The following is a 72,089-nucleotide window of genomic DNA, read 5'->3' on the forward strand; positions in this document are numbered from 1 at the left end:
ATAAGGTGTCCATGTTTATCCCCATCTTGATGGTGCTCTAACTGGCATCATCGTGGATCAGGTGGCTTGGTCATCATGTCGTTCTTCAAATTTGACGAGGATAAGTTTCCTAGTGTGTCGTTGGCATTTATCGTGATTCGCAGCGGGTGTTGGCGGCCGGGACGAGGTGTATGCTCTGAAACGGGGACATTGGTCTAAAGGTGGTGGATTTATCGTTCTTCCACTATTTTGTCAATGGGATGCGGTAGATATAGGTCCAAGATAGCACGGGAACATCCAACCGACGTGCCACAATGATATGTGTCTTGCTCCTTGCAGTGAGCATGTTAATTAATCAATGGCATGTGTAGGAACAATGTTTATATTTTATGTTTGTTCATGTAACTTGATTTCAATTAATAAAATATATGGCTGCTCTAAAAGAAGACTACGCTTTTTGGAACAAATGAATTATACACATAAACATAGTAGGCCGTAATATTTTGCACACGATTCGTGTGGCTGTAGGCAAAAAGCGTCATCAATGTTTATGTATCGGTGACGTTCAGAAATATAAAACTGACGCTGATGACTACTTCTGAAATAGTAAACCGTGTCTCAAGTGACAAATCTCATCACCGACCTGCGCCCAACTCGGCAGAATTGGGTCGCGCCGCCGTATGGTAGGTTTTTGCTTGTAAATTCACTATAAACGTCAAATAAATTATAGAAAATAGTTCAAATGCTCAAAATTTATTACACAGTACATTGTCCACGTAATCAATGATAAAGTATTATTTAAATAAAATGTAAAAACGGTATAAATGCTTTAGGCTTCGGGATTTCCTTCATCATTGTTGTTTGCAGCATTGTTGCCTACTTGCTGCCATACGTGCTCGATCAAATCAGCCTGCAGCTGGTTGTGTACAGCTAGATCTATTTCATGGTGTGCATGAAGAATGTCCTGGAATGATGTCGGACCACCTTGAGGAGTAACCAACTCTCCCTAGCCCTCTCAGTCATTATCAAAGAGTGAATCATCCCGCTCTACCTCAACAATCATGTTATGCATGATTACACAAGCGGTCATCACCTCCCACAGAGTTTGCACATCCCAGGCTCTGGCAGGGTGTCTGACGATAGCCCAACTGTTGGAGATATGCCCAAGAGGCAATAATAAAAGTGGTTATTATATATCTTTGTGTTTATGATAAATGTTTATATACCATGCTATAATTGTATTAACCGAAACATTGATACATGTGTATTATGTAAACAACAATTAATGAGTCCCTAGTAAGCCTCTTAACTAGCTTGTTGATTAATAGATGATCATAGTTTCATGATCATGAACATTGGATGTTATTAATAACAAGGTTATGTCATTATATGAATGATGTAATGGACACACCCAATTAAGCGTAGCATAAGATCACGTCATTAAGTTATTTGCTATAAGCTTTCGATACATAGTTACCTAGTCCTTTCGACCATGAGATCATATAAATCACTTATATCGGAAAGGTACTTTGATTACATCAAACGCTACTGCGTAAATGGGTGGTTATAAAGGTGGGATTAAGTATCCGGAAAGTATGAGTTGAGGCATATGGATCAACAGTGGGATTTGTCCATCCTGATGACGGATAGATATACTCTGGGCCCTCTCGGTGGAATGTCGTCTATATTAGCTTGCAAGCATATGAATAGTTCATAAGAGACCACATACCACGGTACGAGTAAAGAGTACTTGTCAGGAGACGAGGTTGAACAAGGTATAGAGAGATACCGATGATCAAACCTCGGACAAGTAAAATATCGCGTGACAAAGGGAATCGGTATCATATGTGAATGGTTCATTCGATCACTAAGTCATCGTTGAATATGTGGGAGCCATTATGGATCTCCAGATCCCGCTATTGGTTATTGGTCGGAGAGAGGTCTCAACCATGTCCACATAGTTCGCGAACCGTAGGGTGACACACTTAAGGTTTGATGTCGTATTAGTAGATATTGAATATGGAATGGAGTTCGAAGTTTTGTTCGGAGTCTCGGATGGGATCCCGGACATCACGAGGAGTTCCGGAATGGTCCGGAGAATAAGATTCATATATAGGAAGTCATTTTATAAGTTTGAAAATGATCCGGTGCATTTATGGAAGGTTCTAGAAAAGTCCGGAAGAAATCACTTTTGAAGGCGGAGGGACTCCACCACCCATGGCCGGCCAACCCTAGAGGGGTGGACTCCCAAGTGGACTCCACCAAGGGGGCCGGCCACCCCCCCTCATGGAAAGGGTGGGAGTCCCACTTGAGGTAGGAATCCCACCTTGGGTAGGTTTCCCTACACATGGAAGGTTTTGGGTTGGGGTCTTATTCGAAGACTTGTAGTCCAACACTTGGGGGTTCCACCTATATAATGAGGGGAAAGGGGAGGGGTCGGCCACCACAAGCCCATAGCTTGGCCGCACCCCTAAGTGGCTGGCCACCCCCTCTCCCCAAACCCTAGCCGCCCCACTCCTCCACCTCTCCCGCGACGCTTAGTGAAGCTCCGCCGGAGATCTCCATCGCCACCGCCACCACGCTGTCATGCTGCCGGATTCAAGGAGGAGCTACTACTTCCGCTGCCCGCTGGAACGGGTAGAAGGACGTCGTCTTCATCAACACCGAACGTGTGACCGAGTACGGAGGTGCTGCCCGATTGTGGCACCGTCAAGATCTTCTACGCGCTTTTGAAAGCGGCAAGTGATCGTCTACCGCAGCAACGAGAGCCTCCTCTTGTAGGCTTTGGAAATCTTCAAGGGTTAGTCTTGTTCATCCCCTCGTTGCTCCCATCTTCTAGATTGCATCTTGGCTTGGATTGCGTTCTCGCGGTAGGAATTTTTTTGGTTTTCTATGCTACGAATCCCTTCAGTGGTATTAGAGTCGTGTCTATGCATAGATGGTTGCACGAGTAGAACACAATTGTTTTGTGGGCGTTGATGCTTTGTTGTCTTTAGTTTGAGTACTTTGCATCTTTGTGGCATAGTGGGATGAAGCGGCTCGGGCTAACTTTACATGACCGCGTTCATGAGATTTGCTCCACGTTCGACATGCAATTTGTATTGCATAAGTGGCTTTGCGGGTGTCTGTCTCTCCCACCATAGTGAAGATTCAATTTACTCTTTCTATTGACAACACTAGTATCACCGTTGTGGTTCATGTTCGTAGGTAGATTGGATCTTACTCGAAAACCCTAAACCACGTAAAATATGCAAACCAAATTAGAGACGTCTAACTTGTTTTTGCAGGGTTTGGTGATATGATATGGCCATGATGTGATGATGAATATGTATGAGATGATCATTATTGTATTGTGGCAACCGGCAGGAGCCTTATGGTTGTCTTTAAATTTCATGTTGAGTAGTATTTCAAAGTAGTTGTAATAGTTGCTACATGAGGTGAATAATCATGAAGACGGCGCCATGGACCTTGACGCTACGCCGACGATGATGGAGATCATGCCCGTTGATGATGGAGATCATGTCCGTGCTTTGGAGATGAAGATCGAAGGCGCAAAGACTAAAGGGCCATATCATATCACATATGAATTGCATGTGATGTTAATCCTTTATGCATCTTATTTTGCTTAGAACGCGACGGTAGCATTATAAGATGATCCCTCACATTAATATCAAGATAATAAAGTGTTCTCCCCTCGTATGCACCGTTGATATAGTTCGTCGTTTCGAAGCATCTCGTGATGATCGGATGTGATAGACTCAACGTTCACATACAACGGGTGTAAGCCATGTTGCACACGCGGAATACTTGGGTTTGCTTGACGAGCCTAGCATGTACAGACATGGCCTCGGGACAACGGAAACCGAAAGGTTGAACACGAGTCATATGGATGATATGATAAACATGTTGATGTTCACCATTGAAGCTACATCATCTCACGTGATGATCGGTTTTGATGTAGTGGATTTGGATCGTGTACCACTTAACAACTATGAGGGATGTTGTATTAAGTGGGAGTTCATTAGTAATTAGATTAAAACATGAACTAATTATCATAAACATAGTCTGAGTAGTATTTTGAATTAATTTTGTAGTATTGGCATCCGTTTTTCTACCATGCGCTAGTCTTGTAATTGAGATAGAAATACTGTTAAGTATGACAAGAAACTTTACGGACTGGTACCGTATTGTTAAAGAATCAAGAAATGATTAAGTCCTATTGCAAACTTTTAGTAAACCTCACATTGTTGATTCAAAGAGCTATGGTTTCAGTTAGTGATGTCTACGTTCCCCCTCCTTTCCTGTAGACAGTGTTGGGCCTCCAAGAGCAGAGGTTTGTAGAACAGCAGCAAGTTTTCCCTTAAGTGGATCACCCAAGGTTTATCGAACTCAGGGAGGAAGAGGTCAAAGATATCCCTCTCATGCAACCCTGCAACCACAAAGCAAGAAGTCTCTTGTGTCCCCAACACACCTAATAGGTGCACTAGTTCGGCGAAGAGATAGTGAAATACAGGTGGTATGAATATATATGAGCAGTAGCAACGGTGCCAGAAAATAGCTTGCTGGCGTGTAGTTGATGGTGGTAGTATTGCAGCAGTAGTAACACAAAGAAACAAGAAACAAGCGGTAGTAACGCAGCAGTATTTAGGAACAAGGCCTAGGGATTACACTTTCACTAGTGGACACTCTCAACATTGATCACATAACAGAATAGATAAATGCATACTCTACACTTTTGTTGGATGATGAACACATTGCGTAGGATTACACGAACCCTCAATGCCGGAGTTAACAAGCTCCACAATAATGCTCATATTTGAGTAACCTTATAGTGTAAGATAGATCAACAGACTAAACCAAGTACTAACATAGCATGCACACTGTCACCTTCATGCATATGTAGGAGGAATAGATCACATCAATATTATCATAGCAATAGTTAACTTCGCAATCTACAAGAGATCATGATCATAGCATAAACCAAGTACTAACACGGTGCACACACTGTCACCTTTACACACGTGCAGGAGGAATAGAACTACTTTAATAACTTTGCTAGAGTAGCACATAGATAGTAGTGATACAAAACTCATATGAATCTCAATCATGTAAAGCAGCTCATGAGATCATTGTATTGAGGTACATGGGAGAGAGATGAACCACATAGCTACAGCGGAGCCCTCAGCCTCGGAGGTGGATTACTCCCTCCTCATCATGGAAGCAGCGATGGCGGTGAAGATGGCGGTGAAGACGGCGATGGAGATGGCTCCGGGGCAATTCCCCGTCCGGCAGGTGCCGGAACAGAGAGTTCTGTCCCCGAATTGGAGTTTCGCGATGGCGGCGGCGCCCCTGGAGTCTTTCTGGAGTTTCGTCAATTGGTACTGCGTTTTTAGGTCGAAAGGGCTTTTATAGGCGAAGAGGCGGCGCAGGGGGGCACCTGGGGGCGCCACACCCTAGGCCGGCGCGGCCTAGGCCTGGCCCGCGCCGCCATGTGGTGTGGTGGCCCCCTGGCCCCTCTCCGACTCTTCTTCGGTGTTCTGGACGCTTCCGGGAAAAATAGGAGGTTTGGCGTTGATTTCGTCCAATTCCGAGAATATTGCCCGAACAGCCTTTCTAGAACCAAAAACAGCAGAAAACAGGAACTGACACTGTGGCATCTTGTTAATAGGTTAGTTCCGGAAAATGCATGAAAATGATATAAAGTGTGAACAAAACATGTTGGTATTGTCATAAAACAAGCATGGAACATCGGAAATTATAGATACGTTGGAGACGTATCAGCATCCCCAAGCTTAGTTCCTACTCGTCCTCGAGTAGGTAAACGATAAAAGATAATTTCTGAGGTGACATGCTACCAACATAATCTTAATCATACCATTGTAAAGCATATGAGATGAATGCAGCGATTCGAAACAATGTAAATGCAATGAGTAAACAAGTGAATCATATAGCAAAGACTTTTCATGAATAGTACTTTCGAGACAAGCATCAATAAGTCTTGCATAAGAGTTACTCATAAAGCAATAAATTCATAGTAGAGACATTGAAGCAACACAATGGAAGATTAAGTTTCAGCGGTTGCTTTCAACTTGTAACATGTATATCTCATGGATAGTTGTCAATGCAAAGCAATATAACAAATGCAATAAGCAAGTATATAAGAATCAATGCACAGTTCACACAAATGTTTGCTTCTTGAGGTGGAGAAAGATAGGTGAACTGACTCAACAATAAAAGTAAAAGAATGGTCCTTCAAAGAGGAAAGCATCGATTGCTATATTTGTGCTAGAGCTTTTATTTTGAAAACATGAAACAATTTTGTCAACGGTAGTAATAAAGCATATGTATCATGTAAATTATATCTTACAAGTTGCAAGCCTCATGCATAGTATACTAATAGTGCCCGCACCTTGTCCTAATTAGCTTGGACTACCGGATCATCACAATGCACATGTTTTAACCAAGTGTCACAAAGGGGTACCTCTATGCCGCCTGTACAAAGGTCTAAGGAGAAAGCTCGCATTGGATTTCTCGCTATTGATTATTCTCAACTTAGACATCCATACCGGGACAACATAGACAACAGATAATGGACTCCTCTTTTATGCATAAGCATGTAACAACAATTAATAATTTTCTCATATGAGATTGAGGATATATGTCCAAAACTGAAACTTCCACCATGGATCATGGCTTTAGTTAGCGGCCCAATGTTCTTCTCTAACAATATGCATGCTTAACCATAGGGTGGTAGATCTCTCTTACTTCAGACAAGACGGACATGCATAGCAACTCACATGAAATTCAACAATGAATAGTTGATGGCGTCCCCAGTGAACATGGTTATCGCACAACAAGCAACTTAATAAGAGATAAAGTGCATAATTACATATTCAATACCACAATAGTTTTTAAGCTATTTGTCCCATGAGCTATATATTGCAAAGGTGAATGATGGAATTTTAAAGGTAGCACTCAAGCAATTTACTTTGGAATGGCGGAAAATACCATGTAGTAGGTAGGTATGGTGGACACAAATGGCATAGTGTTGTTTGGCTCAAGGATTTGGATGCATGAGAAGTATTCCCTCTCGATACAAGGTTTAGGCTAGCAAGGTTGTTTGAAGCAAACACAAGCACGAACTAGTACAGCAAAACTCACATAAAAGACATATTACAAGCATTATAAAACTATACATCGTCTTCCTTGTTGTTCAAACATCTTACTAGAAAATATCTAGACTCTAGAGAAACCACTCATGCAAACCCAAATTTTAACAAGCTCTATGTATTTCCTCACTAATGGGTGCAAGGTATATGATGCAAGAGCTTAAACAAGAGCACAACAATTTCCAAGTATCACATTATTCAAGACATCACACCAATTTCTACATGTAGCATTTTCCAATTCCAACCATATAATAATTTAACGAAGCAGTTTCAACCTTCGCCATGAATATTATGAGCTAAGAACACATGTGTTCATACGAACCAGCGGAGCGTGTCTCTCTCCCACACAAGCATTTATTCAAACACAAACAAAAACAAAAGCATACAGACGCTCCAAGTAAAGCACATAAGATGTGACCGAATAAAAATATAGTTTCAAGAGAAGGAACCTGATAATTTGTCGATGAAGAAGGGGATGCCTTGGGCATCCCCAAGCTTAGACGCTTGAGTCTTCTTGAAATATGCAGGGATGAACCACCGGGGCATCCCCAAGCTTAGAGCTTTCACTCTTCTTGATCATAGTATATCATCCTCCTCTCTTGATCCTTGAAAACTTCCTCCACACCAAACTCGAAACAACTCATTAGAGGGTTAGTGCACAATATAAATTGACATATTCAGAGGTGACACAATCATTCTTAACACTTCTGGACATTGCATAATGCTACTGGACATTAGTGGATCAAAGAAATTCATCCAACATAGCAAAAGAGGCAATGCGAAATAAAAGGCAGAATCTGTCAAAACAGAACAGTTCGTATTGACGAATTTTAAAATGGCACCAGACTTGCTCAAATGAAAATGCTCAAATTGAATGAAAGTTGCGTACATATCTGAGGATCATGCACGTAAATTGGCTTAATTTTCTGAGCTACCTACAGGGAGGTGGACCCAGATTCGTGACAGCAAAGAAATCTGGAACTGTGCAGTAATCCAAATCTAGTACTTACTTTTCTATCAACGGCTTTACTTGGCACAACAAAACACAAAACTAAGATAAGGAGAGGTTGCTACAGTAGTAAACAACTTCCAAGACACAAAATAAAAACAAAGTACTGTAGCAAAATAACACATGGGTTATCTCCCAAGAAGTTCTTTCTTTATAGCCATTAAGATGGGCTCAGTAGTTTTAATAATCCATTCGCGGGAAATAGTATTTGAAGCAAAAGAGATCTTCAAGAGGCAAATTCAAAACAAATTTAAGTCTAACATGCTTCCTATGAAGAGGAATCTTGTACACAAATGAATTCATGAAGAACAAAGTGACAAGCATAAGAGGATAAAACACGAGTAACTTCAAGATTCTCAACATAAAGAGGGGAAACTTAATATTATTAAGATGCATATAACCATATTTCCCTCTCTCATAATAACTTTCAGTAGCATCATTGATGAAATCCACAATATACCCATCACTTAAAACATTCTTATCATGGTTCATATGCATAGAAGTATCATTAATTTTGGCATAAGAAGAGTTATTCTCATTATTAGTAATTGGAGCAAGATTATTATCAAGAATTTGAACATGGTAAACAAGTTGCATATTAAAAGAATTGTTTTTGGTAATCCAATCATGACTATGACAAGTTTCATAAGGATAATTATAACCTATATCATAGCATTCTTTATAATAATCATCAAAGATCGGAGGCACAGTGTCATCATAAGAAATAGAATAGTTATCTTTCACAGTCGGTTTATCTATAACCATACCATCATTGTTATTAGAAGGAGATGTATCAAACACATAATGATCAGTAGCAAAAGGATTTTCAAACACCTCTTCCCCAAGCTTACAGCTTTCTATATTATTATGGGAGGAAGCATGGATAGCATCTGACACTATGGCAATTATTATCATCATTTTCAGAATTAGTTTCCCAGAGATTTGCAATATCAAAAGTAGTGTGTTCATTCAAATCATGATTGCTAATGTATGTAAAGGGCATAGGAAGATCATCGTATTCAGATTCATTATCACAATAATCATTAGGAGCAACATACTTACGGTTACCTAGCGTTATCTCATTCACGCGGGGATACGCCGTTACCTCTTTCTTTTTATTCTCCTTCTTCTTCTTCTTCGTTCCCTTCTTCTTCTTCTTCTCTTCCTTCTCCTCGTTCCCTTCTTTAGGAGGAAGAGGCTTGAAGGGTGGCTCGTCCGCATAACCTGATTTACTTTCAGAAACAATAGAAGAAACTTGGGAGGATCCCTCCTTTTCATTAATTAGTTGAAAACACACAGCGGTCCTATCATATTTTGGCAAGGTGTCATCTTCTAAAATATTTTGTATGTAAGTATTTGTATGGCTATTATCAATGCAATAAGAAAAACACCCATGCAGGACATCATCAATATCAAGATCACTCATATGTAACAAAGAGATTTTTCTCGACAGTTCTTCACACCCCAAAAATAAAGTAAGTTCATCATGCTGATTAGGAGTAATTTCATCATCACAATACAAATTTGCAGCACTCATTGGGTTCAAATTATCATTGGAGGAGCATTGAAAATTAAAATGACCCACTTCATGGCAAACTTCACAAATAAAAGGATAGAGGGCACAAACTTTTTTACCAAGATCATCTAGAGCCCTAAACCACTTTCTAGTTTTTTCATTAATATGATGGATGCAATATTCATCTTTGACTTGATTAATTCCGCAAGGCCTATGCATTCCACAAAAATTAACATGCTTATAAGAAATAGCATTTTTAGGAGTTTGAGCATGCTTATTGCAATAATTAACAACAATTTCATTCTTCATGCAAGCCTCTTTAAAAGGTTCATGATACTTATCAAAATTATTTTTAGGCAATTAAAAATGAGAAGCAAAGGCTTTATAAAGATTTGCAGCAACTTGAGAGTCAAGACCATAAGTAGCACTCATATTTCGAAATTTATCGGTATCCATAAAAGCTTCAATGCATTCATAATCATAATTTATACCTGACTCTTTACCTTTGTCGTTCTCCCATCCTTCAGCGTTGTCCTCAATCCGATCAAGAAGATCCCACCTAGCTTCAACCTCTTTGCTTGTGAAAGATCCTTCCGAACACGCGTCCAGATAGTCCTTGTGTTGTCCTGAAAGCCTCGCATAAAAATTGTTAACAATAACATTACGGGGGAGCTCATGAATGGGACATTTGAGCATTAGTGACTTCAATCTCCCCCACGCTTGAGAAATACTCTCTCCATCACGAGGATAAAAGTTATAAATATAATTCCTATCAATATGCACTTCATGAGGAGGATAAAATTTAGAATAAAAGAGAGATGCAATTTCCTCCCAACCAAGAGAATGTCTATTCTCCAACAATTTATACCAATGTGCCGCTTTACCAGACAGCGAAACGGAGAATAGCTTCTTCTTCACTTCATCCATAGAGATACCTGCACACTTGAATAACCCGCATAATTCGTGCAAAAACAGTAAATGATCTCTAGGATGGACAGTTCCATCCCCTTTATAGTGGTTGTCCATAACACGTTCAATAATTTTCATAGGTATTTTATACTGAATACTTTCAGCAGGTGGATTCAAAATATCAGAAGCATCATTAGAGTTATCGCATATGGGAGATAAAGCATTATCAGAGCAAAATATTTCTTCCAAAGCTGAGGAGCAAAAAAGATTATTCTTATATAAACTAGCTTCCCCAAGCTTAGACTTATCCATAGTATTAGCAGTAATTGCATTCATACTAATAACATCGCTACTAGCATGCAAATAAGGTTCCATAGGTTTTTTAATTTTCGCATCAAACAATTCTAAATCAGGAAAAAGATTAAAAAGCTCACCAATTTTTTTGTTGTTTTCCATTATGCCTAACTAGTGTAAACAAGAAACAAAAAGATGCAATTGCAGGATCTAAAGGAAATAGCTTCGAGCACAAACACAATGGCGCCAGAAAAGTACTTTACCTGGAACCGAAGTATGAGTGCCTTTTACCTTTCCTCCCCGGCAACGGCGCCAGAAAAATGCTTGATGTCTACGTTCCCCCTCCTTTCCTGTAGACAGTGTTGGGCCTCCAAGAGCAGAGGTTTGTAGAACAGCAGCAAGTTTTCCCTTAAGTGGATCACCCAAGGTTTATCGAACTCAGGGAGGAAGAGGTCAAAGATATCCCTCTCATGCAACCCTGCTACCACAAAGCAAGAAGTCTCTTGTGTCCCCAACACACCTAATAGGTGCACTAGTTCGGCGAAGAGATAGTGAAATACAGGTGGTATGAATATATATGAGCAGTAGCAACGGTGCCAGAAAATAGCTTCTTTGGCGTGTAGTTGATGGTGGTAGTATTGCAGCAGTAGTAACACGGTAAAACGATGAAACAAGCGGTAGTAACGCAGCAGTATTTAGGAACAAGGCCTAGGGATTACACTTTCACTAGTGGACACTCTCAACATTGATCACATAACAGAATAGATAAATGCATACTCTACACTTTTGTTGGATGATGAACACATTGCGTAGGATTACACGAACCCTCAATGCCGGAGTTAACAAGCTCCACAATAATGCTCATATTTGAGTAACCTTATAGTGTAAGATAGATCAACAGACTAAACCAAGTACTAACATAGCATGCACACTGTCACCTTCATGCATATGTAAGAGGAATAGATCACATCAATATTATCATAGCAATAGTTAACTTCGCAATCTACAAGAGATCATGATCATAGCATAAACCAAGTACTAACACGGTGCACACACTGTCACCTTTACACACGTGCAGGAGGAATAGAACTACTTTAATAACTTTGCTAGAGTAGCACATAGATAGTAGTGATACAAAACTCATATGAATCTCAATCATGTAAAGCAGCTCATGAGATCATTGTATTGAGGTACATGGGAGAGAGATGAACCACATAGCTACAGCGGAGCCCTCAGCCTCGGAGGTGGATTACTCCCTCCTCATCATGGAAGCAGCGATGGCGGTGAAGATGGCGGTGAAGACGGCGGTGGAGATGGCTCCGGGGGCAATTCCCCGTCTGGCAGGGTGCCGGAACAGAGAGTTCTGTCCCCCGAATTGGAGTTTCGCGATGGCGGCGGCGCCCCTGGAGTCTTTCTGGAGTTTCGTCAATTGGTACTGCGTTTTTAGGTCGAAAGGGCTTTTATAGGCGAAGAGGCGGCGCAGGGGGGCACCTGGGGGCGCCACACCCTAGGCCGGCGCGGCCTAGGCCTGGCCCGCGCCGCCATGTGGTGTGGTGGCCCCCTGGCCCCTCTCCGACTCTTCTTCGGTGTTCTGGACGCTTCCGGGAAAAATAGGAGGTTTGACGTTGATTTCGTCCAATTCCGAGAATATTGCCCGAACAGCCTTTCTAGAACCAAAAACAGCAGAAAACAGGAACTGGCACTGTGGCATCTTGTTAATAGGTTAGTTCCGGAAAATGCATGAAAATGATATAAAGTGTGAACAAAACATGTTGGTATTGTCATAAAACAAGCATGGAACATCGGAAATTATAGATACGTTGGAGACGTATCAGTTAGTACCTAAAGTCATCTTGTCTCCGTGAAACTTGAAGTTCAAATCTGTTTGAAAAGTAAGGAGCTGAAAATTTTAGTTTTCAGAAATAATCAAAGGTATGAGATATATGTGATATCTAAGACCTTATTGCAAGATGATAGAATATAATTTGGTGAGACTACATAAACTCATAAGTTTTATGGGAATGTACGAAGGTTGAAGACGCAAGGCGTCCCAATCCTCCAACTATTGGGGCACTAACGATATTCGCATATCCATGAAGTGATCGTCCTTAGTATGCACCGTTGCTAAAGACTCGTCGTTTCGAATACTAAGGTATAGATTCTACGTGTGCATACAACAGGCGCAAACCAGATTTGCACATGCGAATACTGAGGTTAAACTTTACGAGCCTAGCATGTACAGACATGGTCTCGGAAAAGTCGTCATACTATGATGGATAAAATTATGAGTGAAATTTTTCATCATATTACAAAGTTACTAATAGTGAAATCTGAAACACTTGTCATATGATGATCAACTTCAAAGTAAGAACCTCAAGGTTATTGGTATTTGACCAACAAACCTAGAAGTTATTGAAGGTGAAGTATTTTCTGAGAATGAGGAAAGCTAAAAGAGAAACTACAAAAGATATTTTGGCAGAAAGAAAGAAAAGACTAGAAAGTCTAGCTCAGGTGTATATAAATGATATACATGTTATGGATGTATTCCTTGTTTGGTCACATCATGAAATTCTTGGGTATTTGTACCAGATTGGTTGGTATGAGATGTCATACAATATAAACCAATACAAGAATATGATGGCCTAAGTGACTAATAAGGAATATGGTAATAATGCACATCTGGAACATAATAAAGTGTTATTATGCTTGTCGTTGGCATTCTACCTAGCCCTTATAATTTATAATAAAGAACTTAATAATTGTTATTTTGCTCTGGTCAAATGAAAACAATGAGTTGTTCAAATTATGACATTACTCCATGTACGATGGATAAGTTATTATAAATCTTAATGGTGAAACACACATACATAACACTGACGCTAAAATGCCACAAGGCAAATGATTTGAATTCCACTTATTTGTGGAACCGCCATTTAGGTCATGTTAGAAAGGAACACATGAAGGAACTCCATGCAAATGGATTTTTGGAGTCATCTGATTTTTTGAATCATTTGGCGCTTGCAAATGTTTTCTAAAAGAGAATGACTAAAATACCGTTCATAGGCCAAGAGTTGAATGGGCAACTAACTTAGTGGAAACATACATGATGATGTATGTGGTTCACTGGGCATAGTTGTGTGCGGGAGATTCTTCTACTTCATGAAAACTTCCAACAATGAATTGAGTATATATGTGGATATATTTGATAAGGAAGAAGTTTGAAACATTTGAATAGATTCAAATAAATTTCAGCATGAAGTGGAAATCATCGTAATAGAAAAGTCAAATATCTATGATTGGATCATAGTGGAAATATTTGAATTACGAGTTTTAGCGAACATCTAAGAGAGTTATGAAGTTGTTCTACAACTCACGTTTCTTGGAGTATCATAGTGATGATGAAGTATCCAAACCTTGTTGGATTAATGATGAGATAAAATAAAATGAAGCCATTATATTTTTTGGATTATGCTTTAGAGACTATCGCTTTTACACTGAATAGAGCATCATCATGATCCGTTGAAATGACACCATACGAGTTATGGCATGGGTATGAACCCTAATAGTGCTTTCTTAAATTTTGGTATGCATGGCATAAGGTAAATAAGTTTACAACCAAAATCGGATGAATGTCTTTGTTGGTTATCCCAAAGAATTAATTGGGAATTCTTTCCACTATGAAGTAAAAGACAAAAGTGTTTGTTAATTTTACTTGCTTATTTCCAAGAAATTGTTTTCTAGCGAAGTATTTGAGTGGGAGGACAATAAAACTTGATAAGGTTTATGAACCTGAGCATAATGATCAGAGTAGCGCAGCATCAGAATTGGTTCCGGAAGCGGCCACGACGATCATAGCTCCCATGACTACAAAGTGTTTTAGTCATGGAGATCGAAGTACATATTGAACCGTGTAGGTATGGTTTACTTTGTGATCAAATAAATGATTTGTGAACAAAGGATTGATTTTGAATAATGATAAACCAACTACAAATAAAGAAGTTATGATGGGCCTTGACTCCGTTAAAATGGCTATACGCCATGAAATCCAAGATAGATGAATACTTTTTGAAAGTAAATGGATCTATGAAATTGATGGACTTGGATGTAATATCCTTGAATAAGCTCGACTTGTCGAAAAGTTGTTTACGACAAAGTTCAAAGAGTTGATTACGATAAGATTAGATCTTCCGTAGCAATGCTTATAGTCTATGTGGATTATTCTAGTAATCGCTACATATTTCTTTTATGAGATATGCTAGTAGGATGGCAAAATACATTACTTAACTGTAGTGTGTATTAAAGGTGTATACAAGATACAACCAAGAGTTTTGCTAGTTCGTGGAATACTAGATAAGTATACGAACTTCAATTGGTTGAAGTGAGTATCGCGGAGTTGGAATCTTCACCGGATGAAATAGTCAAAGAATTTTTGATTTCATCAGAAACGATGAAGATGCTTGCATTTGCAAGAAATTAAGTGGGAGCGCTGAGACATATTTATAATACTTTATGTAGATACATATAGTTGGTTATAAATGATGTAATTATATACTTGATTATAAAAGGTTTCATTGAGAATTAACTTCAATGAAAGGATATGGACTTAAACATATTTAGTGTCAAGATCTATGAAGATAGATTAGACACATAATAAGTTTAAGTCAAAGTACATAGAATGGATATTGAAGTAGTTCAATATAGAAATATTAAGAAAATGTTCTTGTCATGTGAAGGTTTAACAAGACTTGAGTGTATCTGACACTCAATAAGTAAAAACACATGAGTGATTATAGATCACGAATAATATGTACACAATCAGATGTCCTGTGTTCTAAAAAGTTATGAGCATATACCAGAATGATACATGTGATGATCAATGGACAAACAGTAAGAATATCCCTCTGTGCTTTAGAAGAACCAAGGATATATATATATAGTTTTATATAGGGTAATGACAAACAAATCGCTGTAAGGTGTTGCACCGATATTTTTTTGGTCACATATAAAATTAATTTCAAATCTCAATTAGGCTAAGTGTTGATTAAAAGGTAGCACAATGCTAGATTTAGAAGAGTTCTAAAATATTGTGACGGATTCTACAAAAGAAGGCAGAGTATGTCATTGTTTTGACAATGATTGAGGATGTTAAGTCAAGAAGTTCTTTGTGAACTTGGTGTAGTTTCGACAGTGTCAGAACTTTGAAGCTACATTGTGTGTGACAATATTAGCGACATATTTCAGACCACGGAATTAAGGTTCCACCAAAAGACCAAACATATTTAATGCCGACTCATTTGGAAAATGAGTGATGCGTGAAGACGCAAATGAATTGCAAAATACATACGTTTCTGAGTGTGTCAGAACCGTTGACTAAAGCTCTCCCTAGGGCAAAGTATGACCAACACCAGAATGCCATGGGTGTTAGGTACCTTACAATGTAATCTAGATTATTGACTCTAGTGCAAGTAGGAGACTGTTGGAGATATGCCCAAGAGGCAATAATAAAAGTGGTTATTATATATCTTTGTGTTTATGATAAATGTTTATATACCATGCTATAATTGTATTAACCGAAATATTGATACATGTGTGTTATGTAAACAACAATGAGTCCCTAGTAAGCCTCTTAACTAGCTTGTTGATTAATAGATGATCATAGTTTCATGATCATGAACATTGGATGTTATTAATAACAAGGTTATGTCATTATATGAATGATGTAATGGACACACCCAATTAAGCGTAGCATAAGATCATGTCATTAAGTTATTTGCTATAAGCTTTCGATTTACCTAGTCCTTTCGACCATGAGATCATATAAATCACTTATACCGGAAAGGTACTTTGATTACATCAAACGCCACTGCGTAAATGGGTGGTTATAAAGGTGGGATTAAGTATCCGGAAAGTATGAGTTGAGGCATATGTATCAACAATGGGATTTGTCCATCCCGATGACGGATAGATATACTCTGGGCCCTATCGGTGGAATGTCGTCTATATTAGCTTGCAAGCATATGAATAGTTCATAAGAGACCACATACCACGGTACGAGTAAAGAGTACTTGTCAGGAGACGAGGTTGAACAAGGTATAGAGAGATACCTATGATCAAACCTCGGACAAGTAAAATATCGCGTGACAAAGGGAATCGGTATCATATGTGAATGGCTCATTCGATCACTAAGTCATCGTTCAATATGTGGGAGCCATTATGGATCTCCAGATCCCGCTATTGGTTATTGGTCGGAGAGAGGTCTCAACCATGTCCACATAGTTCGCGAACCGTAGGGTGACACACTTAAGGTTTGATGTCGTATTAGTATATATTGAATATGGAATGGAGTTCGAAGTTTTGTTCGGAGTCTCGGATGGGATCACAGACATCACGAGGAGTTCCGGAATGGTCCGGAGAATAAGATTCATATATAGGAAGTCATTTTATAAGTTTGAAAATGATCCGGTGCATTTATGGAAGGTTCTAGAAAAGTCCGGAAGAAATCACTTTGGAAGGCGGAGTCCCGGAGGGACTCCACCACCCATGGCCGGCCAACCCTAGAGGGGTGGAGTCCCAAGTGGACTCCACCAAGGGGGCCGGCCACCCCCCCTCATGGAAAGGGTGGGAGTCCCACTTGAGGTAGGAATCCCACCTTGGGTAGGTTTCCCTACACATGGAAGGTTTTGGGTTGGGGTCTTATTCGAAGACTTGTAGTCCAACACTTGGGGGTTCCACCTATATAATGAGGGGAAAGGGGAGGGGTCGGCCACCACAAGCCCATAGCTTGGCCGCACCCCTAAGTGGCCGGCCAACCCCTCTCCCCAAACCCTAGCCGCCCCACTCTTCCACCTCTCCCGCAACGCTTAGCGAAGCTCCGCCGGAGATCTCCATCGCCACCGCCACCACGCCGTCGTGCTGCCGGATTCAAGGAGGAGCTACTACTTCCGCTGCCTGCTGGAACGGGGAGAAGGACGTCGTCTTCATCAACACCGAACGTGTGACCGAGTACGGAGGTGCTGCCCGATTGTGGCACCGTCAAGATCTTCTACGCGCTTTTGAAAGCGGCAAGTGATCGTCTACCGCAGCAACGAGAGCCTCCTCTTGTAGGCTTTGGAAATCTTCAAGGGTTAGTCTCGTTCATGCCCTCGTTGCTCCCATCTTCTAGATTGCATCTTGGCTTGGATTGCGTTCTCGCGGTAGGAAATTTTTTGTTTTCTATGCTATGAATCCCTTCACCAACGAGCTTGGAGGATGCCAAACGCCCGCTCGACATCTTTCCGGGCTGCCTCTTGCTCTTTGGCAAACCTTGCCTCCTGCTCTGAGTTGGGTTTTCGGATTGTCTTCACGAGTGTAGCCCAAGGTGGATAGATACCATCAGCAAGGTAGTACCCCTTGGTGTAGTGGTGGCCATTGATCTCAAAATCCACATCAGGGGACTGACCGTACGCTAGCCTATCAAACACCGGAGAGCGCTGCAGCACATTGATGTCAGTGTGCGAGCCAGCCATTCCGAAGAATGAGTGTCAAATCCATGTATCCTATGAAGCAACAGCTTCAAGAATGACTGTGCACCCCTCAGAATGACCGATGTATGCCCCCTGCCAACCAAAGGGGCAGTTCTTCCACTCCCAGTGCATGCAGTCTATGCTGCCAAGCATCCCAGGAAACCCCCTGGAAGCGTTGATTGACAACAGACGAGCTATGTCCTCTGCATTAGGTTGCCGGAGGTACTGTTCTCCGAACGAACCGATCACTGCTCTGCAGAACCTGTACATCGTTTCCAAGCCGGTAGACTCACTCATGCGCGTGTACTCATCTACGAAATCGCCGGCAACGCCATATGCGAGCATCCTAATCGATGCCGTGCATTTCTGGTACGAAGAGAGGCCTACCTTGCCAATTGCATCCACTTTCGCACAGAAGTAGTCGTCGTAGAGCTTGACCCATCCATTATCCGGCGGAACAACGGTCTGGACATCCAGCGTGAACAATGCCTTGGGTTGGAAGTGTTAGAGTTGTATAGTTCCTTTTACGTTATTCCCCAGTGTATGAGGGGCTTACTTGCACATTGTCACACATGTACATGTACTGGCCTATGGCCCTCTGTGAATACTAGTTGCTCATTCACAACATGGTATCAGAGCTTAGGTTTAGCTCCTTCCGCACGTAGCAACTCCGTGCTTGCTTTGCGCCGCCGCCGACGTTTTTCCGGCTGCCGCTGATGTCTCCTTCCTCCCTCTCCCGTTTCTTCCTCTAGCTGCTGCCTGCTGTCGGCCTTACTCCGGCTGCCCTCTGCCGGTCCTGCTCCGGCCGCCTGGCAGTCGCCGGCCTCTCTTCCGGCCACCTGCCAGGCCGCCACTCGCCCCTGCTCCGGCTACCCGCCTGCTGCAGGCCCTACTCCGGTCGCCGGCTCCGTTCCGGCCGGCCGCCGACCCTGCTCCGGCCGCCCGCCGGCTCCGCTCCGGCTGCACGCCGCCCGCCGGCCCCGCTCCGGCTAACTGCCCTCTGCCGGATTCTGCTCAGGCCACCAGTCCGTGGCTGCCTCTTGGCCTGGCCTGAACTGCTCGAGTCCCGCGTGCACAGCGTGACCAGCCAGATTAGATTCAGCCAGATCCAGATCAGCATGATTCCAAAAACAAAAAAAAATCTCAGAAGTATCAGTATGGCATCCTCTTCTGCGGGCTATGTTAGCATTCCTCGGTGCCCGTTGATTTTTGATGGCACCAACTATGGGGAGTTTGCTGCCTTTATGCGCATCCACATGAGGGGTCTTCGACTGTGGGGTGTCCTTACCGGCGAGGTCTCCTGTCCGCCGCGCCCCACTGCTCCTGTGCCTCCTACCCCGCCGCCTGTGCCACCTGCCCTTGCTGAGGATGCTACTCAGGCTGATCGGGATGCAGCCAAGTCTGCCGAGGCTGCTACTGATGAGGCATATGAGGAGCAGGTACTTGCCTATTCAGAGGCTCTTGGCTCCTACCGTGATAGTCTGGCTACCTTTACTCAGTGGTCTGATGAGGGTGCTAGAGCTGCTGCCGTTCTCTCGCAGAGTGTTCAGCCACAATTTGCTTCTGAGTTTATGGGCCTCGCTACTGTCGCTGAGATGTGGTCTCACCTTCATCAGCGCTATCAGCCTTCTGGTGATTCTCTATACTTATCTGTGTTGCGCCAGGAGCATGATCTTCAGCAGGGTGACTCTACTGTTGATGAGTTCTCCACCCAGAGTGCGGCCATCTGGCGCCAGCTTGACTCTCTTCGCAGTGTTGTCTGTGGTACTTGTCAGTGTTGCCGGATAGTGCGTTCAGATATGGACTTTCAGAGGATCCATGAGTTCCTGTCTCGACTTCGCCCAGAGTTTGAGCCTCGTCGTGCTCAGCTGTTTGTTCGAGGCCGTGTTCCTATCTCAGAGGTGCTGACTGAGCTTCGTGCTGAGGAGACTCGTTTGCATGGTGCTGGACTGCTTGGGACACCCTCTGTTCTTGCTGCTCGAGTTCCCACTTCTCCTGCACCGCCACTTCTTCCTACACCAGTGCCTGCTCCTTCTGGAGGAGCCCGCTCTTCTCGCGGTGGAGGTCGCTCTCGCCCTCCTCGGTTCTGCACTCACTATCGGAGGTCTGGTCACCTTGAGTCTGACTGCTACCAGAAGCGCGGGGTGTGCCTCCTCGTGCTCCACCCTCCGCGCCTATCACCACCGGCTTCACTGAGCAGGATATAGTGAGACTTCAGCGTCTCCTTGCCTCCTCCGGCTCTGCTTCGACGGGTACTGCTGCCTCCGCGGCTGTTTCCTCTCCACCGTCAGGTACATCTTCGTGGGTTCTGGATTCTGGAGCTTCTTTTCACATGTCTCCTGATTCTTCCTCTCTTTCTTCTCTTCGACCTCTTCCTCTTCCTGTTAGTGTTCTTACTGCCGATGGTACTTCTCTCCCTGTTGCTAGTCGTGGCACTCTTTCTACTTCCTCCTTTTCCGTTCCTGATGTTTCTCATGTTCCCCGTCTTACCATGAATTTGTTTTCCGCTGCTCAGCTCACTGATTCTGGTTGTCGGGTCATTCTTGATGTTGATTCTTGTTCTGTTTAGGACACTCACACTCGGACCCTGGTTGGGGCTGGCCCTCGGTGCCGTGACTCCCAGGGACTTTGGGAGCTTGACTGGCTTCATGTTCCTTCTTCCACCACTTCATCGACCGCTCCATGCGTGCTTGCTGCTTCCACCACCGCCTCCTTTCAGTAGTGGCACCATCGTCTTGGTCATCTTTGTGGTTCTCGCTTGTCATCTTTACTTCGTCGAGGCCTTCTGGGGCCTGTCTCAGGAGATGTCTCTCTTCAGGGTTGTCAGGGTTGTAGGCTTGGTAAACAGAATCAGTTACCTTATCCTACTAGTGTGTCTGTATCTCAGCGTCCATTTGATTTGGTCCATTCTGATGTATGGGGTCCGGCTCCTTTTGCTTCCAAGGGGGGCCACCGCTACTATGTTCTTTTTATCGATGACTTCTCTCGCCACACTTGGATTTATTTTATGTCTTCTCGCAGCGAGGTTCTCTCGATATATAAGCGTTTTGCTGCCATGGTCCATACTCAGTTTTCGACACCTATACGTGCCTTTCGGGCTGATTCTGCCGGTGAGTATATCTCCCAGCTGTTGCGTGGTTTTCTTGCTGAGCAGGGTACTCTTGCCCAGTTTTCCTGTCTTGGCGCCCATGCCCAAAATGGCGTGGCTGAGCGCAAGCATCGCCACCTGCTTGAGACGGCACGTGCGATGATGATCGCTGCCTCTCTTCCTCCTCACTTCTGGGCTGAAGCTGTGTCTATTTCCACCTATCTCATCAACCTTCAGCCCTCCACAGCCTTGCAGGGTGGTATTCCTCTTGAGCGTCTCACTGGTCACACTCCTGATTACTCGACCCTTCGTCTTTTTGGTTGCGTTTGCTATGTTCTTCTTGCTCCACGCGAACGCACCAAGCTGAGTGCTCAATCGGTTGAGTGTGTCTTCCTTGGCTACAGCCCTGAGCACAAAGGATATAAGTGCTGGGATCCTATTGGACGTCGGATGCGCATATCTCGGGATGTCACTTTTGACGAGTCCCGTCCTTTCTACCCGCGTCCCTCCTCCTCTTCCTTCTCGGTGGATGATATCTCTTTTCTCATGTTCCCTGACTCACCTCCTCCTGTGCCTCCGGTCCCTGCTCTGCCGGTTCTCTCACCAACTTCTCCTCCTCCACTCGCCAGACCCCCCTCTCCTCCCTCACCACCGTCCCCACCCTCCACATCTTCCCCTCCCATGTCACCCTCCTCGACTACGGTCGTCCCTCCCTACCCTTTTCACTACTCTCGTCGTCCCCGTGAGGATGATGCTGCTTCTCCTGATACACCTTCTACCTCTGCTGTGATGCCCTCTCCGTCCGAGCCGACTCACCATCTTCGTGCTCGTCCTCATCCTCCTCCTGATCGCTATTCTCCCACTCACTACGGTCTTTCTGCCACCCTCGAGCCGACCTCTTATCGGGATGCCCTTGCTCATCCCGAATGGCAGCTAGCGATGGCTGAGGAGATTGCTGCTCTTGAGCATACTGGCACTTGGGATGTTGTTACTCCTCCTTCCTCTGTTCGTCCCATCACTTGCAAGTGGGTCTACAAGATCAAGACTCGCTCCGATGGTTCTCTTGAGCGCTACAAGGCTCGCCTTGTCGCTCGCGGCTTTCAGCAGGAGCATGGCCGTGACTATGACGAGACCTTTGCTCCCGTGGCTCACATGACCACTGTTCGTACTCTTCTTGCTGTTGCTTCTGTTCGCCACTGGTCTGTCTCTCAGCTTGATGTACAAAATGCTTTTCTTAACGGTGAGTTAAGTGAGGAGTTCTACATGCAGCCACCCCCTGGCTACTCTGTTCCCGATGGCATGGTCTGTCGTCTCCGGTGCTCCCTCTATGGCCTTAAGCAAGCCCCTCACGCCTGGTTTCAGCGTTTCGCCTCTGTGGTCATCGCTGCTGGTTTCTTCCCTAGCGCCCATGACCCTGCGCTTTTTGTTCACACATCCTCTCGTGGTCGGACTCTGCTCCTTCTTTATGTTGATGACATGATCATCACAGGCGACGACCCTGAGTACATTGCCTTTGTCAAGGCCCGTCTTCGCGATCAGTTTCTCATGACTGATCTTGGTCCTCTCCGCTACTTTCTTGGGCTTGAGGTTTCCTCTACCTCCGATGGCTTCTATATCTCCCAGGAGAAGTATATTCAGGACCTTCTCACTCGTGCCGCTCTTGGTGATGAGCGCATTGTCGAGACTCCTATGGAGCTCAATGTCCGCCTCCGTTCCACTGATGGTGATCCTCTTCCGGACCCGCCTCGCTATCGTCACTTGGTTGGGAGTCTTGTCTACCTTGCTATCATACGTCCTGACATCTCCTACCCAGTCCATATTCTGAGTCAGTTCATGGCTGCTCCCACTAGTGTCCACTATAGTCATCTTCTTCGTGTCCTTCGCTATCTTCGTGGCACTATCTCTCGTCGGCTTTTCTTTCCTTGCTCCAGCTCCTTACAGCTCCAGACCTACTCAGATGCTACCTGGGCTAGCGATCCATAGGATCGCAAATCTCTTTCTGCCTACTGTGTCTTTCTTGGTGGCTCTCTCATTGCTTGGAAGACCAAGAAGCAGGTTGCAGTCTCTCGTTCGAGTGTTGAGGCTGAGTTGCGAGCGATGGCTCTATTGACGGCTGAGGTGACTTGGTTACGCTGGTTACTTGCGGATTTTGGTGTTTCTGCTGATGCTCCGACTCCGCTCTTATCGGACAGTACTGGTGCCATCAGCATTGCGCGTGATCCGGTGAAGCACGAGCTCACCAAACACATAGGTGTTGATGCCTTCTATGTGCGTCATGCTGTGCAGCATCAGGTTATGGCTCTTCATTATGTGCCTTCAGAGCTTCAGCTTGCTGACTTCTTCACGAAGGCCCAGACTAGAGCACAGCATGGTTTCTTTCTCTCCAAACTCAGTGTTTTTGATCCACCATGAGTTTGAGGGGGGGGTGTTAGAGTTGTATAGTTCCTTTTCCGTTATTCCCCAGTGTATGAGGGGCTTACCTGCACATTGTCACACATGTACATGTACTGGCCTATGGCCCTATGTGAATACTAGTTGCTCATTCACAACAGGAAGTTGTCGGTGCAGAGCTGGCCGTGGCCGCGTTCTCTTTTGCGGTCCAAGGCGGCCGCGCGCCCCGGCAAGGACCCCCGGTGCAGGGGGATCTGTGAGACAATGTGCTCGTGGATGATCAGCGCAACCTCCGTGAAAAATTCGTCGTCGGACTCCTCGTCTGACGACGTGTCGATGAAGTTGTTGAAGAAGTAGTCGTCGTTGCTGTCCACCATGATCTACAGATGAAAATGGACAAATTTTAGTACGCCCATTTCATCGAACACCTCGCAGGCTGAGGCCATCCAATGCGTCCGTAGGGACCTGCAGGCCATGGCCGTCTTGGCCGACTTGCGGTCTGCAAACACGGTGCACGAGAGCTCACCTCTGGCGGCAACGGCACAGCTGCGAACGGCGGGAGGTCTCGCGACGGTGAGAGGACAACAACGATGGCGACGACGTCCTCCGACTCTGCTACGACGCGGCGAAAGCAGCGCGGGGCCGCGACCTATGCTTCCGCCTCGCTTGCCGGTGTCTCGACGACGGTGGCCGGCGTTGACGCCGCTCCCAAATCGCCGGTCCTTGGCTGGCGGCGGAGCGGCGGGAGATGTGTGCGAGGGGTTTGTGTTTTGGGAGACAGACAGGCGGGCAGGGGCGGACAAGGGGAGGACGCGAGCAACCAGCCTTCGGCGTCCGCGGCCACGCAAACTCGTCCCAGATTTGGACCGGGTTTGGGTCGTCCCGGACGCCGCGATCATCCGTTTTTGGGATGGGTCCGCGCGCTGGACCGCGTTTTTGTCCGGTTGGATCCATTCGGACACGCGGGCGCGGGATGGGTCGCCCCGTTGGAGGGCATTTCTGTACTAGTGCATCTTTGTAACACCATTCAACTTTCATATTTTTTGACAGGAAACACCATTCAACTTTGTTCCCGATATAATCCAATTGAATGGAGGAGTAGAATATTATCAACACAAGAGGGTGGGAGAGAACCTAGGTAAAATTCGTGTCACATAGCAATGAAGATTTGAAAGTCGCCTGACAAATCAGATGTGCCCTATACCGTACTCTTGCGAGCATCTATATTTTATCTCTAGAGATATACGCGTGTCAGATGTGCCACGTAGACACATATGCAGTACTGCAGTAGAGATTTGAAAGTCGCTTGACAAATCATGCAATGCCGGTTTGGGTAGCTCAAGGTTCAAAGCATATAATCGATCGACACTACTCCAATATGCATGTATCTCTGTCGATCAATCAATTGTTCGACAGATGATGAAGATGAGCTATCTAGTGATCATTGTACGCAAGAACCTCTAGTTCCTCTTATTATGCCGTACGATCGACGGCCGACTAGGCTAGTGCTGTATTATACCATGCAGCTGCATGTCCAATAATGCATCGTGGATCATGAACTGTTGCTCTCGCTGGCTAGATGTATTATATAGTACGATTAAGCAGTAAATAAATAATTTAGCCTTGTTACTACATACTCCATCCGTTCGTATTCAATTGTCTATGTGGTGTCGTGACTTCAAACTTTGTTGTTGTCTCCCTCACGTCGATTAAAAATGAATAGAGGGAGTAGTACTAGCGCTACTGCTTTAACTTTGTATTAAATCAGCGACAACCAATATAAACGGCGAATGCTAAACAAGGTGTTTAAAATAGCGTGCTATTCTTCGCTAATAGCACGGTATATCATATTTTGACAGTCCACGCTAAATTTAGTAATTTTGCTCGCTATAACGCTATTTGAGAAATAACATGTTATATCGCGCTAAAACATCATAGCGTTAGCTCGCTATTTTTTACGGCCTATTGGTACAATGGTTTGAGTTTTCTTCGTTAATAAAAGAAGAAATTTCTTTTTATTTGTTGTGGTGATGAACGTCAATCTATTGATTCCTCTTCTGAATCGGAAGACAATGTCGGTAATACTGATAATTTTTAATAAATAATTTATACTATGTCATTGTCTCGTGAAATATTGATGTTAGGCTTCTAAAAAATTGGAGTATTATTTTTGTATGTGATTATGTATGTATGAATCTGTCACTTTTAGACTGAAATCCTTTATTTTTAGACTTTATCTATTTTTTTTCAAAACGCTATTTGAAATATAGTATGCTATCAGTACGATATAGCGTGCATAGCATTTGGAGGACTATCCAACGATCCACAACCCTACACGAACGTCCATAAGATCATGTAGTATCATATATTCTGATAGATCGATGATCATATGCATGTACCTGTTCGATCTGGACCCTGCTTTCCATCGTACATCGGTACATGCATGTATATGCTGCTGCACTGTACGTGCAACTAAACAATTAAGACAGTACGTATATTCCCCTCTCAAAGTTTAATATTGGATCTACTCTGGCTGGCAAGTTTTTACCAAAAACAACACCTTTAAAATATTTTTGGTATCCCCGCAAACAAAATGTAATATTTATGGTAGGCTCACTTTTACGATGAACTGATACATAACAAAAAAAAACTAATATTGATGGAGAACAGTATAGGAATTCAGTAGAAAGTTGATTATATATCTGGCGCCAATTAAATCCTCCTCGCTCATCCGATATATGTGCACACATATATGTAGCTCATCATGTACGTACACGCTTAACTGAATTGATATGATATTTAGCTTGTTTAGCGTTAATTAACTTAAAGCAGCACGCATGCAAGCTCTAATGAGCTAGCGATCGAGCCGTGTTAGAGGTAGAGACAGACAATAACGAAAGAATCTTTTGCTGCCCCCGGTCGGGCCCCTGATTGACTCATCAAATAATTTTTTTAGCGACAGAGATGGATGACAGACGCAAGTTCTTATCACGCATCCCAGCAGCTAGCGGTGTCGAAAAGATAGTGGCACTTAATTATTTACTAGTTGCCAAACAATGCAAATTATTGAGAAAAAGATCATAGCTTAGCCGTCCCACGTTATCTTAATTGGACTTCCATCCTATTCCATGGTGAAAACTCTTTGTCTAGTCTTCTGCCGATTTTTACACACAACTACACAAGCACAAAGAAGAGTTCTGCTAAGGAGAAGAGGAAACTTCTCCGATTTTCATCAATGAAACGACCGAGCAGTGTTGAGATTGTGAGCACGGCGATTATGACTGACTTAAGGAGACAAAGATCACGAGGCATGCAAATGGAATCGCACAAGCATCCACTTTATTATGATATGAGAGACTAATCTATCTGGATACTGGGACCGGTCGGATAGTTGCAGTCGATCGATCGTTCAGAGTGACGTCGCTTTATAAATAATGTATGCGTCCGGAGATGGAACAAGAGCTAAGACAAATTGAAGGCCAAAAAGTGGAGGTTGAGTTGTGCAAGTTAGCGCATATGTTTATAGTACCTGGTGCATCATTATTCTTTTCTTCATTCTTTCCCCCACTTGTTTAGTTACTAGCTTGATGCATGTGTACTGTCAGCTGCTAGGTCGTTGCATTGCCGGCCCAGAGTGCCAGACTGATCAATCAGTAGTTACTCGTCAGATTAACACTAGGATTCGCTAGTCAAACTAACCGTTCAACAAGTTTGACAGGCCATTAGCAAATGGAAAGCAAGTTTGACAGACAACAAATTGACTTGGTCATCACCCTTTGTAGGGATGACTGGTCCATGGGTGAATTAGGAGGTGTTGTTTTGGCTCACCGGACTCGGTGCTCCCATTACGGGAAAAACTATTTAAAAATGTTTTAAGAAAGTCAAAAATTTCCTTGAGAATGTACATGTACGTGTCTGATCCGATGGCGGCGGAGGTGTTTGGGAATAGAAGTGATGATGGCCCTAGCCCTTCGATGGCGGCATCCACCATGGTTGTGTGGACAACGTGGCAATCAAATCTTCAGATGGTGATGGCCTTAGACTTCATGTTGTGGATGAACTGCGAAGCTTCCGAGATTGGCGGGGGTATGAGATGCCCCCTCCACCTCCACCTCGGGTTTGATCCACCTCAATAGGTGCTACACACAACGTCTCTTGCAAAGACTTCAAGTCATGCCTATTGTCGGTAGGTGCTATGTACGATGTCTCACGCCAAGATGTCGAATCATGCGGTATGCACGGTGTCACTTGCGGAGGCTTCAAGTCATGTGTGTTGCTGCTGGACTGAGGGTGGTGTAACAATGACTAGAAGCAGGGTGGTGTAGGACATACCGGCTTCCAACATCTCATAAAGTAGTATCCGCCTAGCAACATGTCGTTGGCCAGGCAAGGTGATGATAGTACATGAGGCTTCGGCGATGACTATAGGAACTCCGGTGAAAACACCAGATGCATGATCAAGCAATGTTGACACATGCATGCTTAGTGCTCTTGTTGAAGGCTCGGATTTGGGGATGGAAGTCTTGAGATTGACCTACGACTGGACTATCATTGGTGCACTTGCCATGATCCCATTTTTGAAAGTTTAGCCTACAATTTGTGTACTTCCGTTTGTGTCGGACCTTTAGCATAAGGTTAGTGGTAGCATGGTGGAGTCATTTTTGTGAGGCCTCTTGTTTTTTTCGGGTTGACGTTGTTTGACTTTAGTGCCTTGCTTTGACTGGCTTTTAATAATATATGGCTATGTGCATCAATCGATGCAGAGGAGAAGGTTATCCTCTTTTCCGGGAAATATATACTCCCTCCGTCTCATGAAATGCCCGAGATTTATCAAAAAAATAGATGTATCTAGACACTATCTAGTACGTAGATACATTCAAATTTTATCAAATCTGAGACAAGTTTCATGAGACGGAGGGAGTATGTCCAATCTAGTTAGCTTAAATATTTTTGAGTTACAAATACAAATATGTGGCCGGGGCTATCCTCTTTTTTTCCGGAAAATGTTTAGTTTTGGTCAAACTTTACAACATTAGCAATCGAGATATTTAGTGTAGTTAGATTGAATACTTCAATATCATATGTATGTATTCCATAATATGATAAAGTTATTGGACTTTACTATATACTATTATAAGTTTATAACAGATAGTAGTAGCTAGTGGTCAAGAGACAACATTTGTGAACTAGGTAGAGGAAGTATCTCACATCACGCATGGTATTAATCCAAGCTACTCAAGTACTACTCATGTAGTGCATGTACATATAAACGCAAACAACAAAAACACAGCCATCTACTTACATCTTAACTTGGCATGCACTACTACTGCTTGCTAGGCTATAGGTAGCTATAGGCTATAGCGAGCTATGTACTACTGGTACCAACAACCTGCAGTGCAGCGCTCGATGGATCCCATGGCATAACACCACCGCAACCCGCGAACAGCTAGCTAGCAGATCCATGGCTGCCAACTACTACTGGGGTATGTGGGGCGCCGGCGCCACAGCTACGACGTTCCCGGCGCCGGCGGCCACGGCTGAACCGTCTTGGGAGGAGCAGGCGTTCGCGCGGGACGCGGCGGGACACCTTGGTGCCGGCTGCGTGTGGCCGCCGCGCTCCTACACGTGCACCTTCTGCCGTCGAGAGTTCCGGTCCGCACAGGCGCTCGGTGGCCACATGAACGTGCACCGCCGTGACCGTGCTCGTCTCCGGCAGTGCGCCTCCCCGCCGGATCATCGAGAACAGCCCCTTCCGACAAGCTCATCTCATGATCATCATGAGACCCTTCAGCCAGAGCGGCAGTATAGGGCGGCAGTGAGCCCTATATCTCCACAGGATCAGCAGGCCACTGTGATAGGCGCCTCTACAACCTCTCCTTCCTACATATCAACCATCATCATGGAGAGCAGGAACACGGTGTTCATCTCCATGCCTGATGATGCCATGGTGAGGGAAGCCTGGGAAGGAGGTGATGAGGAGAGGAGGAAGCGAAGGCGTGTCGATGATCAGCCTCCGGCTGTGGCGCTTCCATTCTTCGTGAGGCTATCGCCGGCGTCATCTGGAAGAGAGGGGATGCAAGGAGCTGATGATGGTGATGCAAAGGTATCCAAAGTAGTCCCAAGCCCTAGCACTCTCCATCTTGCAGTAGGCCAGCAAGAAGTGGATCTGGAGCTTAGGCTTGGGACTAGCTAGCTTGCTAGTACTCTCAAAGTTGCATGATTTAAGCTTCTAATTTTGCTATTCCAACATGATCATGTGTGCCTATGCGTTGGAGTTCATGCTCCTATTCTTCTGTCCCCCCAATCCATTCTTATTTCGTTTGTGGTTAATTCTTTGTGATTGCTCTGAGTCAGTAAATCGGAATCAGTGTATCTTAGCTAGGCCAAAGGCTTGTCAATTTATCTACATATGAGTGTATATACGTACGCCGATCAAACTCTGCAAAGCTCAAATCAAGACATCTTCAGTCTGTACCCCAAGTGTTGTAACCTACTTAAGTAGTGTCTCACGAAATCCCCCCCTAGCTAGACTGCACATGCAGTTTGATTTTATTACAATCTGATCAGTTAGAAGGTTTGATCTTCTTGTGAGTCCCAACTCCCATGTTTGAGATCCCTTGATCTTTTTATTAATACATGTGATCTTGTCCATTCTCAATGTCAATTTCTCGGAAAACATAGCTTCTGATGGATCCATCCCTATATAATTCTACTGATATGCATGATGCTTCACTGGTTAACAAAGAGTTCTCAGTGCTTTGTGTGCACAAAATATGAAATGGAAATTATAACTAATTAACAAAATATACATATAGGTGTACTAATCATCTGTTAATGTTTCTTCAACAAACTATTTCCAAAAACAAAAAAAAACCTTCAAACAATATAGGGCAATAAATAGCTATATGTTAGGCAGGGAAGGATATATAGCTTTATCATGATCGATTTTTAAAGTAAATTAAAATCCTAGCTAATCTATGTGAAACATATTCCATACCACTAGAACCAAATCTATAATACTTTTTTCAAGTTGGCCTCGTGATGCCTCAACTATAGTCTGTCATACATTGGTGTTTTCCTCTTCAACCATGAGCATGGTTGCTTCTTCTTTCAAGTCAAGTCACAAGCAGACAGTAGATAGGGCAAAGTGATCATCTAATCTTGTCTTGTACACACACTACTATGTGTGTAGGGTACATCATTGCAGAAAAGAGAGAGAATATGTTTCTGTTGTATTATATCATATCAAGGTTCCAATGATAAACAAAAAGGTGTCTATCTATATATATTTATTGCAAGGCAAATCAAACAATTGATTATTGTAAACTTTCTCTTCCATAACAGATAAATAGTGCTTGAATGTAGTGAATAGTAGTGTGAAGTGAGGAACTGCACATGTGCGTACAGATTAAAGCAAAAATGAGGAGTGCACATGTATGTACAAATTAAAGCAAAGACCAGGGTTGTAGATGCTGGCATGCATCTATACTGGATACTACACACCCACTCGCAATATATGCCACTGCTGACACAAATTCCAGGAGGGTAGCATGTACAGGAGCAATATGAGAAGCACATGCGTATCAGCATATATAACGTCGATGGAATAATTGCAACATGCACGTACTTCTGTAATCAGCGTACAAGTGTACAGTGAAGCAGGACAGAATACTTCTATCTGCACCTAGCTAGCACACTTGCATACTTACAGCCGACTGTGTCAACCTGCTAGATCCCCTGCCAGCAATGTAGTATCATTCCTTTCGTCTTTCTTGGTTAGATGAAACCATAATGCATGGGTAGCTAATTAACCAGTTGCTTCTAATCCATGCATAATGCTAGTATGTTACATGCACACATCTATTTTGCCCCTGGAAGAGAAACCATAAATTTTGCTTCATTAATTCAATTGCTTTTTATCAATTACCTTGCTTCTGTACTTTACCTTCTAATTTTACATGTGAGCATGCATCATGCTTGCACGGATGCGGACTTGTATATATCGCATAAGTAATTTGGTATAAGAATGCTAAACATAACATGTCTAGGATAAAAAAAGGAACACCTTACATACATAAAGTTCTTTGCAATAAGCTCCCTTGTGCAAAATTTATGCCAACTACACCACCTGATAGTGAACAAATACAAATTTACACAGGCAGCCAAAAGTTTATTCAGAAATAAAAAGGGAGCGGAAAAGAAACACTGGTTCAAAGCATTGAGAGGAGAAATGAACCCATCTCCACAAGATAAAACATGCATGCATACACAAGGAGATGTGTGATTCATCTGCTCTGCCTCTCCAGAATAGAACACACGGTGCAATACACATCAGGGAATTTCTTACCAAGAGCTAACTAGTAATCAGTAGTTGCACGTTCCTATGTTTACTGTTGTGGATCTGCACCTGTATGTACAATTCTACAGTACAACACACATAAGTTTCAATCTCCGCCTAGCTAGCACATGTACATACTGATACAGTCACCTGTACGTGTCTAGCTAGCTCCCTTGTCAGCAGACCATTATTATTTTCATGTGTACATCTGAAGTGTCCTTCCTCACTTCTGTCATTATTGGTTACTTAAAGCTCTGATGCATAGGTAGCTAACTAACCGATTGCTGCTAATCCATGCACATTGCACAATGCTACAAGCACACATTTATTTGACCTTACGAGACCAGCATTCCATTTGTTCTATTAAGTTAATTCCTAGTGTACATAATTAGGTTGCTTCTCTCCTTGCCTCAGAAATCTATGACATGTCAATTGAGTATACAAGTGTTAAACATAAAATGGCCAAGAAGCCTGAGATTTAAGGAAATGATAGACATGGTATAAATACATTCATACATACATACACTTCCATGGAATAATCTGCGTTTTGCAAAATTTACGATAACAAAATAGTAGACAGTTAATGATTACACATTAACACAGACATGCCAAAATTTATTTGGAAAAATAGTTACAAAGAAATAGAGTTATGTTCAAGTTAACTAAAAGACTTGCAGTTACAGAATAATATTAACAAAGGCAACCAAAAGTTAATTTAGAAACCGAAAAGGAGCAACCAAGAAATAAAGTTGTCTGGATTTTACTCAGACAACTCAAAGCATTGAGTAGAGTAATGCACCTACAACCCATCATTCCAAATATAAATTCATCCACAATGAAATGTATGGTTGGTTTGCTCTGCAAATCTATAACATATAATGCAATGCACATCAAAAAAATTCTTACCAATAAGATCGACTACTTAAATAGTAGTTGCACCTACCTTGGATCGTAGTATGTAGGTTAAGAGTAGGAATATTGTAATAACAGAATGTCAACTCGACTAAGTGGACAGACATATGCAAGTCTTGATGGATATATTTACCTACCAATGCAACCTTTTCAAAGAAAAAACAACCAAAACCGAAAGCGATATATGAACAACAGAAGAGAAACACCTTTCTCATTACCCTGATGTGGAGCTTCAGACCACTGACCCAGTTTGAAAACTCTTAAGTTCTGAATGTTCCAGAGCACCGACACAGGATTTTAACTAACCAGTTAAACAGCGACATAACATGGTACATAAGTGACAGGCCCCAATGTCAGCATTGTTTTGCTTCAAGAATTTTTTAGCTGGATATAACCAAATGATCAGCAAATCATGGCTAGGCCCTCCCTCTGTTATTTTGCACGCCTAGTTCTTGTAATAATGTCCTTTACTTTCTTCATCAATTCCTCTTCTCCTTGTTCCTTGAGGGGCATAATTTGCAAAGAAGAAGACAGGACCCAAACCTTTGCGTCCACCATCCCAAGGACATCTGGACCACGGTCGTAATCCTGTTAGAGAAGTAGATAAAAAAGGACAACATAAGCAGTCAGATGGATTATCGTAGAAATTGTAAGCAGGAAGTCCCAAAATGGCAATACCTTCTCTGTAACTAAGACGATAGTCTCTTTGTTATGTTGATCCCCAAGCTTCCTCGCCTTTTCTTGGATTAACTCTAGGTCCTATAGTAGGTAAACAAGGATAGTAAAGTAATAATCATGCAATGAAAGACAAAGAGGTAGCTAATACCCAATGCCGAAAGCTCCCACACAAAGAGTTTGCTAGTACTAAGAAAATATAAAATTAGAAATACGGTCTTGCAACAGCCCGCATGTATGAGCTAAAATGGAAGTAATGCATGCCATACTATCAGAAATGGTACAGATTAATATATTACAGTCCGATTGGCAAACCAGGTCTCATGTTCGCAATGGACATGTGTATGTATCATTTTGAAAGTACTTTTTTTGTTGTTGATGTGGAACATTCCTAACGACCATGTTAAGAAAAAGAAAAGAGGTGGGAGCCACTTACATGATCACGGAAGAAATGGTGATCACTGAAATCCAACCTATCAATCTTGATTGGACCAATCTACAGAAGCAGTAAGTAAAGTATTATTTTCATGATTTCCTGGTAGCAAGGTTTGCTGACTATTCAGGTATCGGTATACTCCCTTGTCATAAATAATAAGTATTATTATAGACCTAAAACACTCTGCATTGGGCTAGTATAGATCATAGAAGTTTTTATTAAAAAAATGTCTGCATTGTTTTCCCAGACTAAACAGAACTCAGTTGACAGTCATGTGGTACCTGTGGACTGTAGTTACCATATATTATTGGAAGAAAAAAATGAGTAAAAGCATCATAGATTAGTCAAGAGAAATTTTTAATTGATGTTGTGTAACTTGACCATGTATTAGCCGACCAACTTGGTCTTCAATTAGTTATATGTTAACAAAGAGTGATGTGTGGAAGGCATCAAAGGAAGAAAATATTGAGGATATCTGAAGGGTTTACATAAAAACTTGAAAATAATCTGCAAACTAAAATTTAGAGTTGGTTTAGTACACCTAAGAAACATTTATTAGGGTGGATGATGGATAAGCAGCAAAACATAATAGCAAGAACCCACTATACACACGTATATTGTCTTTGCGGAATGAATAGCATAAAAACAGGCAACATTCCATTTTTTAGCTAGGTAATGCCAAGCTAAGAGATATAGACAAATAAACGAAAGAGTAAAGGGAAAGGGTACCTCACTAACTGTATTTATGAAAGCATCTGGGCAACCAATTGCGGAAACACATAGCACAACCATGCCATCCAGCACCCTAAGAGGCAGTCTCTGTAGTGGTTTATTAATCTCAAAAATATGTGACGGGGCCAATTTGCTGAAGAACACTGGACATGTCGCGCCACTATCTTGGACTGTACATTTAATATTTTCCAGTTGTGCTTCAGAAGCCTGTGTAACAGTAAATGGTAGTTCAGAGAACGTACAACCGATGAAATTCTTCATCAGTTTGAGGTAAAAGTACCTACATCTCTCATTTCTTGCTGTGCAGAGTGCACTAAAGGGTGGTCCCCACTATTTATCAGATGAGTTCTGCTCACAATATGGGAAAGCCAGCAAGCACCTTTGATCAATTTTATTTCTAAGTTCTAACTTCTTAAAATCATATGAACGTCATACATAAATTTCTACTTGGCAGCTTAAAAGTATGTTCGCTTACTTCAACAGCGGAATTGTAGTGCCTAGTGTCTAGAATAATATCAGACGCTGACGAATTAATTCCCGGCTGGAAGCACAAAGAAGCAACACAAAGTCTTAGTCACTGAGAGTATGACATACCAGATTCGCGTGATGAATAACCAGTATATCAGCACGAGTAAGTGCGCTCAACGGTTCCCTCATGGGCCCTCGTGGAATGAAATGACCATTTCCCCAAGGTGTCAGCCCATTGACCATCACAATCTCCACATCTCGAAGCAAGCTCCGGTGCTGCCTACAAGGAAGGAGAGGCAGAACTGAGCATACATACATGAAATCGTTTGTTTCCCCAAGGAACAAACATATCAGGCAAAAATATTAGCATAAACAGGCCTCTGGATTAGATTTTTTTTAAAGCAAGATCAGATAAACCATGGTACTGATGGATTGATAATGATCCACATAAGCAGTCCTTTTTTTAAGGATCCACAAAAGAAGTCTATGAAAGAAAAAATAACCACGAATACTTGATACCTGCATTCCATCATCCATTATAGCCATTCCAATTTTGGCACTTGTACCGTTTACCACCCGGTTGGGTGCTAACGAAAGCTTCTCCCCGAGGAAGGCCTCACAAGGATTCACATAGCCATACTTTTGCAGCATCGAAGAAGCCACAGCAGCCCTATTTGCGCCAATCCCAAGCTTGGCGGTAGTATCAGCAAGGCGCCTCCGGAGCATCTTGGACTCATCGCCTCCGGCATAACCCTGCAGCACCAAAACTGAGGTCACGAGACATAGAATTGACAGCTTGAAAATAAACAATAGGTGAATTTTTTTAACCGTCAGGCCGAACCGTAATTCTTACTCACGGGGCATTCTAATTAAACATCTAATGGAATGGAGAAGAATCAGTTAATATGCGATGAAGTGCGGCAAGCAAGCAAGCAAGCAGCATTAGGAGTGTGGTTTACCCTTGTCAGGATAAGCGGAGAGATGCCAATGTTGTGAAACCTTCGGGCCAGGAAGTCGACCATGGGCGTCTTCCCGTTGCCGCCCCAGGTGAGGTTTCCGACACTGACGACCGGGACCGGGAGGGTGCGCCGTGGGCGTAGCGGAGAGGATGGGAGGAGGAGGGGGAGGCGGAGGAGGACGGAGGCGGCGGAGAGGAGAGGGAGGAGGAGTGTGCGGTGGAGGAAAGGGAGTTCTGCGACGGCAGCGTCTGGGGTGACGGCGAGGCGGGCCAGGAGCTGCCGCGCCTTCTCCGTCGCCATCTCTTGAGTCCCCGGGGTGGGCGCCGGCTCGCCGCCGTCTGCCGGCGGATGTTTCAGTAGTCAGCAAGAGTGACGGGCAACAGAACGAGGTGGGCCGAAGTTGGTGGGCTGTATTTGGTGGTTAATTGTTTCCAGGATTTTTTAGTCCCACCCCGCTAATTGAGCAACAGTTGCGGCAGGTTAAATAGTTCAAATCTCCCGATCGTATCGGCTGGGACCGGTGGCGTGATCCTGTAACCCTAGATTGAAAGGGGGCTGTGGGGGCCATAGCACGCTTTGGCGGCCCGGGACGCCCTAGCAGCATTTATCCCACAAGCGGGCGTAGCACGCTGGGTTCAGTAACAGCACTTCTGTTCGTGGACGTAGCACGCTTGGGCCGTCATTGGCTCTAGGCAGCACTTACATGAATGGGCGTAGCACGTTTGGTCTGGCAGCACTTCTGCACTTTTTTTTTGAAAACACAATATATTAAGTAAGTTCGTCTCATAAAAAATTTTTCAGTCGCTGGGGCGAAATTTTCAGAAACAGTCGCCGGGGCGAAATTTTCAGGAAACTAGGCGTTAAGCGGAACCAAATAAACATATATATATATATATATATATATATGGATAAATACTTCCTACCCCTAGGTGTAGTTATACCCATATCTAATATACTACCATATAGAAGTATGTACGATACTTTATCGGTTTGAGTATGTTCTTACACTATATATAAGATATTATAAACTAAGTTTGGTGAAAAAAATGCAAGTGAGCATGTAGTTTGCACTATACATCTGAAATACATGCATATGTATACGTAAAAAATAAGTCTACGTAAAAAATATACATATTGCCAAAAAAGTATTATATATATTACCAAAATAGTCTTATATACTTCATACTATATGTACATACTCTGCGGTATGATATATACTCTATAAACTATGAGAAACACGCGTGGGTGTAACTACACCCGGGTGTAGTATAAATATGTCCTATATATGGATAAATACTTCCTACCCCTAGGTGTAGTTATACCCATATCTAATATACTACCATATAGAAGTATGTACGATACTTTATCGGTTTGAGTATGTTCTTACACTATATATAAGATTATATATATATATATATAAACATACAAAATACTAGCATGTACTCCTCTCTTTTGAACGCTCGTTGGCTGCGACAACACGGCCCTAATTTCCAAGCTAAATCTAAATATGTGAAGTAAAAAAATTACTCCTATAGTCCTATTTGCTTTCTTGACCATGATGAGCAGGGCGACCAGCGTTATAGTGGGAAGCCATTTTTATATTCATTTAATGAGGGAGTTGATGCGAAAACTCGGAAGTCAGCCCGAGCTTGGGTGCTCCGTTTATCCTACTTCCATCGAGCCATTCGTTCCCTTGACGTACGTCATATATCATGGTGTATAATTCTGTGCACACGGGCGAGACGAATACATAGCCTGAGCATGCCAACCACCTCACTGCTATGCATCCTAGCAAATCAGGATGAAAAGGTGACAGGCAACGCGTTTGCATTGTACCAAGTTCCTGGACTGCACCCTGTCCTCTTCTTGTGTTGAAACATGTGACGCCTGTGTTCATACGATGTGTGTATATATAGGCACCCAATGTCCGAATTTTTGGCACATGTATGCTATGCACCCTATAAATTCTAAAATTCAGGGTAATTTTAAATACTGAAACAAAATTTTGAATCCTCCTGAAAACAAAAGATGATCAAATATTGTACTCGTATAAAAATATTTATGCTCTAAATAATTTCATGGTATTCTGGATAAAAAAAGTAAAATTTTGACAAATATAGCGTGGATCGTGCCTAGACTGTTCTCATTTCGAGCCAAAACATTTTTTTATCCAAGTACAATATTTAATCATCTTGCTGGCTCCAATTAGAGCATCTCCATCGGCGGCCCCCAAATAGGCGTCGGCAGCTGCACCGGCACTCGCGTATGGGGGATGCCGGCACGGCTTCCTCCATTTGGGGAAGGCTTCCCCACATCGGCGGCCACAATAGGATTTTTTGAATAAAAAACACACAAACATGGATAGAAATTCAAATTTAAGGTTTTCGAATACAAGTATAGGCTAACATCCGGCCACCAAGTCGCCGTCATTCATCATAATCCGGCACCCAAAAAATAGTTTGTGCTTCAATGCCAAATGATCACAGGAAGGGCGTCAACGGAGGCTGCACCTAGACAACATCCTCCCCGTCAGCGATCACCTGCGGCACCTCGTTAGTGGACGCCGGTGGAGACATGCATGGGAGCCGGCGCAGCCATGCTCGTCGATACAAATGTCGATGTCGGCATGTACACCGGCGCAGGCAGGTGTATCGATGGTGTCGATGCTACCATGGACGCCGCCGCAGCTTGCGTCACCATCACCTCCTTGCCGATGCGCTCGCGGTACATCTCGAGGCACACCCTCGCCAATAGATCCATGCTCGCCATGTCCGCCATCAAGATCTTCGATTCTTGAGTCATCTTGGCCAATGATAGCTGCGTCGCTTCATTCATGGCTTTCATGACGCCGGCTTGAGCTTCCATCTTGGTCGCCTCCACCTTCTCCCTCTCGAGCCCAATCTTCACATCTTGCTTCTCTAACATTGCCTTCCACATGGCGGCGCCCCTATCCTCCGCCGCCTTATTCTTGATGGAGAAGGAGGACACCATCTTCTCGATGGAGGCGTCGATGGTGGCTAATGTTGGCGCCACATTCCTCTCGGCCATGGCTTTCTTGTTGCCAGGGCCTGCATCGGTCCATCTTCTCCAACGTGGTTCTTGTCATTGAGAGTGAGGCAGACGGCGTCCCACTTCTTGCAACCCTCAATCTTTGTGAAGCAATGCATGAAGGGGAAGTCCTTGTCGCCATTTTGATGCTTGTACATGGTGAGGGCGTTGAGAATCTAGCAAATGCATGAAGAGCCTGCAATTCATGAATACAATGACATGAAGCTATCAAATGGTAGACATGAATACAGTGCCAATACATACCCAATACACCATCGTTTTGCCGCTCTCGGCACGGTTCTTCACCTTCTCATAGTAGCCATTAAACATGTTGCATGCCTTCTTGATGAGGTTCCAACGGTGAGACATGACGAACTCGTTCTGGATCATGTGGAGGGTGGCGTACTCACCAAAATTCTTCCTCGCATTGAATTGATCAAATATGCTTTTGTAGTACTTGCCGCCGGATTGATTGGCGCCGGTGATGGGGCAGAACCTTACCAGATTCCACGTGTCGACGAGGCACATGTCCTCTAGGGAGTTCCACTTCGGCCCTCAAGTGTCGACGGCCTTCTTCTTCCTCATCTTCTTGTTCTTCGTGGACATGCCGGTGTCGATGTCGATCAGCTCCTCCTCGGCTACCTCATCAGCGTCCTCGTCGATCTTCTCGCTGTCCACCTCATCTCCTTCCTCGTAGTCGTCGCCCAATTCACCGTAGTCATCCTCCTCGAAGACGGGCTCGTAGGCGTGGCCGTGGCGGATCATGCCACTCAGGATGTCAATGCCGTTCACCTAGCAAACCAATCAAAAGGCTCACATTTTGCTCCCGGAGCTCTATTATATGTGCACAAGCCATGGTTCAAGGGAAAACTTACATCTTCGTCCTCCATGGCGGCCCCGGATGCGCTGCCGAACACATGGTGGGTGCTCCTGCTGTCACCGCTGAACAGGCTGCGGGGGAGACCAGTGCGGTCAGTCACGTGGCCGGCGCTACCTCCTGATGCGCGGCGCAGATCCGGCGTGCCATTGTTAATGTCGCTATTGAGGTCGATGGTGAAGCGTATGGCGTTGCTACCCCTCGGTGCCGACGCCCGCGAGTACGTCGCGTTCGGGTCGACGGTCATGTCGATGTCGGCATACTCGGGGGAGTAGCGGGCGCACCCCTCCATCTACGAGAAATGCATCTGCGATATCGATGGAGGCTCGGCGAAGTAGGCCGTCGAGGAGGGAGAGGCGCTTCTCGAGAACGCACCGCCGCCTGCCATGCTGCGGCCAGTGAGGGGGTAGCAGCCGCTTTCGGCTTTGGATGGCATGCCACCCAAGCTCAGGCACATCTCCATCGTGGCTGCCGTCGCCACTTCCTCAACTGCTTTCGCATCGCTCGCGAGGCGACGCCGTCTACGGTCCACCGTCAAGATGGAGTAGCGCCTCTTCTCGTCGTCCCACTACTTCTGCGTCATGTGCGCTGGCTTCTCCTTCGGCGCCACCACACGCGGTTTCGCCGTAGCCTTCTTCTTCGGTGACATGGTGGCGAGGGTTTTGCGGCAAGGATTTTGCATCATGGGAGCTGGATGGATGCGGGAGATAGAGCGGCGAGCGGTAGGGGGGAGATTTTGGGGAAACTTGTAGGGATTGGGCTCGTGTGGATGATAGGCGGAGCCCACTCGTTGAATCTGACGTGGTGCTGGCGTGCCCGTTCGGCGCCCCGCACAAAGGGGTCAGCACGGGGTTGTTGACTGTTTTATTGGGCTCGAAACAGCGCCGGCGCTTTTTGGGACGCGCCGGAGTCTGTGTGCCAAAAAAAAACTATTTCATGTTGATATTTTTGCACCGTACAATATGGCATTGTCAAAATCCAGGAATTTTTTGTCGGACTGTTTTGAAACTCTAAAATGCTGGTTTGGAAAAATAATCTCCACGGAGGCAACTTTCAAAAACCTAGTTAGTAGCTATAGCTTAACACAACAGGTCCAAGATGTGCCAAACTTCGGTACATGTTGCACCTGCTCAACCACACAGCCGGATTTAATTGATTTAATTCCCATACTGCCGACCATCCATATTCATTCAATATCTTACGGGAGATGTACACAACGTGCAGTGGTATAGCAAATTTCAGCCAATTCTTCATACTAAAAAATAAAAACATTAAATGCTCATGGATTAACCTCAGCCACACATTCATCGAGTGCACCCAAGCTCGGGTGTAATTCGTCCGCACTGGGAGTTGATGGGCCTTTTCACTTAAACCCAACTAACATGGCCAGGCCACTTTGGTTGTCTTCTTCTTCCGTGCTATACTAGACCATCCTTGGTCGTGTTAGAATGCAGGAATAATAGCCACTCCTTGCCATCATACTGGAAAGTCTCTCTCTACTTTTTCTTTTCCTTTATTCGTGATCCAACAAAAATATGTATATCTACATAAACTCAAATATGAAGAACTCATGAGCATGCAGTTATATAATAATAATAATGTTAACGATCAAGTATCGTCATATGAGGATATGGTCGATACAAGTGGCAAGCTTAGAAGGTCAATCGTGGGAATTATCTCTTTGTTCTAAAATAGTTGAAGTTCTAGGTTTGCTTTAAATCGAACATATAAGTACTATACTAACGACCAACAAACAACTTTTTTCTTAAAATTTGGGGGCCTGGTTAAAATTAACATCGTGGTGACACGTGCAAACTTTGGATGTTTTATCTTCACAGGGATTTTTTTGTGTGCAACTCTGGTGTCCGTAGTATTTTCTCACAGCGTGGGAATTGGTATGCTACAGAGTCCTTTCGTGTGTGTTTTGCATGGGGCTTCACTTCGTGTCTCTGTGATGTGTGACTGGTAGTTATATATGATGGGTCCATATCATTGATTAATGTATCGCTGCTTTGACCACTGTTCTGGCCATGTAGAAAAATCTTTTCTCCACAGGACCCTAATCCACTCTTTCTTCCTTCTGCCTCCTTGTTGTTTCAAGCTTCAAGTCATCAGTGGTAACCTCTGCAACATACTCCAAAGCATTGCCCAGCTGTTTATGCAGCTTCAAGTTCTTCTTCTTTAAATCCCTCTTTGCCAAAACCAACTGGTAATTCTTAGTTGCATACTCCACATTGCCATGGATTCTTGAGTCCCTCTCATGCTCATACTTCAGCCAAAGCTTGCACAAAGCTTGCCTCAATTCAACTGGACATGGACCATCTACCCAATGAATCTTGTCACACATTGCATCATCCTAATAGAAAAAATACCACTAAGTAAAGGTGGTGTGATACCAGTAAGCACTAGCTACAAATGTTACACTAGTGCACTAGCTACAAATCAATTAACCTACCTTGCATCCACATTCCAGGAATTTTCTCCTAGTGTTCTCTCCTTCATAGCAAACATATTTGTACATGGGCATGTCATGTTTGCACTTAAAATCGGAGTCATCATAGATAGTGAAGTTTGGCTCTAGGATGGTTGCTGGGATCTAAACAAAGGCATAGGAAGCAAAAAAAGTTACAACCCAAAAACGAATTGAAGCTCCTCTGAACAAAAACGCAAATCGGACAACTGAAACCCTAACCCTAGCACTGCACTTACCGGCAGACGAGGAATGAGATCGTGGCCATCAGCGAACTCCGACAGCAGGCTATCCTCGCTGCTCTCTCCATCATCCCAGGACGGCATGGTGACGCGGCGGCGTGGAGATGCAGCGACGCGGCGGCGCGAGAGCGAGCGACCGAGAGAGGGGAAGAACTGGCCGAGTTGAGTCCGACCGGTCACGGGGCCCCAGGTATAAACCCTAACGTGCGTTAACGGATGGAGACAGCCCTCCGTCCTAGTCAGCACCTAACAGTAGGCCCTCCAGTGTTAAAACGGCATCAGACGACTTTTTGCGCAATATGCAACGACCTGTCCCGCGAGTGGTATTTATGTGGGAAAATTACCAGTGTTGGTACTAACCTGTGAAATGCGCCCCAGATGTGGTAGTTTTATGTAATTGATGGTGCTCCGGTGATGGCGCCAGCCAATCTTGCTGAGCGTTGTTGTGGAAGCGATTGCGAAACCCCAAGAGGAAGGTGTGATGAGCACATCAGCGAGTTTTCCCTCGGTATGAAACCAAGGTTTAATCGACCAGTAGGAGAAAGGCGTGACTTCTGAAGGTGTTGTTGGCTGACTAGTGGCAGGGAGCACTACCGGCGTCTGCAACAACGTGGAACCTGCACACAACACAACCAAAGTACTTTGCCCCAACTTGCAGTGAGGTTGTCAATCTCACCGGTTTGCTGAACACAAAGGATTAGACGTATCGAGTGGAAAGAGATGTTTGCAGAAAGTAAACAGAACATGATTGCAGTAGAATTTATCAGTAAAGGAAATAGGGTCGGGGTCCATAGTTCATTAGAGGTGTCTCTCCATAAAGATAAATAGCATGTTGGGTGAACAAATTACAGCTGGGCAATTGATAGAATATCGACCAATACATGACAAGATGATTACTATGAGATTTGATATGGGCATTACAACATAATACATAGACCGTCATCCAACTGCGTCTATGACTAATAATCCACCTTCCGGTTAGCGTCCGCACCCCTTTCAGTATTAAGTTGCAAGAAACAGATTATCGCATTAAGCAATGTGTGTAAAGTAAACAAAAGAATTACCCTCGGATAAAACATTGTTGTTTTCTCCCTAGTAGCAACATCACATCTACAATCTTAGAAGTTAAATGTCACTCTCCCAGAAAACTAGAGGCATGAACCTACTATCGAGCATAAATACCTCCTCTTGGAGTCACAAGTGTCCACTTGGCCAGAGTTTCTACTAGCAATGGAGAGCATGCAAGATCACAAATAACATATGACATGAATATTTAATCAATCTCAGCATAGTATACAATATTCATCGGATCCCAACAAACCAAACATATAGGATTACATAAAGATGATCTTGATCATGTAGGGCAGCTCACAAGATCTATACATGAAGCACAAAGTGGAGAAGACAACCATCTAGCTAATGCTATGGACCCATAGTCTAGGGATGAACTACTCACGCATCACTTCGGAGGCGGGCATGGCGATGTAGATGCCTCCGGCGATGATTTCCCCCTCCGGCAGGGTGCCGGGAAGAGCTTCAGAACCCCCTGAGATGGGCTCTACGATGACGGCCGCGATGGAACTTTTCGTGGATGGAGGCTCGGGTCTCCAGGGTTTTCCCGAGAAGATGTATAAATAGGTGGAGGATTTAGGTCGGTGGGATGCCTGGTGGGCCCAGACCCCCCCTTGGCGTGGGTTAGGCCTAGGCCACGCCAAGGGTGGTCTGGCCGCTCTGTGGCGCCTCTTCGACCCCCCCTCTGGACTTCGTCTTTGTTTCGGTAAAATATTGACTTCGGCTTTTGTTTCGTCCAATTCCGAGAATATTTCCTGTACAACTTTTTTGAAATACAAAAACAGGGAACTGACACTGTGGCATCTTGTTAACAGGTTAGTGCCGGAAATCATGTAAAAGTGCAACGAAGTGTAAGAAAAACATATATAAATTGGTGTAAAACAAGCATGGAGCATCAAAAATTATAGATACATTTGAGACGTATCAAGCATTGATACGTCTCCGACGTATCGATAATTTCTTATGTTCCATGCCACATTATTGATGATATCTACATGTTTTATGCACACTTTATGTCATATTCGTGCATTTTCTGGAACTAACCTATTAACAAGATGCCGAAGGGCCAGTTGCTGTTTTCTGCTGTTTTTGGTTTCAGAAATCCTAGTAAAGAAATATTCTCGGAATCGGACGAAATTAACGCCGAAGATCTTAGAATCCCCGGAAGCATCCAGAACACACGAGAGAGGCCAGAGGGGGGCCACAGGGCCCCCAGATGATAGGGTGGCGCGGCCCACCCCCTGGCCGCGCGCCCCTATAGTGTCGGCGCCCCTTCGACCTTCTGACGCCGCCTCTTCGCCTATATAAAGCCCCTCGACCTAAAACCTCGATACGAAAAAGCCACGGTACGAGAAACCTTCCAGAGCCGCCGCCATCGCGAAGCCAAGATCTGGGGGACAGGACTCTCTGTTCCGGCACGCCGCCGGGACGGGGAAGTGCCCCCGGAAGGCTTCTCCATTGACACCACCGCCATCTTCATCAACGCTGTTGTCTCCCATGAGGAGGGAGTAGTTCTCCATCGAGGCTCGGGGCTGTACCGGTAGCTATGTGGTTAATCTCTCTCCTATGTGCTTCAATACAATAATCTCATGAGCTGCCTTACATGATTGAGATTCATATGATGATGCTTGTAATCTAGATGTCATTATGCTAGTCAAGTGGGTTTTACTTATGTGATCTCCGGAGACTCCTTGTCCCACGTGTGTAAAGGTGACAGTGTGTGCACCGTGTGGGTCTCTTAGGCTATATTTCACAGAATACTTATTCACTGTTATAAATGGCATAGTGAAGTGCTTATTTATATCTCTTTATGATTGCAATGTGTTTTGTATCACAATTTATCTATGTGCTACTCTAGTGATGTTATTAAAGTAGTTTTATTCCTCCTGCACGGTGTAATGGTGACAGTGTGTGCATCCGTGTTAGTACTTGGCGTAGGCTATGATTATGATCTCTTGTAGATTATGAAGTTAACTATTGCTATGATGGTATTGATTTGATCTATTCCTCCTACATAGTGTGAAGGTGACAGTGTGCATGTTATGTTAGTACTTGGTTTAGTCGTGTTGATCTTTCATGCACTCTAAGGTTATTTAAATATGAACATTGAATTGTGGAGCTTGTTAACTCCGGCATTGAGGGTTCGTGTAATCCTACGCAATGGTGTTCATCATCCAACAAGAGTGTAGAGTATGCATTTATCTATTCTGTTATGTGATCAATGTTGAGAGTGTCCACTAGTGAAAGTATGATCCCTAGGCCTTGTTCCTAAATATCGCTATCGCTGCTTGTTTATCGTTTCTTGCGTTACTATTACCGCTGCGTTATTACCGCTTGTTTATCGTCTGGGCAAAGCACTTTTCTGGTGCCGTTGCTACTGCTACTATATATTCATACCACCTGTATTTCACTATCTCTTCGCCGAACTAGTGCACCTATTAGGTGTGTTGGGGACACAAGAGACTTCTTGCTTTGTGGTTGCAGGGTTGCATGAGAGGGATATCTTTGACCTCTTCCTCCCTGAGTTCGATAAACCTTGGGTGATCCACTTAAGGGAAAACTTGCTGCTGTTCTACAAACCTCTGCTCTTGGAGGCCCAACACTGTCTACAGGAAAAGGAGGGGGGCGTAGACATCAAGCATCCCCAAGCTTAACTCCTGCTCGTCCTCGAGTAGGTAAGTGATAATAAAAATAATTTTTGATGTGACATGAAGCCAACAAAATCTTCATCAAGCATGTAAAGCATTGTGAGCTGGGATCTAAGTACTCTAACATAGGCATGATAGATATAATTCAATAGTACTTAGCAACTATGTTATAACATGAAGAGTAACTCAAACAAAGGATCATGAATAATAGTGCATTGAAAGTAAACATAACAAAATGGTACTCAACATGTCCTTATGGAATAGCAAAACACAAATGCTATGACACCTTCAAAGTTCAGAGGGTGACTAGATACAAGTAATTTGAGAGCAAACAATAGCACGATCATGAATCAATCAATAATCATTTTGGGACTATGCACATTGCACTAAGAATGACAACTATGCTCTCTTAATCGGTGCATAAAGTAGAAGGTGAAGACTCAACATAATAGTAAAAGAGAGACTCTTTGCAGAGTAAGCAAGATAAAAAAGTTTTATAAACCTTCCAAAAAAATATGGTACTTATTAGCTTTGAGCTCTCATTGCCCCTATCATAAGCATCATGAATGGTTAAAGTTAATGTGAGTCAAAAATGAGCTATATGCTTGCAAATCACAAGTTGAAAATTGATACGTCTCCAACGTATCGATAATTTCTTATGTTCCATGCTTGTTTTATGACATTACTTACATGTTTTGTTCACACTTTATGATGATTTTATGCGTTTTCTGGAACTAACCTATTGACGAGATGCCGAAGTGCCAGTTCCTGTTTTCTGCTGTTTTTGGTTTCAGAAATCCTAGTAAGGAAATATTCTCGGAATTGGACGAAATCAACGCCCAGAATCTTAAAATTCCACGAAGCTTCCAGAACACCCGAGAGGGACCAGAGGAGGGCCACAGGGGGCCCACACGTGTGGGCGGCGCGGCCAAGGAGCCAGGCGCGCCGCCCTACTGTGTGGTGGCCCCGTCAGCCTTCCGACTCCGACTCTTCGCCTATAAGAAGCCCCCTGACCTAAATCTTCGATACGAATAAGCGACGGTACGAGAAACCTTCCAGAGCCGCCGCCATCGCGAAGCCAAGATCTGGGGGACAGAAGTCTCTGTTCCGGCACGCCGCCGGGACGGGGAAGTGCCCCCGGAAGGCATCTCCATCGACACCACCGCCATCTCCATCAACGCTGCTGTCTCCCATGAGGAGGGAGTAGTTCTCCATCGAGGCTAAGGGCTGTACCGGTAGCTATGTGGTTAATCTCTCTCCCATGTACTTCAATACAATGATCTCATGAGCTGCCTTACATGATTGAGATTCATATGATGAGCTTTGTATCACTATTAATCTATGTGCTACTCTAGTGATGTTATTAAAGTACTCTATTCCTCCTCCATGATGTAATATTGACAGTGTGTGCATCATGTAGTACTTGGCGTAGTTTATGATTGTGATCTCTTGTAGATTATGAAGTTAACTATTACTATGATAGTATTGATGTGATCTATTCCTCCTTTCATAGTCTGTCGGTGACGGTGTGCATGCTATGTTAGTACTCGGTATAATTGCGTTGGTCTATCATGCACTCTAAGGTTATTTAAATATGAACATCGAATGTTGTGGAGCTTGTTAACTCCGGCATTGAGGTGCTCTTGTAGCCCTACACAATTAATGGTGTTCATCATCCAACAAGAGAGTGTAGAGTGGTTTTATTATGTGATCAATTGTAGCCCTCTTGTAATCTAGATGTCGTTATGCTATTCAAGTGGATTTTACTTATGTGATCTCCGGAGGCTCCTTGTCCCACGTGTGTAAAGGTGACAGTGTGTGCACCGTGTGGGTCTCTTAGGCTATATTTCACAGAATACTTATTCACTGAGTTATGATTTGAGTTGGATGTCTCTATAAAATTGTGGTGTGTTAGTACCTCCTATGAATGCTCACAGTGACAACGTGGGGTGTTTATTAGTACTTGGGAATACATCTTTAAGGTTTGCCTACATGATGAATTAGTGTTCGTTATCTTGCCAGAGAGTAATTCAGAATAGCATAGTGAAGTGCTTATTTATATTCCATTATGATTGCAATGTTGAGAGTGTCCACTAGTGAAAGTATGATCCCTAGGCCTTGTTTCCAAATACTGCAATCATCGCTTATTTACTGTTTTACTGCATCTTTACTTCCTGTAATATTACCACCATCTACTGCACGCCGGCAAGCTATTTTCTGGCGCTGTTACTACTGCTCATATTCATCCATATTACTTGTATTTCACTATCTCTTCGCCGAACTAGTGCGCCTATACATCTGACAAGTGTATTAGGTGTGTTGGGGACACAAGAGACTTCTTGTATCGTGATTGCAGGGTTGCTTGAGAGGGATATCTTTGACCTCTTCCTCCCTGAGTTCGATAAACCTTGGGTGATCCACTTAAGGGAAAACTTGCTGCTGTTCTACAAACCTCTGCTCTTGGAGGCCCAACACTTTCTACAGGAATAGAAGCGTGCGTAGACATCAAGCACTTTTCTGGCGCCGTTGCCGGGGAGGAAAGGTAAAAGGTACTCACACTCCGGATCTCGGCAACTAAGCTATTTTCTGGGTGAGTGCTCGAAGCTATTTCCTTTAGATCCTGCAATTGCATCTTTTTGTTTCTTGTTTACACTAGTTAGGCATAATGGAAAACAACAAAAAAATTAGAGATCTTTATGAACTTTATCTTGAGTTAGGACATGAGGTGTTTGAAGAGAAAATTAAAAAACCTATGGAGCTTTATATGCATGCTAATGGCAATGTTATTAGTATGAATGCTTTGAACACCATTGTTGCTAATGCTATGGAAAATTCTAAGCTTGGGGAAGCTGGTTTTGATGAGCATGATATTTTTAGTCCCCCAAGCATGGAGGAGAAAATTTACTTTGATGATACTTTGCCTCCCATTTATGATGATTATAATGATAGTGGTATTTTGGTGCCACCTACTATGGAGGATAAAGTTTATTATGATTATACTATGCCTCCTACACTTGATGAGAATAATAATGATAGCTACTTTGTTGAATTTGCTCCCACTACAATTAATAAGAATGACTATGCTTATGTTGGGAGTAGTAATTATTTTATGCATGAGACTCATGATAAGAATGCTTTATGTGATAGTTATATTGTTGAGTTTGCTCATGATACTACTGAAAGTTATTATGAGAGAGGGAAATATGGTTATATGCATCTTAATAATATTAAGTTTCCTCTCTATATGCTGAAATTTTTGAAGTTACACTTGTTTTATCTTTCTATGCTTGTTGCATTATGCTTCATGAACTTGTTTATTTACAAGATTCATAGGAAGTGGGTTAGACTTAAATGTGTTTTGAATTTGCTTTTTGATGCTCTCTTTTGCTTCAATTCTTATTTCTTGCGAGTGCATCATTGAAATTACTGAGCCCATCTTAATGGCTATAAAGAAAGCACTTTTTGGAGAGATAACCCATGTGTTTATTTTACTACAGCACTTTTGTTTTATATTTGAGTCTTGGAAGTTGTTACTACTGTAGCAACCTCTCCTTATCTTTATTTTATTGCATTGTTGTGCCAAGTAAAGTCTTTGATAGTAGAGTTGATACTAGATTTGGATTACTGCGCAGAAACAGATTTCTGTCTGTCACGAATTTGAGTCGCCCCGTCTGTAGGTAACTCAGAAAAATATGCCAATTTACGTGCGTGATCCTCAGATATGTACACAACTTTAATTCAATTTGAGCATTTTCATCTGAGCAAGTTTAGTGCCCCAGAAAAAATCGTCTTTACGGACTGTTCTGTTTTGACAGATTCTGCCTTTTATTTTGCATTGCCTCTTTTGCTGTGTTGAATGGATTTCTTTGTTCCATTGACTTCCAGTAGCTTTGTGCAATGTCCAGAAGTGTTAAGAATGATTGTGTCACCTCTGAACATGTGAATTTTTGATTATGCACTAACCCTCTAATGAGTTTGTTTCGAGTTTGGTGTGGAGGAAGTTTTCAAGGGTCAAGAGAGGAGGATGATATAATGTGATCAAGAAGAGTGAAAAGTCTAAGCTTGGGGATGCCCAAGGCATCCCCTTCTTCATCAACAATTTATCAGGTCACTTCTCTTTAAACTATATTTTTATTCCGTCACATCTTATGTACTTTAATTGGAGCGTCTGTGTGCTTTTATTTTTGTTTTGTTATTTTCATTCTCTGAATAAATGCTTGTGTGGGAGAGAGACACACTCCTCTGGTTCATATGAACACATGTGTTCTTAGCTTTTAATGTTCATGGCGAAGGTTGAAACTGCTTCGTTCATTGTTATTTGGTTGGAAACAGAAAATGCTACATGTGGTAATTGGTATAATGTCTTGAATAATTTGATACTTGGCAATTGTTGTGCTCATATAGATCATGTTTAAGCTCTTGCATCATGTACTTTGCACCTATTAATGAAGAAATACTGTAGAGCTTGTTGACATTTGGTTTGCATGATTGGTCTCTCTAAAGTCTAGATATTTTCTGGTGAGGGTTTGAACAACAAGGAAGACAGTATAGAGTCTTATAATGCTTGCAATATGTTCTTATGTAAGTTTTGTTGTACCAGTTCATACTTGAGTTTGCTTCAAACAACCTTGCTAGCCAAAGCCTTGTACTGAGAGGGAATACTTCTCGTGCATCCAAATCCTTGAGCCAAAAACTATGCCACTTGTGTCCACCATACCTACCTACTACATGGTATTTTTCTGCCATTCCAAAGTAAATTGCTTGAGTGCTACCTTTAAAATTCCATTCTTTGTCTTTGCAATATATAGCTCATGGGACAAATAGCCTAAAAACTATTGTGGTATTGAATATGTACTTATGTATCTTATTTCTTATTAAGTTGCTTGTTGAGCGATAACCATGTTCCTAGGGACGCCATCAACTACACCTTTGTTGAATATCATGTGAGTTGCTATGCATGTTCGTCTTGTCTGAAGTAAGGGTGATTTATAATGATCAAATGGTTTGAGTATGTGATACATCTCCGACGTATCGATAATTTCTTATGTTCCATGCCACATTATTGATAATATCTACATGTTTTATGCACACTTTATGTCATATTCGTGCATTTTCTGGAACTAACCTATTAACAAGATGCCGAAGTGCCGATTCTTTGTTTTCTGCTGTTTTTGGTTTCAGAAATCCTAGTAACGAAATATTCTCGGAATTGGACGAAATCAACGCCCAGGGTCCTATTTGGCCACGAAGCTTCCAGAAGACCGAAGAGGAGATGAAGTGGGGCCACGAGGTGGCCAGACTATAGGGCGGCGCGGCCCAAGCCCTGGCCGCGCCGACCTATAGTGTGGGCCCCTCGTGTGGCCCCCTGACCTGCCCTTCCGCCTACAAATAGCCTTCGTCGCGAAACCCCCAGTACCGAGAGCCACGATACGGAAAACCTTACTGAGACGCCGCCGCCGTCAATCCCATCTCGGGGGATTCTGGAGATCTCCTCCGGCACCCTGCCGGAGAGGGGATTCATCTCCCGAGGACTCTTCACCGCCATGGTCGCCTCCGGAGTGATGAGTGAGTAGTTCACCCCTGGACTATGGGTCCATAGCAGTAGCTAGATGGTTGTCTTCTCCTCATTGTGCTTCATTGTTGGATCTTGTGAGCTGCCTAACATGATCAAGATCATCTATCTGTAATACTATATGTTGTGTTTGTCAGGATCCGATGGATAGAGAATACTATGTTATGTTAATTATCAAGTTATTACCTATGTGTTGTTTATGATCTTGCATGCTCTCCGTTATTAGTAGAGGCTCTGGCCAAGTTTTTGCTCTTAACTCCAAGAGGGAGTATTTATGCTCGATAGTGGGTTCATGCCTCCATTGAATCTGGGACAGTGACAGAAAGTTCTAAGGTTGTGGATGTGCTGTTGCCACTAGGGATAAAACATTGATGCTATGTCTAAGGATGTAGTTATTGATTACATTACGCACCATACTTAATGCAATTGTCTGTTGTTTGCAACTTAATACTGGAAGGGGTTCGGATGATAACCTGAAGGTGGACTTTTTAGGCATAGATGTGTCACACCCCAACTTTCGCAACCCTGTTTAGTTGTCCTTAGTGCGAAAATCAGGGGGAACAAAAACTTTTTCTAAAGACTAATTAAGATGTTTGGTCTTGCTTTGCTTGTAATTAAATTGCCTTGATCTGCTGATGGAGGAATTGTCTTGTTGTGCTTGTTGCAATTTTCTTGAGTTATTTTTTTTAACAACACCTCTAGTGTTAAAGCAACTTAACCTCTCACTAAATAAAACACATGTGTGGCCCTGGAAAAATTATTTTCATTTCTTTACCAATGCATAAACCCTATGCTTGGTGTTTTTTCCATAAGTACCTCATCACACTATTTCTAGTCTCCAGAAAAATAGTGGAGCTATGGTCACTCTTGTATTCCCTCAACCTACTCTCTTCAAAAGTAATTGAACTTTTTTTTCAAATCACAAAACCTTTCCTTTTAAATTAGTTATGATCACCTTAGATCATAGTATCACAAAATAGTTTTCTAAAAGATATTTTGTTTTAACACAAAGTATTTACCAAATGGCTTACCCTTATTTTATGTGACTTTAAAATCTTATGAAAGCTTTTAGGTGTAGTTTTTGTTTCCCAAAATAAAATGGAAGGATCCATATTTTCTATTTCCTCTATGGATCATTCTACTCTTCTAAAACCTCTCCTCTTTTTCAAATATACCAAGTAAGCCTATTTTATCTCAATCAAAATCAAGGCCATAGGTACCTCAAGCTAAGTTTTTAGACTTTTTGATCTAAATAAAATACCTATGGTAGTGCACCCAAATCTTTTTGGAAAAACATCTCTCTTAGTCAAATTTTGGCTTTTCCTCCATATATAATAAAACCTTATACCATCCTTTGCCCATCAAAATATTTCTTGATTTCCCAAACTATCTTCCAAAACCTTCCTCAAATAAAAATAGGAATTGTTTCTAATATGTCTATCATATCTTTTTCATTCAAAAGTACTTACTAGAAAATTATTTTTATTCCATATTTACCAAAATTCATGTTGGTGATCTATAAACCATTTATTGCACTTTGTGATCTCAACTAATTTTGTATCAACTTCTTTACTTTACTTTTTTTTCAAATGCCATTTTGGAGGAATATAAACCTTGGAACCACTCTCTTAAAAATTTCATAACTAATTCAAGTAAAACCCGATTAAATAACATCTCATATCCCTCAAGCTACCCCATGATCTACACCTCACCATCACCACCACCTTTCTAGACTAGCTTGACCATTTGGGTTTTTGTTTGATGCATTTTTTTTTCATAACGCTAGTAGGGTGCGGACCATGCATGCCATGCATGAATTTCCATATCTCTCTCCCTCCCTTTAGAATCAATTTTGATCCCCTCAAAATCCACCTCATTGGTATCTCCAACAAATGCAACCTATCATAGTTGGCCTACATTGCTTTGGACAATTGTTTCTTGCTCTAGTCCGATGGGCTAAGGCATAGGCCGGCCATGCCAACATGTGCAACCCATGACCATCTCTCTCCTCTCCCTCCTCTCTCTCTCTCATCCTCCCCCTGGCCAGCCAATGAATCACCATAGACCTACACCCTAACACTCTCTCCAACTCATTTCTGGAACCGAGTAAACTGACAAGCAAATTGGATGAGTGTTCAAAACTTCAGCTAAGGATCTTCGGGTTTGTTTCTAGCCCCAATTTTGTACCCCTTGTGTTTCTTCTCTAGTGCTCCATAATTCGATTTGTAAAATTCTAGTGGAAGCTGGTACATCCCTCTGCGGAGAGCACCAAAGCTCGCATCGTTTCGAGCTGGGAGGTGATCTGCAGGAAATAGACAAAGTAGCTACATGTCATTTTCGCAGGATTGACCACTTCCCTCTTTTGTTTCTCTCTCTCTTCGTTTTCCCCCGACCTGGCCGTGTAAAACGGCTACAGCCTGGACACCTCGACCCTCTCACCCTGCCTGCAAGCCCCAGCACCCATGGATTGGTCTGCCCACCCTTTTTCAGGGCGTGGCCGACGAGAAGGAGGAGCACCACTACCCTCCCTCATGTTTCTCCCATCCTGCAACCCTACGCTTCCCTAGCCTCCCGCTGTAGCTTCGCAAGTCCCCCAGGCCGAAACCACACCACGCTCCCCCACCGCCCCAGCTGCCCAATGGCGACGCCATGGACCAGTACACCCGCGCGGTGATCTTGGTTCACCGTACACCCGCCTCCGGCTATAAAAGCCACGCCCCAGCCTCTCATTCGTTTCACATCACCACTCCTCTCACCACCACAGACCGCACGAGAGAGCGCCGAGGCGCAGCTCTGGCCGCTGCTCGCCGGAGGGAGCACCTCCTGCCCGTAGTCACCTGAGGGTGGCGAGCACGTGGAGCTCGCCCTCAACGTCCTCTTCCCTCTCTCTCTGCACCATCCTGCTCACCATCATCCGCCCGCCCTAACGCTCCCTTTTCCCACTGCCCAGGGTCACCGGTGAGCGCCCCGTCGCCGTCCGTCCGGGGATGTCCGCGGAGGAGGACCCGCCGGCCGGGGCGAGATTGCTGCGGAGAAGGAAGACGGCCCCGAGCTTACCCCTGCACCGCCCCCACCCACCGCCGCCGTGACCCGCCGCCATCGTCGACCGCCGCCGCCCAGGTGAGCTCCGCCCGCCCCTGTCTTCTTTTCCCGTCCGCCAGGTCGGGAGCGTAGTCGCGAGGAGGAAGAGGTGGCCCGTGCGTCTGCATGGCCACGTCGGCCCATGCACTGGGCCCCGCCACGGGCCCCTCTCCCTTTCTTTTCCTTTATTTCATTTTTTTCCCTCAGCTCCACCTGGAGATGCCTCCTGGGCCGGCCCAAAACTACACCCCGCGCGGCCCAATGTTTCCCGCCCTCTTTAATTCGTTTGAACTCTGAAAATTGCTGTTTAAACATGATAAAAACCAGAGAGCTTCTTCTGTTAATAACTCGAGTTATACTCACCCAAATCAAATGAAACCAATTGTTTTAGCTCATAAATTTCATTACCTTTCCAATGCCACTGGTCCCTTATTTATAGGATTTTTGTACGATTTTTAATGTATTAAACATTATCACTGTATTCTGGTTAGTATTTCTAATTCCTAAAATTGTAGTTTTCATATTTTTGGATGAATCCAATTGTGTTAATCTTGTTTTGTTATTGCTCATATAGGAAAAATATCTTTTGTCACTAATCATGAAAATTTATCTCTGTTCATGAGTGTATGTGTGTCACATGCAATGATAGAATTAAAATCTTTTTGATTTATTCAAAAAAAACCTTTGCCACCACTTTGTTTTAAAAATAACCAACCTATGTTTTGCTATTACCAAACCACTCCCCTGCATATTTTCACTTTGTCTTACTTGACCCTTGATTCTTGAACTATGTATTGAATGTATGTGTTATTTACTTTTGCGACGATAGATACGAACGAGGGTGAAGTTGAAGGGGAGGATTTTGGAGAAGGTTTTGAAGAGGACCAGGGAAAAGCCAACCAAGGCAAGCCATCTTTTGATCTCTGATTGTGGTGTCTCATATTGTTGTCACCTTGTTATTATTCTTGTCTCTTGCTCTATTGTGTGTTGGTCTCTTTATCGTGTCGATGCATGCTTTGTCTTAAGCATGAAGATCATCTTGGTCATACTTCATGCTCATCTTAGTAATTGTTGGTATACTTGTTGATCATGGCTATGCCATCCTACCTTGTCGAGTTACATGCTTACCTTAAGCATGTGACACTTCTTGTCAATTCACTCCTACACCCCTTGAGAGTGTAGTAGTAACAACATCATGATCTTGGTGTACTCTCATTTTGAGATGAGTATGCCTACCTACCCTAGGTATGTCAAATATCGTTGATCACCCTCACTTATTTTAGTATTGGTTGGTTAACCCCACAAATCTGAAAGTATTTTCCCTCTTATGTTGACAACATGCACGCTTACCCTAAGCATGTATGCCCCCTTGACCACCTATATTATCCTCTTCTTAGTGGTATGATGATTAACATCGTGACCCTTGTTGAATCATCCTATTTATGATGTCCCTATGCATGCTTATCCTAAGTATGTATGATCTCCTTGACACCTCAATTATCATCTCCTTAGTGGTATGATGGCTAGCATCATGCCATTGTGGTCTCTTAGTTCTTACATGAAACCATAGGTTGGGAACCCCTTGGAAAAATACCTTGTTGAAAAGAACTTTTGAAAAACCTTGGGTGAGTTGGACTTACCTAAGTGTGTGTTTGTGAAAGAAAAGGATCTTGGCAAAGATGGTTGGAAAGAGAATCCTTTTTATGAAAACCTTGGCGCCTAAGTATTCACCCGTGACAACTAATCCGCACAACCATAGCTACCCTAAAGTGGGCACGGGCTTAACTTGACGTTTGTTCTTCTTAGCATGAGGCACCGCACAACTATACAAGGGTACGGTTACCCCCGAGTCCGGGTTGTCGAGGTTGGGACAATAGTATAACGGGAGGCCTTTGGGGCTGACCCGTCCGGAAGACACTATGGGTCTCCTGGCTTGGCGGTGGAGCCACGCTCAAAAGGAGGTGAGCTGCCACGGTGCCGGGGAGGTACATACTCCATAGGGTAGGACCTCGTGTTAAGTCGAATGGGCGAAGGGTTATGTCCGGGTAGCCGTCGTGGCATATATCGTTATGCGGGGATGATGCCCACACGATAGGTATCCGGATAGTTGTGGGGAAAGTGCGCACACTCTGCAGAGTTAAATCTATTCGAATAGCCGCGTCCGCGGTCATGGACGGTTGAAATGGCTGTTGCTTAGCCTGATGAGTTTTGGATTACAAAATGGTTTGGAAAATGAAAGGAAAGAACTTGTTTTGAAGTACCGGAAGGGTACGGGAAAGGTTGTGTCGACCATATGGAGATGGTCGGGAAGGAAACAAAAATGGGTTTACCCTTCCTAGTGTTTTATGTTGTAGAACTCTTTTGAAGTATCTTCTTCAACAAAGATATAGAGATGTCATAGGATCTCCTCAGTGTCCCCTCCAACTGTGATGTTGGGATGCTACATCCACTAGAGAAACTATTTCTCTTTCTTATGTTATATCCACAAGAGAAACTACTTCTCTTCTTCATGCTATTTCCACAAGAGAAATTAGCTCTTCCCTCTTGTCATCTCGATTAGCACTTATCTTGCACTCTTGCAAAGTACCTTCTTGATGGTTTGCGAGTACAATTCCAAATGTACTCACGGCTTTGTCCCTGGCTATTTACTTTGCCAGACCTGGAGGACTTCGACAGATGAAGAAGGAGTTGACGATGTCTATGCAAGCTAGGAACGTCTTCCCAGTCAGTTGCCTGTAGGGTTAAGGCAGATGACTTGGGCTCTACGCTGCTGAAGTGATTATGCTACTCTGATGATTAGATTAGGCCCTTCGAGGCTATCTTGTAAAGATGGGTCATGTGACCTTATTGTAATTTTCTTATTCCGTTTTGTAAAGGATGATGTAATTTGATATCAGTTCGGTTATGTGTTCACGGCACACTGATCATGGGAACGTGAGCTGTATACATAACAGGGTATTTCGAACAGTTAGTCCGGGGTCCCCACAGAGCTGGTATCAGAGCTATCCTGATTGTAGGAGACCTTAGTTAGCATGGACGTTAGTTAGGAAACAAGTACTTGGGCAAAACTATTTACCAAACAAATTCTTTCTTTAGTCAGAAGCATAGCTTCTACTCCTCTTGTTTCTTCAAAACTTCTAAATTCTTATCTCTCCGCTTTATAGAAGTGTTTGAAAATTCTTACTCTATTGTCTCATCCACTTCAAACCTACATATTGGACGATGTCCCCAACTCAGACCGGAGACTCGAACTCAAAGATACATCAATCCCTCAGGAAGACTCATGAATCTTCAACGACAGCTATTGAAGATTGGATGCCGACTTAGTGTGCACATAAAAGGATAATAAGATCATGTCTTTGGTTGTCACCAAAGTATGTCAAGGAGCTGACCTTGTTCCTCCGTGGACTTGCACTTTTGCAGTCGCCAGGGATCGAGTCCTCAATTCTTGACTAGTAATTTTTAGGCCAGCCACGAGAATATCTCGGCTTCAGGAGCACCTCAACAGCTACCCCTTCGAAGACCTCACGTCTCTGGGATGTTGAGCAAGAAGACTACACAGTTTTATCCTCTACCTCAACATCGACGACTCAACACCAGGCCGCATCACCACCCTCTGCTTCGAGAATCCTTGTTGAAGACGATGAAGACGCCAACATATGTGACCAGCCCCAAACCAATAGGATAGATAGGACAAACTCAATCGCTTTGATTGAGCTACCCCTGCGTATTAGGCATCCCTAGATGCTTAGAGTGCCTTGTCTAGTGTGATGATTGCTTGTTGTTTCCTAGTGTGTTGCCTTGAGTGTTTTTTATATGTTTGTTGTGTGTATGATTGTTTTGGTGTTTCAGTTTGAAAACACTCTTGGTGTGATAACCTAGCTTAGAAAGCCTCCCTAATATGTTTTCACCTCACCAACCTCGTCGATAAAATACTAACTTTGTCTAACCTTTGAGTATAATCGCGCTAACTTCAAGTATAGCTTTTTGAAACTACCCTCTAACACACCGTCTAACAAGCTGAGAGGACAATAGCGTCAAAGCCAAGCTACATCATGTGGTTCATCTGGTCCTCATCAAGTGAAGCCCATGAAGATACCTCAAGACTCAAGAATAGGTGTAATTTAACCGCTCACTTCTTAACTAGTAAAAGTCAGCACCGACCCTCAAGCTGAAGATTGTCTCCGACGACCTTTGATGCTACTTCATATGGACAACAACCAAGCGCTTCATCAACTTACTAAGTTACCGCGCGTTATATGGTCTAGTAAACACTGTGAGTGCCTCTTGAAGTCGTGGACTACACATCGCCTCCTGAAGATTCTTCAACTGATTACGGAAGATCGACGACTTCTTCAGAAAGCCCAGACAGGACTACAAGGCAGAAGCTCTGAGTTTTTACAAAAGCCCGATGAAAAATCTTAAGGGTGGAAGTCTTCCACTAAAAATTGGAGCTAACCCTAAATTTTTCTAAAATCACCGTTGGGATGCTCTAACTCTCCCAGTATTGTGAACCCCCTAGAATCGTTAAGAAACTACGGATCCAACACCTGCATGGAGTAGTCAACCTCTTCACGAAGCTTGCCCTCAGCAGACTTTTATCGTGTCTCTCGGAAGCTGAAGCTATGACCCGGCAACAATGGCACATCTACCAAAGAATAGAGTCTAACTTTAGTTAAGCTTTACAACCTATCTAGTTCTACGCTTAGTAATCTCGGGACGAGATTATTTTAAGGGTGGAAGATCTGTCACACCCCAACTTTCGCAACCCTGTTTAGTTGTCCTTAGTGCGAAAATAAGGGGGAACAAAAACTTTTTCTAAAGACTAATTAAGATGTTTGGTCTTGCTTTGCTTGTAATTAAATTGCCTTGATCTGCTGGTGGAGGAATTGTCTTGTTGTGCTTGTTGCAATTTTCTTGAGTTATTTTTTTAACAACACCTCTAGTGTTAAAGCAACTTAACCTCTCACTAAATAAAACACATGTGTGGCCCTGGAAAATTATTTTCATTTCTTTACCAATGCATAAACCCTATGCTTGGTGTTTTTTCCATAAGTACCTCATCACACTATTTCTAGTCTCCAGAAAAATAGTGGAGCTATGGTCACTCTTGTATTCCCTCAACCTACTCTCTTCAAAAGTAATTGAACTTTTTTTTCAAATCACAAAACCTTTCCTTTTAAATTAGTTATGATCACCTTAGATCATAGTATCACAAAATAGTTTTCTAAAAGATATTTTGTTTTAACACAAAGTATTTACCAAATGGCTTACCCTTATTTTATGTGACTTTAAAATCTTATGAAAGCTTTTAGGTGTAGTTTTTGTTTCCCAAAATAAAATGGAAGGATCCATATTTTCTATTTCCTCTATGGATCATTCTACTCTTCTAAAACCTCTCCTCTTTTTCAAATATACCAAGTAAGCCTATTTTATCTCAATCAAAATCAAGGCCATAGGTACCTCAAGCTAAGTTTTTAGACTTTTTGATCTAAATAAAATACCTATGGTAGTGCACCCAAATCTTTTTGGAAAAACATCTCTCTTAGTCAAATTTTGGCTTTTCCTCCATATATAATAAAACCTTATACCATCCTTTGCCCATCAAAATATTTCTTGATTTCCCAAACTATCTTCCAAAACCTTCCTCAAATAAAAATAGGAATTTTTTCTAATATGTCTATCATATCTTTTTCATTCAAAAGTACTTACTAGAAAATTATTTTTATTCCATATTTACCAAAATTCATGTTGGTGATCTATAAACCATTTATTGCACTTTGTGATCTCAACTAATTTTGTATCAACTTCTTTACTTTACTTTTTTTTCAAATGCCATTTTGGAGGAATATAAACCTTGGAACCACTCTCTTAAAAATTTCATAACTAATTCAAGTAAAACCCGATTAAATAACATCTCATATCCCTCAAGCTACCCCATGATCTACACCTCACCATCACCACCACCTTTCTAGCCTAGCTTGACCATTTGGGTTTTTGTTTGATGCATTTTTTTTTCATAACGCTAGTAGGGTGCGGACCATGCATGCCATGCATGAATTTCCATATCTCTCTCCCTCCCTTTAGAATCAATTTTGATCCCCTCAAAATCCACCTCATTGGTATCTCCAACACATGCAACCTATCATAGTTGGCCTACATTGCTTTGGACAATTGTTTCTTGCTCTAGTCCGATGGGCTAAGGCATAGGCCGGCCATGCCAACATGTGCAACCCATGACCATCTCTCTCCTCTCCCTCCTCTCTCTCTCTCATCCTCCCCCTGGCCAGCCAATGAATCACCATAGACCTACACCCTAACACTCTCTCCAACTCATTTCTGGAACCGAGTAAACTGACAAGCAAATTGGATGAGTGTTCAAAACTTCAGCTAAGGATCTTCGGGTTTGTTTCTAGCCCCAATTTTGTACCCCTTGTGTTTCTTCTCTAGTGCTCCATAATTCGATTTGTAAAATTCTAGTGGAAGCTGGTACATCCCTCTGCGGAGAGCACCAAAGCTCGCATCGTTTCGAGCTGGGAGGTGATCTGCAGGAAATAGACAAAGTAGCTACATGTCATTTTCGCAGGATTGACCACTTCCCTCTTTTGTTTCTCTCTCTCTTCGTTTTCCCCCGACCTGGCCGTGTAAAACGGCTACAGCCTGGACACCTCGACCCTCTCACCCTGCCTGCAAGCCCCAGCACCCATGGATTGGTCTGCCCACCCTTTTTCAGGGCGTGGCCGACGAGAAGGAGGAGCACCACTACCCTCCCTCATGTTTCTCCCATCCTGCAACCCTACGCTTCCCTAGCCTCCCGCTGTAGCTTCGCAAGTCCCCCAGGCCGAAACCACACCACGCTCCCCCACCGCCCCAGCTGCCCAATGGCGACGCCATGGACCAGTACACCCGCGCGGTGATCTTGGTTCACCGTACACCCGCCTCCGGCTATAAAAGCCACGCCCCAGCCTCTCATTCGTTTCACATCACCACTCCTCTCACCACCACAGACCGCACGAGAGAGCGCCGAGGCGCAGCTCTGGCCGCTGCTCGCCGGAGGGAGCACCTCCTGCCCGTAGTCACCTGAGGGTGGCGAGCACGTGGAGCTCGCCCTCGACGTCCTCTTCCCTCTCTCTCTGCACCATCCTGCTCACCATCATCCGCCCGCCCTAACGCTCCCTTTTCCCACTGCCCAGGGTCACCGGTGAGCGCCCCATCGCCGTCCGTCCGGGGATGTCCGCGGAGGAGGACCCGCCGGCCGGGGCGAGATTGCTGCGGAGAAGGAAGACGGCCCTGAGCTTACCCCTGCACCGCCCCCACCCACCGCCGCCGTGACCCGCCGCCGTCGTCGACCGCCGCCGCCCAGGTGAGCTCCGCCCGCCCCTGTCTTCTTTTCCCGTCCGCCAGGTCGGGAGCGTAGTCGCGAGGAGGAAGAGGTGGCCCGTGCGTCTGCATGGCCACGTCGGCCCATGCACTGGGCCCCGCCACGGGCCCCTCTCCCTTTCTTTTCCTTTATTTCTTTTTTTTCCCTCAGCTCCACCTGGAGATGCCTCCTGGGCCGGCCCAAAACTACACCCCGCGCGGCCCAATGTTTCCCGCCCTCTTTAATTCGTTTGAACTCTGAAAATTGCTGTTTAAACATGATAAAAACCAGAGAGCTTCTTCTGTTAATAACTCGAGTTATACTCACCCAAATCAAATGAAACCAATTGATTTAGCTCATAAATTTCATTACCTTTCCAATGCCACTGGTCCCTTATTTTTAGGATTTTTGTACGATTTTTAATGTATTAAACATTATCACTGTATTCTGGTTAGTATTTCTAATTCCTAAAATTGTAGTTTTCATATTTTTGGATGAATCCAATTGTGTTAATCTTGTTTTGTTATTGCTCATATAGGAAAAATATCTTTTGTCACTAATCATGAAAATTTATCTCTGTTCATGAGTGTATGTGTGTCACATGCAATGATAGAATTAAAATCTTTTTGATTTATTCAAAAAAAACCTTTGCCACCACTTTGTTTTAAAAATAACCAACCTATGTTTTGCTATTACCAAACCACTCCCCTGCATATTTTCACTTTGTCTTACTTGACCCTTGATTCTTGAACTATGTATTGAATGTATGTGTTATTTACTTTTGCGACGATAGATACGAACGAGGGTGAAGTTGAAGGGGAGGATTTTGGAGAAGGTTTTGAAGAGGATTAGGGAAAAGCCAACCAAGGCAAGCCATCTTTTGATCTCTGATTGTGGTGTCTCATATTGTTGTTACCTTGTTATTATTCTTGTCTCTTGCTCTATTGTGTGTTGGTCTCTTTATCGTGTCGATGCATGCTTTGTCTTAAGCATGAAGATCATCTTGGTCATACTTCATGCTCATCTTAGTAATTGTTGGTATACTTGTTGATCATGGCTATGGCATCCTACCTTGTCGAGTTACATGCTTACCTTAAGCATGTGACACTTCTTGTCAATTCACTCCTACACCCCTTGAGAGTGTAGTAGTAACAACATCATGATCTTGGTGTACTCTCATTTTGAGATGAGTATGCCTACCTACCCTAGGTATGTCAAATATCGTTGATCACCCTCACTTATTTTAGTATTGGTTGGTTAACCCCACAAATCTGAAAGTATTTTCCCTCTTATGTTGACAACATGCACGCTTACCCTAAGCATGTATGCCCCCTTGACCACCTATATTATCCTCTTCTTAGTGGTATGATGATTAACATCGTGACCCTTGTTGAATCATCCTATTTATGATGTCCCTATGCATGCTTATCCTAAGTATGTATGATCTCCTTGACACCTCAATTATCATCTCCTTAGTGGTATGATGGCTAGCATCATGCCATTGTGGTCTCTTAGTTCTTACATGAAACTATAGGTTGGGAACCCCTTGGAAAAATACCTTGTTGAAAAGAACTTTTGAAAAACCTTGGGTGAGTTGGACTTACCTAAGTGTGTGTTTGTGAAAGAAAAGGATCTTGGCAAAGATGGTTGGAAAGAGAATCCTTTTTATGAAAACCTTGGCGCCTAAGTATTCACCCGTGGCAACTAATCCGTGCAACCATAGCTACCCTAAAGTGGGCACGGGCTTAACTTGACGTTTGTTCTTCTTAGCATGAGGCACCGCACAACTATACAAGGGTACGGTTACCCCCGAGTCCGGGTTGTCGAGGTTGGGACAATAGTATAACGGGAGGCCTTCGGGGCTGACCCGTCCGGAAGACACTATGGGTCTCCTGGCTTGGCGGTGGAGCCACGCTCAAAAGGAGGTGAGCTGCCACGGTGCCGGGGAGGTACATACTCCATAGGGTAGGACCTCGTGTTAAGTCGAATGGGCGAAGGGTTATGTCCGGGTATCCGACGTGGCATATGTCGTTATGCGGGGATGATGCCCACACGATAGGTATCCGGATAGTTGTGGGGAAAGTGCGCACACTCTGCAGAGTTAAATCTATTCGAATAGCCGCGTCCGCGGTCATGGACGGTTGAAATGGCTGTTGCTTAGCCTGATGAGTTTTGGATTACAAAATGGTTTGGCAAATGAAAGGAAAGAACTTGTTTTGAAGTACCGGAAGGGTACGGGAAAGGTTGTGTCGACCATATGGAGATGGTCGGGAAGGAAACAAAAATGGGTTTACCCTTCCTAGTGTTTTATGTTGTAGAACTCTTTTGAAGTATCTTCTTCAACAAAGATATAGAGATGTCATAGGATCTCCTCAGTGTCCCCTCCAACTGTGATGTTGGGATGCTACATCCACTAGAGAAACTATTTCTCTTTCTTATGTTATATCCACAAGAGAAACTACTTCTCTTCTTCATGCTATTTCCACAAGAGAAATTAGCTCTTCCCTCTTGTCATCTCGATTAGCACTTATCTTGCACTCTTGCAAAGTACCTTCTTGATGGTTTGCGAGTACAATTCCAAATGTACTCACGGCTTTGTCCCTGGCTATTTACTTGGCCAGACCTGGAGGACTTCGACAGATGAAGAAGGAGTTGACGACGTCTATGCGAGCTAGGAACGTCTTCCCAGTCAGTTGCCTGTAGGGTTAAGGCAGATGACTTGGGCTCTATGCTGCTGAAGTGATTATGCTACTCTGATGATTAGATTAGGCCCTTCGAGGCTATCTTGTAAAGATGGGTCATGTGACCTTATTGTAATTTTCTTATTCCGTTTTGTAAAGGATGATGTAATTTGATATCAGTTCGGTTATGTGTTCACGGCACACTGATCATGGGAACGTGAGCTGTATACATAACAGGGTATTTCGGACAGTTAGTCCGGGGTCCCCACAAGATGCATGCTGGATAGCGGTCTATGTACTTTGTCGTAATGCCCAATTAAATCTCACTATATTTATCATGTCATGTATGTGCATTGTTATGCCCTCTCTATTTGTCAATTGCCCGACTGTAATTTGTTCACCCAACATGCTTTTATCTTATGGGAGAGACACCTCTAGTGAACTGTGGACCCCGGTCCTATTCTTTACATCGCATACAATCTACTGCAATACTTGTTTTACTGTTTTCTGCAAACAATCATCTTCCACACAATACGGTTAATCCTTTGTTACAGCAAGCCGGTGAGATTGACAACCTCACTGTTTCGTTGGGGCAAAGTACTTTGGTTGTGTTGTGCAGGTTCCACGTTGGCACCGGAATCCCTGGTGTTGCGCCGCACTACATCCCGCCGCCATCAACCTTCAACGTGCTTCTTGGCTCCTCCTGGTTTGATAAACCTTGGTTTCTTTCTGAGGGAAAACTTGCTGTTGTGCGCATCATACCTTCCTCTTGGGGTTCCCAACGAACGTGTGAGTTACACGCCATCAAGCTCTTTTTCTGGCGCCGTTGCCGGGGAGATCAAGACACGCTGCAAGGGGAGTCTCCACTTTCCAATCTCTTTACTTTGTTTTTGTCTTGCTTTATTTTATTTACTACTTTGTTTGCTGCATTATATCAAAACACAAAAAAATTTAGTTGCTAGCTTTACTTTATTTACTGTCTTGCTCTCTATATCAAAAACACAAAAAAATTAGTTACTTGCATTTACTTTATCTAGTTTGCTTTATTTACTGTTGCTAAAATGAATACTCCTGAAAATACTAAGTTGTGCGACTTCACAACCACAAATAATAATGATTTCCTATGCACACCTATTGCTCCACCTGCTACTACAGCAGAATTCTTTGAAATTAAACCTGCTTTACTGAATCTTGTTATGAGAGAGCAATTTTCTGGTGTTAGTTCTGATGATGCTGCTGCCCATCTTAATAATTTTGTTGAACTATGTGAAATGCAAAAGTATAAGGATGTAGATGGTGATATTATTAAATTGAAATTGTTTCCTTTCTCATTAAGAGGAAGAGCTAAAGATTGGTTGCTATCTCTGCCTAAGAATAGTATTGATTCCTGGACTAAATGCAAGGATGCTTTTATTGGTAGATATTATCCCCCTGCTAAAATTATATCTTTGAGAAGTAGCATAATGAATTTTAAACAATTGGATAGTGAACATGTTGCTCAAGCTTGGGAAAGAATGAAATCTTTGGTTAAAAATTGCCCAACACATGGACTGACTACTTGGATGATCATCCAAACCTTCTATGCATGACTAAATTTTTCTTCGCGGAATTTATTGGATTCAGCTGCTGGAGGTACCTTTATGTCCATCACTTTGGGGGCGGCTACAAAGCTCCTTGATAATATGATGATTAATTACTCTGAATGGCACACGGAAAGAACTCCACAAGGTAAGAAGGTAAATTCTGTTGAAGAATCCTCTTCCTTGAATGATAAGATTGATGCTATTATGTCTATGCTTGTGAATGATAGGACTAATGTTGATCCTAATAATGTTCCGTTAGCTTCATTGGTTGCCCAAGAAGAACATGTTGATGTAAACTTCATTAAAAATAATAATTTCAACAACAATGCTTATCGGAACAATTCTAGTAATAACTATAGGCCATATCCTTCTGCTAATGGTAATGGTTATGGTAATTCTTATGGGAATTCTTACAACAATAATAGGAGTGTACCCCCTGGTCTTGAAGCTATGCTTAAAGAATTTATGGGTACACAAACTGCCTTTAACAAATCTGTTGAGGAAAAACTCAATAAAATTGATATTCTCGCTTCTAAGGTTGATAGTCTTGCCTCTGATGTTGATCTTTTGAAATCGAAAGTTATGCCTAATAGGGATATTGAAAATAAAATTGTTACTACAGCAAATGCCATCCAAGTTAGAATTAATGAGAATATAAGATTAATGGCTGAATTGCGTGCTAGGTGGGATAGAGAAGAAAATGAAAAACTAGCTAAAGAGAAAAATGTAGCTAAAGTTTGGACTATTACCACCACAAGTAATGTTGATTCTTCACATGTTTCTGCACCTCCTACTATTAATGGTAAAATAATTGGTGTTGGCAATGTTTCTACTCCTAGTGCAAAGCGTACAAAACTGCCTAAAATTGCTAAAACTGCTGAAATTGCTTGTGATAAAGCTGCTGAAATTTTTTCCAACCTTGGGGATGATGATCCCATTGCTGTAGCTCATAATGATTTAGATTTTGATGATTGCCACATCTCTGAAGTTATAAAGTTCTTACAAAAACTTGCTAAGAGTCCTAATGCTAGCGCTGTAAACTTGGCTTTCACAAAACATATTACAAATGCTCTCATAAGCTAGAGAAGAGAAACTAAAACTTGAAACTTCTATTCCTAGAAAGCTAGAAGATGGTTGGGAACCCATCATTAAAATGAGGGTCAATGATTTTGATTGTAATGCTTTATGTGATCTTGGTGCAAGTATTTCTGTTATGCCTAAGAAAGTCTATGATATGCTTGACTTGCCACCATTGAAAAATTGTTATTTGGATGTTAATCTCGCTGATAATGCTAAAAAGAAATCTTTGGGGAGAGTTGATAATGTTCATATTATGGTTAACAATAACCTTGTCCCCGTTGATTTTGTTGTCTTGGATATTGAATGCAATACATCTTGCCCCATTATATTCGGAAGACCTTTTCTTCGAACCGTTGGTGCTACTATTGATATGAAGGAAGGTAATATTAAATATAAATTTCCTCTCAAGAAAGGTATGGAACACTTCCCTAGAAAGATAATGAAGTTACCTTATGATTCTATTATTAGAACAAATTATGATGTTGATGCTTCGTCTCTTGATAATACTTGATACACACTTTCTGCGCCTAGCTGAAAGGCGTTAAAGAAAAGCGTTTATGGAAGACAACCCATGTTTTTACTACAGTACTTTGTTTTTATTTTGTGTCTTGGAAGTTGTTTACTACTGTAGCAACCTATCCTTATCTTAGTTTTATGTTTTGTTGTGCCAAGTAAAGTCTTTGATAGTAAAGTTCATACTAGATTTGGATTACTGCGCAGTTTCAGATTTCTTTTCTGTCACGAATTTCGACCTGCCTCCCTGTAGGTAGCTCAGAAAATTAAGCCAATTTACGTGCGTGATCCTCAGATATGTACGCAACTTTCATTCAATTTGGGCATTTTCATTTGAGCAAGTCTGGTGCCATTTTAAAATTCGTCTTTACGAACTGTTCTGTTTTGACAGATTCTGCCTTTTATTTCGCATTGCCTCTTTTGCTATGTTGGATGAATTTCTTTGATCCATTAATGTCCATTAGCTTTATGAAATGTCCAGAAGTGTTAAGAATGATTGTGTCACCTCTGAACATGTTAATTTTTATTGTGCACTAACCCTCTTATGAGTTGTTTCGAGTTTGGTGTGGAGGAAGTTTTCAAGGATCAAGAGAGGAGTATGATGCAATATGATCAAGGAGAGTGAAAGCTCTAAGCTTGGGGATGCCTCGGTGGTTCACCCCTGCATATTCTAAGAAGACTCAAGCGTCTAAGCTTGGGGATGCCCAAGGCATCCCCTTCTTCATCGACAAATTATCAGGTTCCTCCCCTGAAACTATATTTTTATTCGGTCACATCTTATGTGCTTTGCTTGGAGCGTCGGTTTGTTTTTGTTTTTGTTTTTGTTTGAATAAAATGGATCCTAGCATTCATTGTGTGGGAGAGAGACACGCTCCGCTGTTGCATATGGACAAATATGTCCTTAGGCTTTACTCATAGTATTCATGGCGAAGTTTCTTCTTCGTTAAATTGTTATATGGTTGGAATTGGAAAATGCTACATGTAGTAATTCTAAAATGTCTTGAATAATTTGATACTTGGCAATTGTTGTGCTCATGTTTAAGCTCTTGCATCATATACTTTGCACCCATTAATGAAGAAACACCTAGAGCTTGCTTAATTTGGTTTGCATATTTGGTCTCTCTAAAGTCTAGATAATATCTAGTATTGAGTTTTGAACAACAAGGAAGACGGTGTAGAGTCTTATAATGTTTTCAATATGTCTTTTATGTGAGTTTTGCTGCACCGTTCATCCTTGTGTTTGTTTCAAATAACCTTGCTAGCCTAAACCTTGTATCGAGAGGGATTACTTCTCATGCATCCAAAATCCTTGAGCCAACCACTATGCCATTTGCGTCCACCATACCTACCTACTACATGGTATTTCTCCGCCATTCCAAAGTAAATTGCTTGAGTGCTACCTTTAAATTTCCACTCTTCACCTTTGCAATATATAGCTCATGGGACAAATAGCTTAAAAACTATTGTGGTATTGAATATGTACTTATGCACTTTATCTCTTATTAAGTTGCTTGTTGTGCGATAACCATGTTTCTTGGGACGCCATCAACTATTCTTTGTTGAATATCATGTGAGTTGCTATGCATGTCCGTCTTGTCTGAATTAAGAGAGATCTACCACCTTAATGGTTGGAGCATACATATTGTTAGAGAAGAACATTGGGCCGCTAACTAAAGCCATGATTCATGGTGGAAGTTTCAGTTTTGGACATATATCCTCAATCTCATATGAGAATAATAATTGTTGCCACATGCTTATGCATAAAAGAGGAGTCCATTATCTGTTGTCTATGTTGTCCCGGTATGGATGTCTAAGTTGAGAATAATCAATAGCGAGAAATCCAATGCGAGCTTTCTCCTTAGACCTTTGTACAGGCGGCATAGAGGTACCCCTTTGTGACACTTGGTTAAAACATGTGCATTGCGATGATCCGGTAGTCCAAGCTAATTAGGACAAGGTGAGGGCACTATTAGTATACTATGCATGAGGCTTGCAACTTATAAGATATAATTTACATGATACATATGCTTTATTACTACCGTTGACAAAATTGTTTCATGTTTTCAAAATAAAAGCTCTAGCACAAATATAGCAATCGATGCTTTCCTCGTTGAAGGACCTTTCTTTTACTTTTAATGTTGAGTCAGTTCACCTATTTCTCTCCACCTCACACTACTAGAAAAAGGCTTATAGCCGCACTCCTTACCGCCGGCAAATACGAGTCCAAGATGCCGGCGGTAATACCTTTCAGGTGGGCCTAACACTACCGCCGGCAAGTTTGTCTCGAAGATGCCGGGGGTAAATTAACTACCGCCGGCGAAATTGATTTGCACCTGCCAGGGATGAAGTGGGCTGGTGTGTGCCATTTGGGCTGAAATTACCGCCGGCGGCCCAGTTTCATTTTCGCCGGGGGTATTTCACTGTTTTGGCATCCACACCGAACACAACCCCACACACGCTCGTCTCCTCGCGATCCCCTTTCTCTCTCCATGTGCGGCGCGGCGGCCTTCTCCCTCTCCCTTTCCTTTTTCCCTCAACCTCCATTCCTCATCTGCTCGCCCCGCTCCTCCTCCGCACCCTCCAGCCGCCGCCGCCGACACAGCCGCGCCACGTACACAGCCCTGCGAACCCCCGCGGCGGCCGGTGCGATGGACCACCCCGCGGCGGCCGAGCCCCGGGGAGCTGCCGATCGGACGCCTCTAGAAGACTCCCCCGCCACGGCCCCACCGACAGTGGCGGCGGATGACGACGAGGTGATGGAAGAGATCGCGGAGGCCGATTCGTGTTGTCGATCCTCGGTGAGCCTCTTTGCTCGATCTGATTCGTGCACGGCGAGTCGGCGACAAGATCCATCCCACTTCGAGCACTTCTGGCCTCCGCCGCGCGGATCCCGGCGACTTATGCGGCAAGGCTCATCTGTGCACAGGGTACACTCGGAGACGCAGGAGGCTCTGCGACGGCGTGCTGGCGCGGAGGGTGCGGGCCGGCGCCGAGATGAAGGGCACCTCGTCCATCCCCGCGGCGGTCGCCATCATACCTTCGCCGACGCGTCAAGGTAAACCATCCCTTGTATAGTATCTCCCTGTTGCTCCCTTGTATAGTACTTTCTCACCCAGTATGCGCGCTGATCTTGCTGGTATACGACTTCCTATGAACAAGTGAATTACATTAGTCCCTCTTTCGGTTCTAGCATGATGTATCCCCGTGAACAATATGCTATGTTGTATTGATCATGGTTAGCAATGGAAGTTGAGAGTTGGTGGGAAATTAACTGATATAAGCGCACACTTCTCAGTTCTGATGCCTCTGCATGGATGCCAGAACTCTCTGCTAGTGTAGAACGTGCATTTGTTTTCGGTGATAGAACGGTACATCACTGTGATGTTTATTTGCTGATTTTTTCACATGATATGCATAGGGAAATGCCTTCCCATTCATTCCGTCACTGAAGATTGAACAGCCATTTAGCATAGCCATTTCTAGTTG

The 72,089-nt window shown here is 43.3% G+C and overlaps 3 protein-coding genes across 3 annotated transcripts; 1 reads left to right on the plus strand and 2 right to left on the minus strand.

The window, feature by feature from the left end:
* Positions 1–29,150: 29,150 nt before the first annotated feature.
* On the plus strand, positions 29,151–30,327 carry LOC127330306 (uncharacterized). Its single transcript, XM_051356561.2, has one exon. It carries the CDS (start codon positions 29,319–29,321, stop codon positions 30,048–30,050), a length of 732 nt encoding a protein of 243 aa, XP_051212521.1. The 5' UTR covers positions 29,151–29,318; the 3' UTR covers positions 30,051–30,327.
* Positions 30,328–33,292: 2,965 nt separating this feature from the next.
* Positions 33,293–36,741, minus strand: LOC127334137 (probable tetraacyldisaccharide 4'-kinase, mitochondrial). Its single transcript, XM_051360557.2, has 7 exons — positions 36,378–36,741; positions 35,938–36,171; positions 35,545–35,694; positions 34,948–35,157; positions 34,219–34,278; positions 33,786–33,866; positions 33,293–33,695 (listed from the first exon to the last, which is right to left on the minus strand). The coding sequence occupies exons 1-7, from the start codon at positions 36,675–36,677 to the stop codon at positions 33,540–33,542; spliced, it is 1,191 nt and encodes a 396-aa protein (XP_051216517.1). The 5' UTR covers positions 36,678–36,741; the 3' UTR covers positions 33,293–33,539.
* Positions 36,742–42,361: 5,620 nt separating this feature from the next.
* LOC127328979 (uncharacterized) lies at positions 42,362–43,098 on the minus strand. Its single transcript, XM_051355532.1, has 3 exons — positions 43,012–43,098; positions 42,758–42,898; positions 42,362–42,658 (listed from the first exon to the last, which is right to left on the minus strand). The coding sequence occupies exons 1-3, from the start codon at positions 43,096–43,098 to the stop codon at positions 42,362–42,364; spliced, it is 525 nt and encodes a 174-aa protein (XP_051211492.1).
* Positions 43,099–72,089: the final 28,991 nt, after the last annotated feature.

This window comes from Lolium perenne, chromosome 2 (assembly GCF_019359855.2).
Source record: "Lolium perenne isolate Kyuss_39 chromosome 2, Kyuss_2.0, whole genome shotgun sequence".
In the NCBI taxonomy this organism is placed as follows: Eukaryota; Viridiplantae; Streptophyta; class Magnoliopsida; order Poales; family Poaceae; genus Lolium; species Lolium perenne.

Coding starts and splice junctions, on each gene's coding strand:
- LOC127334137 (XM_051360557.2), bottom strand. CDS start 36,677: ATGGCGACGGAGAAGGCGCGGCAGCTCCTGGCCCGCCTCGCCGTCACC. Junction 36,172..36,377: donor CTCCGCTTATCCTGACAAGG/GTAAACCACACT, acceptor TTGGTGCTGCAG/GGTTATGCCGGAGGCGATGA. Junction 33,696..33,785: donor TCGTCTTAGTTACAGAGAAG/GTATTGCCATTT, acceptor CTTCTCTAACAG/GATTACGACCGTGGTCCAGA.
- LOC127328979 (XM_051355532.1), bottom strand. CDS start 43,098: ATGCCGTCCTGGGATGATGGAGAGAGCAGCGAGGATAGCCTGCTGTCG. Junction 42,899..43,011: donor ATCTCATTCCTCGTCTGCCG/GTAAGTGCAGTG, acceptor GCCTTTGTTTAG/ATCCCAGCAACCATCCTAGA. Junction 42,659..42,757: donor TCCTGGAATGTGGATGCAAG/GTAGGTTAATTG, acceptor TTTTTCTATTAG/GATGATGCAATGTGTGACAA.
- LOC127330306 (XM_051356561.2), top strand. CDS start 29,319: ATGGCTGCCAACTACTACTGGGGTATGTGGGGCGCCGGCGCCACAGCT.